This window comes from Monodon monoceros, unplaced genomic scaffold (genome assembly GCF_005190385.1).
Source record: "Monodon monoceros isolate NGI ecotype Baffin Bay Population unplaced genomic scaffold, NGI_Narwhal_1 Super_Scaffold_21, whole genome shotgun sequence".
Lineage (NCBI taxonomy): Eukaryota > Metazoa > Chordata > Mammalia > Artiodactyla > Monodontidae > Monodon > Monodon monoceros.
Window position 1 is genome coordinate 166,877,512 of NW_021703778.1, and position 72,089 is coordinate 166,949,600.

Sequence of the window (72,089 nt, forward strand, 5' to 3'; positions counted from 1 at the left end):
GGTGGATCAGGGTTAGGGTGAGTTCACAACTTTGGGCCTCTCAGGACTCATTGTTCCATTACTTCATCTATTCACTCAGGCCACCTCTGTTTGGTATCGCACTTGAAGGTCAGTATGAGGTGGGGTGTCCCCAGGTGTGGAGTCAGAGTATGCTTATTCCAGGCCTGGGGCTGTGATTCGTTGGCTGGTGATCCTGGGGCTGGCACTCAGTTTCCTCATTTGTCAAATGGGCAGCATCGGTTCTGCCAGTGTTTCACTCCGGGTTACTCTGTAGACCAGTGCGTTAAGTCTGGGAAGGCCCTGGCTCATAAGAGGCACTCACTCAGTGCCATGGCGATGGTTTAATGTTTTGTCAAAATGCAAACAGTGGAGACAATTCACGTAAAAATGGGGGAGAGGTTCAGAAAACAGGACCTAAGAGGAATGTGGTCACCCACACCTGGCCCAGGTACCACTCTAGCTGGAACCAATGGAGTCCAAACAACCTTTCAACTGATTTTGGATCTTCTTTCCAATGACCTTGCTAAGCAGCTGCCCATTCAGTGCTTGAATACTCTTACTGATGAGGAACTCACTTCTTGATTGTGTTGCCTTCCCAGTTAAAGCTCTGAAAAGATGAAAAACTTGATTTGTATCCCTGAAAGATAAGGGAAGGGGGATAAATTTGGTTGGAAGGCTTTGAGCTCTGTGTACCTCAGACAGGGCACCTGAGAGTTCTCAGGCAAGCAGCAAATAGAAATGTCAATTTGAGTCACTAATGACTCTCTCCTGCGCTGGGAAAAGCAGAGCTGTCTTTGAACCACCAAGGAGCAACATGTATTAGCTATGCTTGAACCTCAATCCATTTGACTGAGCTCCCTGAACTTAGCCCTGAGCTGTAACCTCCATACAGGGGAGCTGAGAATCACCATTCCAGGGGAATTCCTACAAACCAGAATGCATCTTTTTTCTTGATTTTTCTTTCTTTCTTTTTTTAACCCCAATGGGAAGTTTTATTTTCCCTCCCCATTTAAGTTTTCTGTAAGTTCTTTTGCCTTTTCTTTTGGACAGAATAAGAAACTACAGGGAACAAAATTGAAATGGACTTTTTTTTTTTGTCTTCAAAAAAACAATAACAGAGAGAGAGAAAGAAATGGAAAAAAAATAATAAAGTCCATCTGGATTTGGTTCCAGTTTCGGTAAAGTTTCAGGCCTGTGCTTATTTTAACCAAGCCATTTGTCCCATCCCTATTTATACAACAGGATGCAAAATGAGGTGTTCCTTCCTTTTGTCCTGCTACCTGTCAAAAAGAAATCTGTCTTGGAGGAAAAGCCAGCAGCTCAAACGTCTTTCGTTTGGATATGTTTTACTCGCCCCAAAACCCTACTCAACATGGAACTATGGCACCTGGTTGGGGTGCAGGGCAGAGCCCATCTGGTCAGCATGGGGAGAGATAAGTTTGGAGGCAGAAGACCTGGAAGCCAAACTCTGTCTCTCTTTGGCTCTGCAATCTTAGTTCAGTTACTTTCCTCAGCCTTCTCCTCTGATAAATGGGAACAGCAGCAGTCATAACACCCACCTCTCAAGACTGCAAGTTCAGCAGAATTATATCATAATAGTAATAATAACAAAAACAACCATGACAATAATAGGAGTTACCACTTTTTATGTGGCAGGCACTGTGCTAAAAGTGATCTATGTGTAGTAGCTCATGCAAACCTCGTTATAACCTGAGAAGAAGTATTATGATTGTCTCCAGTTTACAAATGAAAAGTTGAGCCACTCAACTTGGCTCTTTCTACAATGTCTAAAAGACACCTTGTAGGTCCCAGAGTTATATTGTGGAGACTTCACCATCACGCATCAAGGATAGCCTCACATGACAAGAAAAAAAAAGATGCTCGGAAAGTCCAGCCATGTCCCTCAGGGACCAGCGCCAACATCCAAACATGAGTCTCTTCAGTTGACTTGTATTATTTAGGGTATCGCTAACTGCCTTAACAGACCCCAACCTTTCAATGGCTAGGACAACAGAAGTTTATTAGAAAAAGGAAACCTCAACAAACACCTTATTTAGTGCTCACAGAACAGACTGGTGTGGGTGTTTGTGCTTGGCAGTGGCCCTCCTCCACTAGGTGGTTCAGGGACCCAGGGTCCTTCCACCTGGTGACTTTGCTTTCCTCCACCCAGCTGGTGGATCAGAAGAGGTAATATAGAAATGCACTGGCTTCCAAATGGCCACTTACATTTCATTGGTTGAAACTGGTCACATGGACCCACCTAGATGCAAAGGAGCCTGGGAAATGTAGTTCTGAGCCAGCCTGTGACAATTCTCAAGTCTGGAAGTAAGTTGATAGACAGCTTATTATCTCCGTCACAACATCTGGACTTCTTCCTGAAGGTAAAACACTGTGGGTCACACATCAAGTTATCTGAAGACTTGGAACCAGACCCACATGGACTTCACTGCAGGAATCATGGAAAATTCCAGAACACTCCCTTAGAAGCAAGCTGAACTCCTCCCTCACAAATGATATTCAGCCTGTGTCCTGAAAGCTCCGCCTTGTGTCTCTCTTCTGTGTCACATTTTATGTAACCCGGTTTTCCTTTTTAGAATTTTACACAAGAATAAAAATGCAGTGCATTCTTCTCACGTCTGCTCCACCTCTGCATTGCTTGGGCCCAAAGATTTTCAGGTGGGATCATTATTTTTGATAGGAGAGCTGTAACTTGGAATGAAGATGACAAATACAGAACATTTTTATTTGCAAAGAGAGGGAAAAAGGGAGAAAAAAAAATATCAATCTTAGAAGCAAGATACATAAAAGGGCATCCAATTGGGATATGCTCGGGTGAAAGCATCATTTTGTTTAAAAACAGGGACTTTTTCCCCACAGTCAATATGTAGGGCTCATAGCTACTCGTTGAATAAAAGCATAAACTAGATCAAAAAAATTTTTAACTCTCTATCAGAGAGAAAGAGGGAGAACATTTAAGTTACTTACTGATATATTCATGTTTTCAAATTTTAGAGCCAGTCGCAAATTTCATAATCAACTCAACCATTCCTCTCGTTTTATAGATGAGGAGACTTGGAGTCAGAGCTGTGTCAGAACTGTTTCTAAAATGCTTTCCCCAAGCTATTTTCCACGTGGCTGCCAGATCTATCTTTCTAAAGTAAATATCCAACAAATTGCATCATTGCTTGAAACGTTTCAAATTGCCATCATCTACCAGATGACAGCTGACTGCCCTCCATCAGCTCAACCCTGTCCCCTCTGGCTTCTTCTCATGCCACTCCCCGCCTCCCGGGCTCTTGCGGGGCTGAACTCATCCACCATGCCAGTCAGCTCAGAAGTCAACTCCAGTGAACAGAAGAAATTCCCTTTCCTGGTTCACTGCAATGCTACTTAACCAACCCAAGCCCAGAAGTTACTGCGTGGTACTGAAACAGGAGGGAAGGGGACAGGGCACAACCTCTAAAAGAATGGCATAGCCATAGGACATGACAAAAACTGGTTAGAACCAACTAGGTCCAAGATGGCAGAAGATTCAACTTCCAGTGGACCTTGAGCCTCATTATACACTCATTGTAATACATTAGCTAAACGACACACCCACCAGCGCCATGACAGTTCCAAGGATGATCATAAAAGTGCAAAAAGTGGGCGGTGCCTCATTTCCTGGAAATCTTCACTTTTTCTCCAAAATAGTTGGAATAATGCTCCCACTCATTAGCCTGTGAAATTACCCAGCCCGTGAAAACTAACCACCCCAGATTTCGGGGCCTCTCGCCTTCTGAGATGGCCCACACTCTGTCTGTGGAGTGTGTATCTCTCTAAATAAATCCACTCTTACCTATCACTTTGTCTCTCACTGAATTCTTTCTGCAATGACACGTCAAGAACCAGAGCTTCAAGTCCTGAGACCAGGTGTGTGATCTCAATTAAAAGACAGTGGGTTCGGGCTTCCCTGATGGCGCAGTGGTTGAGTGTCCGCCTGCCGATGCAGGGGACATGGGTTTGTGCCCCGGTCCGGAAGGATCCCACGTGCCGTGGAGCGGCTGGGCCCATGAGCCATGGCCGCTGAGCCTGTGCATCCGGAGCCTGTGCTCCACAACGGGAGAGGCCACAACAGTGAGAGGCCCGCGTACTGCAAAAAAAAAAAAAAGACAGTGGGCTCAAGTCCCAGTCTAAGTTGTACAGTTTCACTACCCAAAATGAGCTCTTTGTATATTGATGGTTTTTCTACTCATCCTTCTAAGACTTTAAGCCTGCCAGATGCTCTCTTTACATCATGATCCCCTCACTAAACTGTGGGCTCCCGGAAGAAGCAGAAGCTGTGTCTTATTGTTTTATTGATTATTCTCTTTCCAGGTCTGGTGTAATACTATACTCTTACATAGATGTGCCGAAAACACTTGTGTGACTGTTGCCTCTGACTGGGCTACGGTGTCCTATTGGCTAAATCCAGAGACCCTGTCGAGTTCTCTTTGCTTGCAATTTGCATGGCTGGGCTTCCTCATCACCTTGGGGTTTGAAACATCATCCATCAGAATGGCTTTTCCTGACCTCCTGGTCTAAAAAATGTCCATCAGTCTCTGTATCAGTCAGGGTTCTCTGGAGAAACAGAACCGATAGGAAATATAAAATAAGGAATTAGCTCATAGGATTATGGAGGCAGAGAAATCCTACAACCTGCTATCTGTAAACTGGAGCCCAAGGAAAGCCAGTGGTATAGATTTGGTCCAAGCCCAAGGCCTGAAAATCAGGACAGCTGATAACAGTCTAAGTCTCAGGCTGAGTGCAGGAGAAAACCAGCGTCCCACATACATACACTACTAGGTATAAAATAGGTAACTAATGAGAATGTACTGTATAGCACAGGGAACTCTACTCGATGATCTGTGGTGACCTAATGGGAAGGAACTCTAAAAAAGAGTGGATATATGTATACGTATAACTGATTCAGTTTGCCATACAGCAGAAACTAACGCAACATTGTAAAGCAACTATACTTCAAAAAAACAAAAAAAAAACAAACCAAACAAAAAAAACACCAACGTCCCAGCTTGAAGACAGGCAGAGAGAACAAATTCTCCTTCCACTTTTTTTTCTATTCAAACCCTCAATGGATTGGATGAGGGCCACCCACATTGGGTAAGGCCCTGTGCTTTACTCAGGGTACTGATTCAAATGCTAATCTCCTCCAGAAAAGCCTCTCAGACACACCTGAAATAGTGTTTAACCAAATATTTGGGCTCCCTGGGACCCCATCAAGTTGACACTTAAAATTAACCAACACGTTCTCTGTCTCTTTAACCTGCTTTGTTTTCTTTGTAGCATTTATCACCATCTAATAGAGTAAATCTGGATTTCTTTACTTGTTTATCATCTGTCTCTCCAGCACTGGAATGTGTCATGAGAGCAGACCCTCAGTCTGTTACGTTTGCTGTTCAATTCCTGTGCCTAGAACCAGGCCTGGCACCTAGTAGGTGATCAAGAATTATCTGCAAAGTGAATGGATGAATCATGTAACTCACAAGTATACTAATCCAGGATGGTCTCCCAGAGCAGACCTCTGTTTTTTTCTTTGAAAAAAAGAGAGAGAGAAAAAAACCCCAAAATCAAAAAAAAAAAACAAACACGTTATACTGCATCTTTCCCAAATGTTTAATGTCTGGGAAATACAAAAACAAACAAAAACAAAATATAAACAGTTGAACCAAAACCTCCCCCAAGCCCCCAGGGATTCCTCACAATACAGCCAACACGAGTCCTTTGAAATCTTACTCAGGAGATATGTGCTGTGGGACGAAATGAGGAAGAAATAGCAGATTTCTCAGTTTTATTTTTACTACCAACTTCCTAGTTAACAGTGGGAGCAATCAATAAACTTTAATAGAAGGCTATTACTTTAGGGTTGTAGTAAACTGAAGAATAAAGAATAATAGCTTTTCAACCTTTTATCAGTCTGGGGAGCCCATTTAATATGCACGGGAAAATACATTATAATAATTTTTATAACTGTGCAGTCCAGACCTCTCTAAAGATTTTCCAGGAAGTAAGTCATGTGCAAAGAATACAACCCAAATAGATGGTACAGAAACTGTGTGGCTACCGTGGGTGAGGGCAGCCCAGCTAATTCTATCAAGAATTGGATGTTTATATTAAAAACGCCACTGGGTTCTACACTGGCCGGAGCAGCTTACTGCTGACGTGTTAAACCAGTCTTCCTTAACAAAGTGGACGGATCAGTCCCATTTGGAATCATTCAGACTTGTAGACAAATACGCTCAAGCTTTAAGTATATAATTTTTAACCTCTTAGAAAGGTTGCATGATGTGTTATGAAACTATTACTGTGCGGAGCTCAAATGCAAGGCTCCACAAAGGAGCCCCATTAATCCTAATTTAATGTGTATCTGGTCACCATTTGGAAGAGGAAATAGGCCAAGACTGAAGAAACAACCTGTGTTCGTGCACAAAAAAAGGCTCTGAGTCCATGTCAAGGACCTTCGAGGCTCCTCCAGCCTCTCAGCTCTCTGAGCCCACAGGACTATTCCAGGTACAACCACGCACTTTGACCCACCTGTCTCTTGTCTCCTTCTTACTGACCATCCTGGCCTATTCTCCACTCTGCTGAGAAAGCGATTGCTGGGGTCTAGAACGAGCTCCCCAAATGAGTCACTTTTGTGTAAGGGTTATAAGGAGAGAAAGGCAATGGAGACCCTGCAGGTTTAAAAGAAACGATTGCCCCTCCCAAAACTAGCTAGAAAAATTTAAATTGGGGAATTGTCCCAGCAGAGAGTTATAACAGGAGATATATTTACCTGAATGGGCCCATCTCCGTGGCAGGGCAAACATCTAATTACCAAATATCTGTTCTTCCTCTTATTGTCCTGTGAATGACCCTCCTGTCCTTGGAAGCCCCAGGCCCCATCCCATTCCTTAACTCAGGTTGGCATATAAACCTCATTTTACCTTTCTGTCTCTGACTCTCTCATGTATGGGGGGGTTCCTGTACATACAAAATTAAATTTGATTTTCTTTTATTAATCTGTGTTACGTCAATTTAATTCTTAGGTCAGCCGGGAGAACCTAAAAGGATAGAGGAAAGTTTCTTCCTCTCAATATGATCATTCTACACTGACAATCTTGTCTGTGTCTCCCCTGGGACTGCCAAAGGTCCACAGAAGAAAGTTGAAGTTCAAGGCCCCAGGGAACAGGGCTGGGACTAGCGTGAGGCAAGGGAGGTATTCTCCTCAGTGGCAAAATTTAAGGGGTGCAGAAAAACCCAGCCATCCAGACAAATAACATTTAATGCACTATGTTTGAAGTTAAACTTAATGCAGAAAAAATCCATGATGAACAAAAAGATCAACATTTTAAACAAATATGGGATCAGGCCTGCTGGGCTCTATTGGAACCTGAGGCCAAAGGTAAAAAACGAGTACGACTGATCTCGTACATAAGGTCAAGTATGCTTTTGATCTTTTGTTTATCATGGACTTTGCATTCATTTTGAATCTTTAGACAATATTGCATTAAAATATTATTTATCTTAAGGACAGGGTTTCTCAAAGTCCCCTTAACAATTCTGCAGCCAGTGTGGGTGTCTGACTCATCCCTCCCCCACAATCTTAGCCCTGCCAGAATTAGACCCTTTCGCCTCTGCAGTCCCACTGTCCTTTGTTTGTTTTGTCCCGTGACACCAGGGAGGTGGATTGTGGTGTGTGTCTCCTCTCTTACACTGGGAGGACGGGGCTATGATTTCAACTTGTGTTTGCATCTCCCAGGCCTCACCCAGTGCTCTAGGCACCGAGATATTGAACTAGAAGATGCAGGCTGCAGAGGGTGGCATTCGAAAACTTTCATGCTGCCCCACGCCTGTCAAATAGCCTCACAGCTATGCCTTCTCCACCCCCCTTCACCCTTCACACTGGGCTGCTCAGTGTTTCTTGACGTCACCCTGAAGCTCGAGGCCTTTGCCAATCCTGTTTTCTGTCCCTGGATTTCCCTACGTTTTCTCCCCTGCCACTGTGCCAGGAAGAGGCTGCGTGCTGGTGACCCACAGCCTGGATGCACATCTGGATTCTTACCTCTTAGCAGGTGTATAGCCTTGGCAAGTTGTTCAGCCTCCTTGCCCCTGAGTTTCCTCATCTGTAAAATGAGACAAGCGAAGTGCCTACTGGAGAGGGCTTTTGAGGGTTCTATAAATTAATGGCTATAAAGCCTTTAGAACCAAGCAGTGTGAAATAAACTAGAGAAACCAGCCAGGTATACTGCAAGAGCTGGGCCGAGAAATAGTGGGTGCTCCCATGTCTGGGGCAAGGAAAGACAATGCTTGGATACCCAGACCCAGGCAGCATGCTTGTAAGGAAGACACTAGCTTCATAGACAAACTGTGGCATCCTGGGGGATAAATAAGTACCCTGTCCTCCTCTCTTTCTCTTGCTATGGTTCCTCTAACTGGATGCAGGACTGAAACCAAGAAGGACACTGTGGGGTTCCTGGGCATGGAAGCCTTTCTGTCCCCCATTTCTTGTTTGTAGGGAATAGACTATAGCCTCCATGACATTTCCTGAGTTCCAAAGGACAGATTGGAACAGTCGCTAATCAGGGAAGGGAGGGAATGCAGGGAAAAGGGAGGAGCCGCCAAGAAACAATGGTACAGACTTGGAGCAGGGTCCTGGTTCTGCCTCAAGGGGATACACAGTGATATCAATTAAAACCCCAAACAAATGGAAGATGTTAGCATTCTTCATTCCAGATGAAAGGAACCAGAGAGGCTCTGCAAGAAGACTCCCTGAGGCCTGATTAAAGGAACCACAGAAACTCATCAGATTAGCTGAGACCAGATTAAAGGAGTGCAGGTCCTGCATACACCCTAATTTTATCAGCAACCCCACCCTTGAACCATTGCTGTAAAACTCCTCACCAAATCCTCCCGAGTTGGGGACACACAGTTTTGGTGTGCAGGAACCTGCTGTGTCCCCCTTTGCCTGGCAAAGAAATAAAGCTATACTTTTCTGCTTCACTCAAATCTCTGTCTCTGGGATTCAATTAGGCACTGGTGCACAGAAGCCGAGCTTTTGGCATCAGGACCACAGGGCCAGGGGGCCCACTGAGGCCACCCACGGAGCTCAGCCTGTGGGGCTCAGCGCAGAGAAAAGAGGGCTGGTCAGCGGACTCGGGGGCAATATTCCAGTTAGGGTGACATCTTCCTCTCCTGGGTGTGGGCACCGAATGAACCCAACTTCTTGCTGAACATGATGTACTCTATACCGCTGTGCACGTGACAGGAACTTCATCATGCAAAGAGGCTGTGCCACCCTGCTTGCTCTGGGGGTCTCCACAGCCTTCTCAGGTTTCTCTGTTTTTCTTGAGAAAAAAAAAGAAAAAAAAACCTTGCTCACTGGGGCAGGTTTCCCCAAGCTCTCATGGTTCTGATGATAATAGGTTTGTGTATGCTGGTGAATTAGTCTGCACCCGTCCAACCATCTTTAGCTCACATTAATCACACCCTTTTACTCAAAACACTACAACTCTGATCTAAACCAATTAAGCCTATGCTGTTTAGACAAAGAGATTAATACAGCTCTGAAAAGCATAACCTTTGGCCATAGAGGTGTCTTAAGATAATGAGCTTGATTCAGTGGGTTGGCTTTGTGGAGAGGTATGTTTTGGAAGAAGATATCTATTTGCAGATTCTAAATCAGCAGGAAAAGAAGTGCACGCCGGCAAACCATTTCTGGTTGTACACAGGCAAGTATAAAGGAGGTGATGGGAGCCCGATTTAGAGCCGATGGCTTAGAAATGCAGATCCTCTTTCCTTTGGAAAATCCAGCTGACTCTGACAAAGGAACAAAATATAAAAATCCAGCAAAAGTAATTGCAGCTGTCATATGAGTCTCAAATATATAGCAGGTATGAAGCGTTGCTCGGTGTGTAATCCTTTCTGCTCTCATGGGAATGGATGGAGGACTTCACAGTGTATGTGTGTATGTGTGTGTGTGTATGTGTGTGTATGTGTGTATGTATGTGTGTGTATGTGTGTGTGTGTGTATGTATGTGTATGTGTGTATGTATGTGTGTGTATGTGTGTGTATGTGTGTGTATATGTGTGTGTATGTGTGTGTGTGTGTGTGTGTGTGTGTGTGTGTGTGTGTGTAGGAAGGAGCACTGGAGTAGGAATCCCATGTGTGGAGGTGGGTTTGGGGTTGAATCCTTGAGAGTTGGTACAGGCTACCGGTCTTGGTAGAGGCTGAGGATTGACGGAGAAGTAGAGCCTGGTCCCTGCCTTCAAAGTGCATGCCATCCAGTGGGGGACAGGGACCCACGAACAAAAACATCAAGAGTGAGGCTGTGGAGAGGTGAACATGAGGTGCCTAGGAGCCCAAGTTCGGAAAACTGAGTCCACAGGTGGCCAAAGCCTCTGAGATCAAGTAACTCTGCATTGAATCTTCAAAGACACAGAAGTCTCCTGGCTGGAAAGTGTCAGAAGGATTCTAGGCAGGTAGAGAGAGCTGTGGAAGCAAAGGTCTGAAACAGCAAGAAAGGCGTTTGCCGTACCTCTGAGCCCCTGGAGCGTGAAGTGTGAGGTTGGGGGAGGATGAAGGTAACACTGGTGAGGCCAGAGCATCTGGGACCATGGTTCCTAAATTAGGATGCTTGGAGATTATTTTCTAAACAATGGAAATAAAAGGAATTTAAGCGTAAGACTCAGTCTGCTTTATTTCTGGAAGGTCACCTTGGTCACCCACCCCATTGGCAGTGAAGCTCTAATCAAGTTATTTCACTTATCTGACCTCAGATTTCCCATTAGTGAAATAGGTATTTGACACTACGGTTTCTGAGGTCCTTATAAGCATGTATTAACCGTGCCTTTTTCGTCTTCTTTTTTATTTTTTTTTTTGCGGTACGCGGGCCTCTCACCGTTGTGGCCTCTCCCGTTGCGGAGCACAGGCTCCGGACGCGCAGGCTCAGTGGCCATGGCTCACGGGCCCAGCCGCTCCGCGGCATGTGGGATCTTCCCGGACCGGGGCACGAACCCGCGTCCCCCGCATCGGCAGGCGGACTCTCAACCACTGCGCCACCAGGGAAACCCTCTTCTTTATTTTTGATGCTTTGATATGTCGGGGGGGGGGCCTGAGGATGCTGCAGGAACTGCCCCTCCCAGGGCTGGCTAATTCCTAGAGATGGCCTTTCATATGCAAACCAACCAATCCAGAATACCACCCCAAGCACCTCCTCTATTGGTCCTCACACTCCAAGCCACTATTCCTCTGCCCCAGTCACCCCAGGGCCAGGGACCAGCCAACTAGGGGCAGCCCCTAGGCCCCAGAGCCTACTGAAATTATTCAAACTAGCCCATCCAAAACCTGCTCACCCTGTCACCGTTCCTTCTGTGAAACCACAACGAAAGCTCACTTTCTTCACTCCACTCCCAGCCTCCTGACTTTGGTACTTCCCAGGGGGGTCCCACCATGGAGTGGGGTGCGCCCTCCTCCCGGAATCTGTGAGTATAACAAGCTCTCTTTCAATGACAATTGTTTCCTGGTCTGTTGGCCTAAAATAAATCATAAATAAATAAATAACAATAAAACCTAGATTTTAAAATGATAAATAATAAAAAAATAATAATAATAAAATAATTAAACCTAGATTCTAAAATACAGCAGGATTCTTTTTTTTGTTCTTTTAATTCATTCATTTATTCATTCGTTCAACAAAAGCTTACTGAGTAATAACCAAGTGGCAAAAAAACCATGCCAGGTTATAGACGATCTAGAGGAGAGTTAGACACCAGGTTTTTCCCCTAAGAATTCATTAACTAATAATAATAAACATTATGGAGTACTTCCATGAACTTTCCTATATAAAATACAACAGGATTCTTTTTTTTTTTTTTTTTTTTCGGTACACGGGCCTCTCACTGCTGTGGCCTCTCCCATTGCGGAGCACAGGCTCTGGACGTGCAGGGTTAGCGGCCATGGCTCACGGGCCCAGCCGCTCCGCGGCATGTGGGATCTTCCCGGACCGGGGCACAAACCCGCGTCCCCTGCATCGGCAGGCGGACTCTCAACCACTGCGCCACCAGGGAAGCCCTACAGCAGGATTCTTGAATGGTGAGGACAAGCTGGGGTCCTGGCCAAGCCGGGTCCCAGTAGAGGGGTGTGTGCATTTCCGGTTTCCGATTTCCACAGAGGCCCCCTGTGTACTAGCAGTAGCCTTGTGTCAAGTCATTTCAGTTCTTTGAACCTCAGCGTTCTCATTCACAAAGGCCGCATATTGGGCTAAATGTTGGCTGAGTTTTCCAGATTTGAGATTCTGTGACAGTAGAGTTACTCTCTGGGGAATCTGAGCCGAATCTGTGCCTCAAGTTTGCCAGGTGTCAGCCAGGCCTAAATTCCCCCACTCTGTCCCTCCTGGTCCTAACGACACAGAGTGGGAGAAACTACCTGAAGTGCTTCATAAACTGTCAAGTGCAGTTCTGCCGGTGGTCTGCTATTAGCCTTATTGTGGAGGATGAACTGGTACCCCGGCTGTAGGTGTGTGAGACATTTAGGGCAGTGGTATATGATTTAGCAAATTATCTCTTCAGTGTGCTAAAGTGTCCGCCAGGAGTTTGCTCGCTGCAGGATCAGGGAACAATAAGGCCTCGCTATATTCAATAACAGTGGCTTAATTATCATGATTATCTCGCGTTTGTATAAAGTCTTTAGTTTCAGGATCTCAAAGTACTTTATAAACATTAAGCCTCCTGGTCCCCCAGGGGAGACATTAAATTGATGCAGAGTTTGCAGGTCTCTCCTCTTCCTGGCTCGGAAGTGGTTTCCTCCCATCCAGGTGAGGAGAAGAGGGAATCTTTGCATCCGTTGTTGTGTACGTTTGACCTGAGAGGCTTAGGTTTTGTGGGTTATGGGCCAAGGTGAAAAGATTGAGCCTGGAAATAACCATGGATGGAAAGTGGACCAGACCCTGGACCTGCATTAGATTCTGTCATAGCAGTACGTACCCCCCACTTCACAGATGGAAACTGTGGCTCAGAGAGGTTGAGTTGCATACCCAAGGTCACACAGCCTGTGAGAGGTAGACACACCTAGGTGGGACCCAGATCTGTAGGTCTTGCGAAGACCAAAATTGCCATTCTTTGCACTGAACTTGCTGTTCCCCTCTCTCGCCGCCATGTGAGGACACAGCAAGAAGGCCGCTGTCTATAAGCCAGGAAGAGAGTTCTCACCAGAGCCCAGCCGCACCTGCCCTCTGATCCTTCCAGCTTCCGGAACTGTGAGAAAATAAATACCTTTCATTTAAGCCACCCAGTCTATGATATTTTGTTATGGCAGCTGGAGCTGACTAAGACAGAAGCTGTGTAGAGCCTTTTCACATGCACAGTTTCTTTTGCTTCTCAAAAGAGCCCTGTGGCGCAGGCAGATTTACCTGAGTTAACTGAGGCTCAGACAAGGGGTGTGGCTTGGCAAAGTCACACAACCAGTGGGTGGAGAACCCTCAAGAATATCTTTCTTTTTTGAATAACCATGTCCAGCTCAGGCCAACAGATAAACCTTGGGCATGTGAAGAGCCCTTGGTCATTCAGAAAGCGTAGCTCACCAGGATGGAGGACCCCACTGAATTATCCCAGCCCTGCAGCCTGGAGGAGGGGAGTCCTTTCATAAGTCAGTCACACTCTCTGAGCCTCAGTGTTTTCATTTGTAAAATATAGGCAATAACAGTGACTCACAGGGCAGTACAGAAGCCTGGGGAGGCCAGCATCCATTCACTAGAAGGAAATTAAAAACCTGTTGAATGAATGGGTGAATAGATGGATGGGTTAGGATGGTCTTTCTCTTCATGGGCAGCCAAGTTGTTAATAATTTGGACTCCTTTCTATACAAATAGCTATTTTTGTCATTTTCATCTTTTTTTTTCAGAGAAAATGAACCTTATTGGTGATTTATATTTTGATAGCCTTATAGGGATTTTCTGAATTGCTGGAGGGCTGGAGGGGTCCATGAACTTCAGGTGTCTTTTAGCATTAACACTATATTTTTTTAAAAATTTTGATCCTATGGTCTACTTCTGAGACTAATGATTTGCTTTTTAGCTTAACTGTATTTATCGATTTGCTCTAAAGGCATGATCGTTGTAAGCAGCTTCCATCTGGAGGAGCTGTGAATTCGGAACTCAAGTCTTTGGAAAATACATCCATGTGGCCTCTGTGCTGGGAGGTGTCACATGTGCGTTTGTAAATATCACATCTTCATTAACATCCATTTGGTGCCATCCTGGTTTAAGTTAGAGGAGGATTCCATCAGCAAAGTGATTAGCTCCAGGGGGCAGAATACCTTCCAGTGAATACTGTTTTTCCCATTTGATACATCTCCAAATTGATGTTTCCATCTCATTGTTTTTGTATTTGTTTTTTAACTTTATCTAAAGATTTCTTTAAAATGAGAATTATTTAACAAAAGGAAAACTCTTACCACTCTCTTATGTAAAGCTAATATGACAATGCAAGTGTCAACAAGGGGGCAAGATCTGTCTCAGGGAAATCTTGAAACCTCTAAGTGGAATTTGCATAAAATAGTTCTGGTATTATTATTCACTATTCTTTCCATGACAGATATGTCAGGGCCTTGAAACCTAAAAGAACAATTATGCTATTGTATCTCTCGGAGGATTCAAGGGGTGTGTCTTTGGTGGAAAAAGTGCTATTAGAGCTTTGAAAGCAGTTAAAAGACAGCCCAAGGGACTCTTTAGCTAGTCATTTTATAAAGAATGCCTCAGCTTTAAGTGTCTTAAAATACGTTTATTCAACTCTTACTTTCGGCTTTAAAAAAAAAACCTACTAATAATTAATGGCTCTACTTTTTTTTAACATTTGCATTAGCTATAAATAAAAACTCTCGATGAAGTCATTGTTGATTAAGTTAAACTCTGATTCTTATGTGATGGGACCCATATCTTTGTCAAGCTTGCGACGGATTACCTGTAAATTTTTTTTTTTTTTAAATTTACCTAACATTGCAGAAGTCATTGTCTTTGCCAATTATGGACCAAACCGGAAACTAATCAGGAAATCTTTCCCTTGCACAAGCTGGCTTAATGTAACATGTCTGCACATTAAACACCGAAGCATTGATAAGGCAGGTCTTATTGCAGCTGGATGTGGGTGCGGTAGGCGGTGATCCGACTTTAATTTCCTCTGAAACTTGCTGATTACGTTATTCTCCAGTTCGGCTGGGCTTCACTGAGAAAAGGCATGCCAACTTTTGATGGGAATAGTTTTGAAATTCAAGAAAGACACAGAGAAGCACAAAAATACCTCTGTCACATTGGATGATAAGTTGGTATGGAAAATGAAGGAGCTGGGAAAATTTCAGTCAAAATGCTGCAAAGACAGTGGGGTCAGGGGAGTTTTTATTCAAATGTACAAGAACTAATATGCACAGGCGTGGATGGGCGATCTGTGTTTTTAACAAGCTGTAACGTGGTGCTCATTTCATACACTTCCTAAAATCAAAAGATAATATACGTTTATTTTTGTTCACACATTCTTTTACTTTGTATTTATTTGGAGCTGGGAGCATCCCTTGAAACCATAATTTGACTTGTTATTTTATGGATGAGCAAAGGAAGTTTCAGAGTGGGGAAAACTCAGTCCAATCATTCCGTCACAAAGGGAGGAAGAGAACTGTATCTTCCAGAGTTGCAGAATTCTGGCTGGCGCAAGGGCACCTTAAATAAAGATCACATTTCCCGTCATCTCATGCAGCCATGGGTGCCCTTGGGATAAGGCTCCTGACTCCATGGAGTACCATGCCCAGGTTGGACTCCCTGACACTGCTCCATATGTGAGAGAGAAATAAAGCTCTGTCTGTTTAGACCACTGTAGTTTTGGGTCTTATCACTTGCATCCATATTCAATCTTAAACGAATAGAGTTAGTACTACAAATGCTCACTAGGCTCCAAGCAGTGTGTGCTAAATGGATTATTTAGGCCATTATTAATAGGCCATCCCATTCCAAGCAGGATGGCATCCAATCTGGTTGTCTTGAATACCCTGCTAGGCTCGGCACCCCGTGATGGATGACTGTGTCATTCACTTAAAAATCTCAAGCACCCAGCACAGAGTCTGACACACTCAGGGGGTGCTCCATAAAGTTTTATAAGCAATCAGCGGACAAATGACACCATGAAGAGATGAAAAGGAGAAGCTGGTCAGTGCCTCTACCACGGTGTGCCTGGGTGTACTCAGTGGAGAAGTACAAGTCTAAGCCTGCTGTTTTGGCCTGACCCTACATTACCATGTATTGTTTGATGACGAAATGATTTCTTAAAATCTCATGGATTTGTCTTTCTCTCTCTGTCTTTTTCCTTTCTGCTACTGTATCTCAACATGATATAAACAGCATAAATCTTGGCTCTTGCCAACTGCTGTTTGGTTGAAATTGCCTGTATTGTCTTGGCATGTGTTGGCGTCCTTAAATTAGCAGAGGAAAGAATTGATTTTAAAAATGACATTTGCATTAAGGGTTATGAATGGGCAATTTGGGAAGCATGATGATATACATGGGAAGTTATGCACAAATATTATAATGAACATAGCAGTGGGGTTTTTACTCCATGAAATACACATTCTTGTACACCCACCGTGGACATATTTTATGCTACAGAAAGTGTCTGTGTGGCACAATTCACATATCCAAGTCCAGGTAAGGTCACTCTCAATCTGGACAAGCTATGGAATTTTGGATTCTGGGTGCATTTTAGGCATTTTTTTGTTTTGTTTTTTTGTTTTTCTTTCAGACTTTTTGAGTTGCTTAATACCTTTTTTAAAAAAAATTCGATCAAATGGATTTAATAAACATATATAAAACATTCCATCCAACAGCAGCACAAACATTCTTCTCAAGTGCACACAAAATATCTCCTAAGATTGATTATATATTAGGCCACAAAACAAGTCTTAACAAATTCCAGCAGATAGCAAGTATAAAAGTAACTTTTTTTTTTTTTTTTAACTTTGTCATCATTTTGGACATCATTTATTTTTATGTGATTCATGTCTGGCCCCTTTAAGGATCTCAACTAAAGCAAATCACACTACACCCCCAGAGAGGAAAGCACGGCTAGGTTCCCAGATTATTAAATCAAAACTGGGACTACCTTTCTCTGATTACTTGACACCTTCATTCTCTCAACTCCCTTGGCTGTTGACCTCTTGCCTCAGCCTCTAACTGTGTGTTTGTTTAAACACTCTGGTGGCTTGATGCCTCGTCTTCTGGCTCAGGAGTTCCCTGGATTCTTAGCAACAAATTTCTTCCCTCAATTATCCATCTGACTATTGTCCACCCATCTGTTTTATAGGTACTGTGCCAGGTGGGGGACAGAGAGATGAATAAGATGCAATCCTTCCCCTTAGAAGAGCTCACAGTTTGGTGAAGGGCACAGACAGGGAAAGAGGTTAATTCCAATATGGTGGAGTCAGGTTGGTCAAGGGAAGCAAAGAAAACCTTGATGACCTAGTAGTAGTTAGCCAGGGAACGCGCAGGCTCCTGCAGTGAAGGCAAGAGAAAGGGTAGGGATTTCAAGTAGGACACTTTAGAAAAAGTTTCAGGAAAACGAATACTGATTTATACATGCAGATCTCCAGGTACTTAGCAAGATGTGTGTTTTTCATTATCATTGTCATCATCAACATCATTGGTATGTATCCAGTAAGAGAAACTCACATCTTTGAAGAAGAGCTCAAATGGCTGTTCTGGGTGCACAGAATGTTTATTCCTGGTGATGAGCTTAACATCTATGTGTAGATATGGGGCCTGGATGGGGTATGGCAAAAGTCAATGATTTATGCTCACAGGTAAGCTGGTTTATTCTCTCCTGTTTTGATCATGCAACTCTAGAAACAAGTTTCTATTTCAAAGAAATTATTAAATTTGAATATGAATCACATGCCGATGTAGAGGCTTAATTCCCTTGATTCTTGCTTCCCGCCTCCCAAATATAAATGTTTCCATTGCATGTTTACCATGATAAGTACAAGCATTGGGAATAATAATAATGACAACACATATAGTTTTTACCTTTTGATAAGTACCACTCCAGGGCTTTTATTGCTCAGTTAGTATTCTCTCCAGCTCTTGGAGATTGGTATCATTGTTATTCCCATTTTACAGATGAGAAAACTGAGGTAGAAGGAGCAAGATCCCCTGCCCAAGTCCACACAGTAAGTGAGGGGCCAAGATTTGAATGCGGGCTTCTGAGTTTGGGGCCGAGCCTCTGACCCGCTGTGTACTGTGGCAGACAAATGCTCTGATTTTGCACCTCATCTCCATGTTACAGATGAAGGAACTAAAATCAGCAACTTTGGCCAATAACCGGCCTCTGGTTGTGCATTTGGAGCCAATGTGTGGCTCCAGGTGAAGCCAGAATGATCCTCATTCTCTTTCCCAACTGCGAGCTCCTTGCAATGCCAACAGCACATTATTACATTCACGTTAATACTGCAAATCACCTGGGCAGCTTTTATGTGGGGAGATGGGGAGATGGACTCCCAAATTAGGCTGATATTTTCCACCTGAAAAGTCTGAGGATTTGTCACTGTTTGGGCGTCGTCTGTCCTCTGTCCTCCCCTCCCGTGCTCTGACTCATCTCTGTCACTCTTTCTATTCCCAGCTTCTTTACCCTCCCAGCCCCTTTCAACCACACGACTGGGGACCCATCAGCCATCAGACTCAAGTCCTTTCTCATTTCACAATGTCCCTTTGACCCTGGGACGTTCCCCCCAACTCAACTTCTGTTCATCTTTGCTTTTGAAAGCCACATCCCTTCCCCTGGCAGCAGGAGCCTACAGAATCCCACCCAAGCTGTCCAAGTTCAACTCTGAGCCACGCCAGTCAGATGATAAAGTGCCTGCTATGATGGGAGATTGAAGCTATTGAGTGAAAGGAAAAGAACTCTTAAGTGGGCTGACTGTGAAATTGTTGGAGGAATAAAAAGTGGCAAAGGAGATGGGAAATGGGCAATCTGCTGAGTCTAAGCACCCCCAAACAAAGGGGAAACTGTTTAATAGGGTTTTAGGAAAGACATCAACAAATGAGGGATATGGAATGAAAAAGCAAGAATTTTGAGAATATTAGCAACTGTGCCACACTTGGGTTGAGCAAACCCATTGAGTCTGGAGACCTTGCTTCTAGGACAATTTCTGCCTTTACTTGTGTTACGTGGCATCTACATCTTGGCCATGTGGATGAGGCCAAACACATCTCTTCCCCTCCATGAGCCTCTCTTTTCTTTTCTTTTTTCTTTTTGATATGAACCATTTTTAAGGTCTTTATTGAATTTGTTACAATATTGCTTCTGTTTTACGTTTTTGGTTTTTGGGCTGTGAGGCATGTGGGATCTTTAGCTCCCCGACCAGAGATCGAAACTGCACCCCCTGCACTGGAAGGTGAAGTCTTAACCACTGACCCGCCAGGGACGTCCTGAGCCTCTCTTTTCTTATTTGTAAAAGTATAGGATTAGACCAGGTCACCTTCGCAGATGTTACTAAATTCTGTTATTTGGAATAACAATAGAGCTTGGATGGCTTTAAGAAAGCCCTCCTTATAAGAATCATTTTATGAAAATATTCATTTATTTTTCATTTCTAAAATTTATAGATACTCAAATTTGAAAGTTTAAAATACATTGGAAAGTGGAAAGACGAAGGAAAAAAACTCTGCAAAGACCCACCATGCATTGGTGTATTTTATTCCAGTCTTCTATATGTGGTGATCTGTTGTTTAGTAAGCTGTTTCAAGCACAGGACATCTTGCGGTGTGTACTTTGCATTCTGTGTACTTCATGCTAATGTGATATCAAGTTCAAGTTATTGTGAACTCTTCCTGTGCACCGTTTGAAGACCGCAGAGCAGGTCGTCTAGAAGCCGTGACATAATCACCAGCTCATTCCCGCAGAGATGAACATTTTATGCTATTTCTTTTCTGCCCTCTCCCGTGCCCCTACTTTTACCTGTCATGCTGCTTCGGCACTGCGTCCTCCAGCAGGATTGCGAGGGATGCTCTGGAACCTGGGGCAGGTCTGGCAGGCAACTGAGAGCGGTCAGTGGAGGGACTGTTTACCACGACGTGGGCAGAATTCAGAAATCGGCATGAGATGATGACATGCCCAGGGACCAGTAACTGAGGAGAGCTGGTACCCTGCCAGGACCGAAGGGGTAGAGGAGGCTAAAGCTACTGGAGAGGAGAGGGCACCCCTGGCAGGAGGGAGCCCCCAAATTGCAGTGTGTCCATGAATCTTCCATGAAGATAACTCCTAAGGCTTTTGTCCTGCCTCTTCTTTCCACTGTGGTTCGAAACCAGCCCCGGGATTTAAGACTTATTCTAAAAAAAAAACAAGAGAAAACAAAAGGAGCTCAAGAATGAGGGCAGGGAACAGATGTGATTCTGTCCCCCCCTGCATTTCTCTCATGCTCCTTCCTTTCTCCCTTGTATTACAAGCTTCTGCCTCTCTCCACCCTCATTTATACGATGGGGCAAGGAATGGGGTTATCGTGGCAAGGATGAAATGTGAGAATAGCTACTGCGGACAAGGTGCCCCAAGAAGGAACCTGGCGTTTCTTAAAGGATAAATTCTGAATGAAAAGTTGGAGCGGGGACAGCAGTTCTCAACACTCAGCCCTGGACCACCCACCTGATCTGTGGAATTCTACTCAGGAAATGGCATCTTACCAAGCGCTCCCATTTCTCAAGCTTGCCCAGCACAGCCAGTCTGAAAGCCACTGAGATAGAAGCCCAAAGGGGAGAGAGAGATCCTCCAAGGTATATCTGGTGACCTCAAATGACAATAGCTGGTGATCAACCATCCTGGTTCACTCAGGACTGGGTCCCGAGAGTCAGGACTTTCAGTGCTAAAACCAGGAAAGTTCCAGGTAAATGAGCTTGAATTGTTCACCCTGACCCCGACCCCAGGTCTGCCCAAAGTAACCAAGCCGCTATGCCATCATGTCAAGCTACTTTCTGTTTACCATATCTTTAGGGCACCTAGAGCCTCCCCAGGTCTTACCTCCTGTGACCTTCTCAAGATACACAGGGATTGAGCTCCACCCCCTGTATTTTCCAGGTGAGAAACTGACACATCAGGAGATGTAGGGATCCATCTGAGGTAGGGTCAGAATGGGGCTAGTCCTCACTCAGGCGAGCTCCATCCTGACCCCAGCAGCACTGGCCAGCCCTCATGAGATGGTATCCTACTGATCAAGGTCATCTATGTCAAGAGGGGGTTCTCTTTTAACACACACACCAGAATGTGCAGACTCCTTGAATACAGGAGGTGCTCAATGAATAATTGTTGACTCAACAAATGGACGAATAACTCAACAAAGTCTTGTGGAATATGCACAAGGGTAGTTATTTTTCTCTATCTGTCTCTCCAGTAGACTGCATGCTACATGTGGGTTTGGGTCATACCTGCCTGTGTCTGACTTACTTCACTTAGTATGATAATGTCTAGGTCCATCCATGTTGCTGCAAATGGCATTATTTCATTCTTTTTTATGGCTGAGTAATATTCCATTGTGACACACACACACACACACACACACACACACACACACCACATCTTCTTTATCCATTCCTCTGTCAACAGACATTTAGGTTGCTTCCATGTCTTGGCTATTGTAAGTAGTGCTGCAATGAACATTGGGGTGCATGCGTCTTCTTGAATTATGGTCTCCTCCAGATATGTGCCCAGGAGTGGGATTGCTGGATCGCCATGGCATTATAATAGTTCACCCTGATGGGAATTTCTTGGAACCCATGAAACAAAACTCTATTCCCAGACTGACTTTTCACATGCGGTACTGCGTAGCTCTGAAGAAAATCAGACAGAGATTCCCACAAGGAAAAGGGGTGATCACCCCCTTCAACTGACAAATTTTTGTCCATCTCCTGGGCACAGCTGGGACATTGACTCTTGGGTGCTCATGGCAGTTGACAGCTTGTTGGAGATCCCTGAGAGAGAATCTGCTTTCAGATGCAAGGGAAATGCCCACCTCTGATGCTCACCAAAGTTTTCCAAACAGATCTGGTCTGTTCATCCCCAAGAAGGGGTGCTGGGGCTATACCATCACCTCTATATCTTTAATCTCCATCTCTGGGATAGCTGCTGAGACCCAGATGTCTCAGCAGAGTTGTGAACTTGAACTAATGTGACTTCTGGTTCAAAGATGAGTTGAGAGAGGCAAGCCCAGTTTATGACAAGAGGTGTAGAAGGAGAGGAGCACGATCAAAGTGTTTTCAAGGAGAAAGCCAAGGAGACGTCTTCAGCCAGGTAACATGTTCTCTGAAAAGGAAGCAACTGCTGGTGTGTTCAGAGTTAGAAGATTCCCACGGATGGGACACTTATCAGCGTGGATGGTTCTGAGCCCTCCTGATATCATGCTGCAAACACAGATGGAAGAGTGAAGATGATTTCCTTCTTCCAAGGAAGGCTGGACAATTTGTGTCTTATCGTTAAACTAAAATTGTTGTTTCCGTTTTTTAATGTTTTGTTTTGTTTTTGTTTTGTTTTTACATCTGGAGATACACAATGAAATTCCAGGGTAGAGCTTTTAGATTTACTTGTTCATATATTTATTTATACACTCATCAAACAGTTATGGTGCCCTCACGAGGCTATGACCAGGCACAGTCTCAGAGACATCTTTGCCAAAGACATCTTTCTTTGCTGTGAAGAAACCAAGGGCCTGTGAATAATCACAAAAGAGTGAGGCTTGTTCTCCATAGAAGGGTGGCTTTCTTCCTGATACCGGCAGGTCCATTGTATGGTTGATTCCCTTGAGTTCTATAAAGGAAGATGAGGTACAGTTCCTTCTGTGAGCTTGCCAGCCATACCTTTTTCACCACTTAAAATTTCTCCTATACTTGAAATTGTACGAAGCCACCCTCTCCTCGGTGTCTATATTTTTGAATTCTCTGCTCCTCTCCTGAAATGCTTTTCCTTCTGAAAAATTGCTATTCATCCTTCAACACCCAGGTCACTTCCTCCATGAAGACTTCTCTGCCTTGCCTTGGTTTGGTACCTAGCTGGATGAGGGCTCACTCTGCATTATTGTTTGGCCTTTTCTCCTTGTCTCAAATGTGCTGGTATTGTGCCCCAGGTCCTTTGCACCTGTCATTCCCTCTGCTCTTGGTCATGTGCTCCGTCTGAATCCTTCTGGCCTGTGTTGATGTCTCAGCTAATAGGTCACATCTGTAGGGGGCTCTCCCTGTAGCCCTCTGAGAACTGGCCTGTTCTGGCTGCTACCTGAGTCTGGATTTTCCCAGGGGGGTGAGGGGAAGCTTCTCACGTCGTTGAACTTGCTCCTGCTAAGATGAAGCTGTCTTTAGGCCTCCAGATATGGTATCGTTACGTCACAGGCAATAACTAAATGTGTTTTCACCTTTGCTGAGTCAACAGCCCCTTTGAAATGTAAACACAAGATCTACCTGAAGATCAGAATTCCTGTTCCCTACACACAGGTCTCTGCTGAAAGCTCCCTTCTCTGGGCATCATTCAAGTAGTACTTCATTCTAGGATTGCACCATCTTATATATGTCTGAACACTATACATCATGTAAAAAAGCATAACATCCAGACACATAATCGGTGTCTTGAGCACCAATTATGTCAGTCATTCTTCTAAAGAATTCCATGCATACCATCTCTGTTATGCATCATCATAGCCCTGGGAGGGATCTATGAATTTACTGGTTACATAGATCAAGGATGGCCAAACTACAGCTCCTGAGCTGAATCTGGCCCGCCACCTGCTTTAGCAAATCACATTTTCCTGGAGCACAGGCCACTCCCACTTTTGACATAATGTTTATGGATGCTTTCAAAGTACAGCCCAGAGTTGAGTAGCTGGGAAGGAGACTAAAATATTTACTCTCTGGCTTTTTAAAGAAGTGGCTTGCTAACCTCTGATATAGATGGCAAAGTTGGGCTCAGAGAGGTTATTTACAAACCGTGCTCTGACCAAGTCCACGGCTGGGGGTTATGGCGTTGTATCCTGGATGCTATGCTTGGCTTCAATCTGCAATGGATGCAGAGTTTCCCATCTGTTCTTGGGACCTCAGTTTCCCCAGCTGGGAGATGAAGCGGTTGGACTTGATCCAGTGGCCCAGGCACCATGGAGTAGATTCTGTGGCTGGAGGTCTCGGGGTCTGTGTGTTCGAAGGGCTGGGGATGGTTTAGGGGAATAAGAGGACCAAGCTGGGATTTAAGCCCAGGATGCCAAGTGAAGAACTTCACCCCAAAGGCAGCACCGCCCAGTACTGTTTGCATGTCTGTTCTTGCTGTCTGAAGGAGGGAAGTCTCTGGAATCAGAGCAACAACCATTTATAGGGCCAAGGGCTGGAGGGATGCAGGCCACTCGTGGCACTTTCTCACCGTTTGCCTCCCTGCAACACTCAGGGCAATGATTCTCATCTATAAAATGGGGCAGCGGGATCTGAGCTCTTGGTGAGTGAGACTCCTGCTGGTCTAGCGAGCAGCTCTCACCGCTGGGCAGGGCCGTGAAGCCGCCCCCATGGATGCTGCCGTCAGCCTTCTCTGGCTCTAGCCTGGATTTAGATCCACTGTGTTCAGGATGACACAGGTCACGCCCCCACCTTTTATCTCCTTTCTCCCCCAGAGGTGGAAGTCCTTTTACTCGGCATCTGCTCCTTTAAGGAGCATTTCTTCAAAAAAAAAATAAGTCCGACGCACACACATGCACACAGACACACACAAATGAGAAAAACTGGGGAAATAGGAATATGATGGGTAGATTGTATCAATTTCCTGTCTCTGGTTTGATCCATCCTCTAGTGACACAAGATATAGTCACTGGGGGAAAAACCAGGTAGAGGGAACACTGGATTTCTCTGCATTTCTTCTTACAACTGCATGTGAATTTACAATGATCTCAAAATAAAAAGTTTAATTAAAAAAATAAGTTGGTACTTACTGTATATTCCCAGGAGTTGTCATTTTTATTAAGTCAGGATATCAGTGGATAAGTCTGTTTGTCAAAGGAGTCAGTGGGACTTTGGTAGCAGGATCAACATTACATATTTATTGAAGGTTTGATTTCTGTTAATTTGGGGAGAATCATAAATCTCTTTGAGAATCTGTTAAATTCCATGAGCCCTTTCCCCATCAATTATATACATGTGTGCGTGTGTGTGTGTGTGTGTGTGCGTGCAGCTGTGTGCACACGTGGGCACCTGCATGCATGTTCACACGCTCAGATGTAGGTTACCCATGGAGTTCACTCAAGGACCCCACAGAACAGGGAAACACGGAGCAAGGGATACTTCTGGAGCCCTGAAAAATCTGCCCGCATTCACTTCCAAGCACGAAAGCCCTGCTTTGATCTGTTTCATATTTTGGATATTTGTTTCCGATTTCATTTGGAAAAGGAGTTTCACTGCCTCAAAAACAATTTAGCATTGACTGATATCTTGGGGAGAAAGAGCAGAGGATGAGACACGGGGAACAGAAGACCTGCCTCTGAGACCCAGATCTGTGTAACTGTCATCATTGGGCTTTGGTTTCCTCATCTCCAGATTGGTTTGGGGGGGCAGGTTTTGGGGTACTTCAAAGGGGCACCGTGGGGATTCGGTGCCCGTCTTGCCTCCCTCACTGGGTCTGGCCTGTTGATCCTCTGGTGCTGGACAGGGCTTTGCTATTTGCCAGAGGGTGTCCAGAAGACAGGTCAGTGGGCATCTCAGAGCTGGGCCACCGGCTGCCTTTCATCTGCTCTGGAAGAAAAGCAATGATCTAGCCCAGCTCCTCTCTCTCTCTCTCTCTCTCTCTCTCTCTCTCTCTCTCTCTCTGCCACCAAGAAGGAAATGCTGACAAGTGGGGAGGGAAAAAGAATAACACTTGTAAAACTTTCCCTAATCTAGGGGAATTTACTTTGAAATTTGTGCCGGATAGAGTAATTAGTAAACTTGCTCTTAATAGTGTTTCGAAGACGTAATTTTTTCACACCTTCCCTGGCTTTGACACTGCGCTTTTGAAACTTCATTTTGCACTGTGCTTCATTGTTCTTTAATCTGCTACACTCTGCATTGAGTATCACGGAAATTTTGCACTTACTATGTCAATAACATCTGGCAAGATTGCCACCTATTAAGAGTAAGTGTTCTTTTTTCTCCGGTGAGAAATGTGATGGTGTATTATATTGGTTTCCCTTGAGAGGCTAAGGAGACAATTTTAAAGCAGACAAATGCATTAAAGAAATAACCTGAACTCTAAGAAAAGGTTACAGAAAGTCAGAAACTTTTTTTTTTTCTTTTTCTTCTTGGGTTTATTTATTTATTTGGGGGGTGAGGGTGAAAGCAGCTGTTACATGGGTGAGGGTGGGTTTTACTGCAGGGAGACACCTCTCTGATCTCTCCTTTGGGACAGTGTTTCTCCACCCAGCTCCTACTCTAAATCGGAGACCTTTTGCACCAAGCCTTTGCAGGACAGGCCGGTTAAGGGTGCCAGGACCCTGGACCCCCGGGCTACAGTGAAAGAGCTGTGCCGAGCACCCTGACTGGGCTCCACCACCCAGTAGCTGTGTGTTGTTGGGCAACTCACTGAACTTTAGGACCCTTGGTCTCTTCTTATGGGCAATGGAGATCATCAAGGCTGCCTTTTGGTGTTACCCTGAAGAGGAGTGGAATTTGTCAGGGTGTCCTGGATAGAGGGGCCGGCAGATAAGTGGTACCTGTTACTGTCATGACTACTTAGCAAGGTTAAAACTCCGTAGGTGTTTATTTCTTTAAAGTCTCAACCATTGGGAGCCACAGATACCTGTGAGTCATAAATCTGTATCGCCAAATAACGCGTCAAAATGTCCCATTGTGACTGGAGCAGGCAGGGGATTGTGTGTCCTCTCTCTGCAGGCCTCCAGCTTGTCATCCCAGCAAGAGGGCCATCAAAGGCAGAGCAGCCTCATTTTCTATAAGCTGTTCACTGGGAACACAGAGTGAAGGAGACCCTGACAGAGACCCTGGTGCCCCTGACAAGGTAACATTCTTGGGAACTGGAGTGCTATCACTCGCCTGGCTACTTTCTGTATCCAGGACTGGCTGGTGCGGCCTGGGCACGCTCTAGGGCAGAGGTAGGTCAGTGCTGACAAAATAGTGACATAATCGTGACAATGGCCATGCAGTACTAGACGCTTGACATACAGCAGGCCCTGTTCTCACTTATCTACTCATGGGGTGGTCACGACAGCCCTGTGAAGTAGGTACTCCAGCTGTCCCCAGTCCACAGCTGGGGAAAGAAAAGTCACAGAACAACTGGGAAACTGGCCTGAATTCTTGTGCGTCAATTTCAGAATAAAGTTCACTCTTTCTGGTCTGGCGTTCAAGGCTCATGGCCTGATCCCTATGTCTTTCTGATCTCAAATTCCACCATTTCCCCATTTGCATCTATAATCTAGCAGTTTCCTGAATACCCATGCTCCCATCTACCTGGCTTTCAGGAATGCAATTTCGTCTGCCTGGAACCCCTTCCTCGGCTCTGCTGTCTGACTCTTCATTGATTCATTTTTTCATCGAGAAGGATGTGGAAACACAGGGACATGTTTATCAACCTCTGGGCACTTCAAAGTCCCCATCTCTACAATTAACTTTTGTAGAAAATCAAGGATGATAATGCAGACACAGCTGGTCAAGTTCCTAGGACTTAATAAATCAGAAGTTACAAACTGGCAGCCCCTGAGCCACAAATGGACACAGATCCATACTGCCGAGCCTTCATAGGGTGTTAAAAAATGGAATCAGTTGCTGACATATACAAGTTGGGAGATTTCATAAGACGAATGTAGACTTTTAACTTCTATTCAATAAATTGAGAGCTTTGGCCACCCTGAGCCCACATTGGCGCGTGGAAGCCACAGGCGCTGTTCTTAGGGGGTGTGTGCTCTGCAGGTTGCCACAGTCTCCACCCCTCCCTGGCACCTCATATCTGATCTCTTTACTCATTAAAGATACCATTTTGGCCTCTGGAGCCATTTGAGTTACAGCCCTTTTGCAAATAGTAACTTGAATCCTCAAGTGTTCATCTCTTCATACGTACTATATTTTGAGCACACCCGTCTGGTGCCAGGCCTGTGCTAGATGCCAGGCATAAAGAAGCAGATGAGCTCAATCGTCAAGACTCCTTTCCGATGTGATCTCTTCCAGGAAGACTTCCTTGATACATCTGACTGGATTGGAAGCCCAGGCCAGGTCCTCCTGGAGCCTTGGGTTTACCTGTCTTTATAGTCATCACTCAAATGGAAATGGTCAGTTTGTCTGTTTCTCACAGTAGATGTGCAGTCCTCAATCATAGGATCTGTGTCTTATTTGTCTTTGAATTCCCAGCCCTTCCTCAGGGCCTGGTGAAGAGGCGGGCCTCTGGGCTTGTTTATCTCATGCATGGATGGATGAACAAATAAACAAAAACAAAAACTGAACCTACCGGACCCTCTACCGCTCATCTTTGAACCAAGAAGACTGAGCAAGGTGTGTCTTAAGCTGCTTCCTGCTGGAAAACTCCAAGTCTCAGTTGAAAAACATCAATATTTAGACGGATATATTTTCTTTCCAAATGCCCACAATATTTTACATCCTGATAATATTTACGGGTTGTCCTCAGAGATAACTAATTGGATTTGCCATCCAGCTCACAGGGAAAACGTATGGAGGATGGTCCCTCATTACTCACACAGGAGGGTGATAGCTCACTCCCCAAACTTATATCGCCGTGATTCTGAGAACACAAACGGGACGGGAAGGAATAATGCCCCTGCTGTCACCCCGGTCTTTCTCATGCATTTACCACTTGGACAGAGTTATTTGCATCTGAATTGAAACTGCATTAAAATTTCGAGTTTATGTACTGCCGGTTATAAACAAAGAAGTTCCAGAAAGGAGGTTGGGCTGCAGAAGCTGATCCTCATTTTCCAAGGGCTGCCTTTCTCGCTGACCCCACGGTTCTGAAGTCACCCATCTTCGGTGCCCTTGAGGCCAAGGGCACATTCCCTGCGAGGGGCAGGGCCCGCACTTGGTGAGATGCAAAGGTAGAATTACAGAGCTTCCATCATCCCATTTCTCTCTGCATTCACTCCCTCTCCCCAGTTTTCATCCTTGTTCCTTGACCTTCCTTGTTTCTTTCTAAGCTCCTAAGTTCTTTTTTCTTTTGGGGGGAGTGGGGATAAAATCTAAAGTGCTGTGTGGAAGTAGTCCTTTGATTCTGTTTCCCCCACTGGACTTCATCTCTCTAAGGGAAGGGACTGTGCCTAATTCACTTTCATTTTCCCGGTGTGTCTAGCCGAGTATGACAATGTGATCAACAAAAGAAAGAAAGAAGGAAGGAAGGAATGATGGAAATCTGATTGATCAGGTGTCTGTCTGAGCCAAGCACCACACTAGTCTTGCTGCATCTATGATTTCTTTTAATCCTCATAACACTCTGTAGCTGATCTTGTCGTTATTACTGTTACTGTTACCATTGCTATTTTATAAATAGGGAAACTGAAGTGCAGAGAGGTTAAGTGACTTTCCCAAGGTCAATAAGAGGCGTCAGGACTCAAACCCAGAAAAAGTCATCAGTGCTCATTATAGAAATGTTAGAATCCCATTGTGTGTGTGAACGTGTGTGTGTGTGTGTGTGTGTGTGTGTGTGTGTGTGTGTGTGTGTGTCTAGAGCAACTGGTCATAACTTGAATGATATAAAGCCAGGATCTCTCTGACTCCAAAGCCAGTTATATCACGGAACTGCTCACTTTCTATGTGGCCATCAGAGTAGACGCACCATCGGGGCTGGTACTGGCACATCCAGAGCACTGTGGTGCAGGGACTTTGCGTGATGTGGTCCCACTGCTCCAAGAACCACATTTACTGAGACCTGTTTCTCGGGTGTCCCATGTTATCTCTACCTGTTGACCTTTTCCCCTAAACTCCTGCTAAGATCTATCATGCTCTGGGGTTTGCTGCTTGGGGAGCAGAATGACCTTTCCTTCAGGCTAGAAATGCTCCATGTCCAATTTCTGTCAAACTCTGATGGGAAAAGACAAAGGGAAAAAATCTTTTAAAAATGTAAAAAAAATGATTTACATTTGGAGGTGCAAGTACCCTTTGGCCTCAAACATAAAACTTTCACAAAGCAACTCTTGGCTAAGTGAAACGGGGTTCTACATCACTCTACATAGTGAGAATTGTGGTGGGCAGCGCTCTAAGATGTCCTCCCTCCCCCCAATTCCTGCCCCTGGTGTACACACATTTCATAATCTCATCCTCTTGAATATGATGGATGTCACGCCCATGGTCAGGTCACATGTAATATATTTTTTGCAGATGCAGTTAAGGTTCCCAATCAGTTGACTATGAGTTAGTCCAAAGGGAGATTATCCTGCATGGGCTTGACCTGGTCAGGTGAGCTTTTAAAGCAGAGAGATTCTCCTGCTGATCTATTTCCATATTCTGATAGAAACTATGGATGAGGGCATGTGACGAAGATCTGACAGAAGCCCCACAAACAAGGAACTGCATTCTGCCAACAACCAGTGAGCCTGGAATAGGACGTCAAGCCTGAGATGAGATTGTAGCTCCAGCCAATACCTTGATTTCCACTCGGTGAGACTGTGAAAAGGTCTAGCTAGTTGGTACCCAGATTCCTGACCCAGGGAAAGTGTGAGTAATTAATTTATATGGTTTTAAGCCTCTAGGTTTATGATAATTTGTTACATACCAGTAAAAAAGTAATTCAGGGATGCTTCAGTTGCTACCACAGTAACGCTGAGAAACAAGCAACCACAAGCCCTTATGATTTACAACAATAAGTATTTACTGCTTATGCATCTGTTGGCTGGGACAGCCCTGCTCCTTTCCTCCAGGACACATATGGTCCTCTCTTTGTAGTGGCAGAAGAGTAAAAGGACAAGTGGGAACACACAAGGTCCCTGGGGCCCAGACTCAGAATGGACACTGTCACTTCTGCTCATACAATATTGGCCAAAACAAATCTGATGGCCAAGACCAAAGTCAAAGGCAGAGAAATCCATCCTACCCTTGATGAGGCCATAGATGGAGGGAGGGCAAAGAATCACAGCCAACAATGCAATCTAGCACAACAAAGAAATGGCAATGGTGAGAGACATATTTATTGGTGACGATAAACAAGGCCAACGGCCCCAGGACTTGTGCACTCAAACACTAAAGATGATGGGAAACTGCATTTTGCTAGGACAGGATTTAGTTAACACCAGTGCCATTCACCCAGATGACACTTTCCTCCACCTCCTCGATAATCTAATTCTAATTTATAATCGAATGTGGGAGTTTGACTTTTAAGGAGCATGATTGTCATGCCATTTCCTTGATTTACATAGAGTGTTCATCACACTGGCGATCCAGGGAGGATGCCTCATCCAGGGACAGGGCTTTGGCTGCTCTCCAACTTCCAGGAGGCTGCAGATCAAAGAACACATCTCAGCCTCTATTCTGATATTTTAGGATGAGGACAACAGGTTCAGGGTGGCTCATCCAGATGGCATCTTTGTTGAAGCACGATTGCATTCATTCATTCATGGAAATATTTACTGAGCACATAGTATATGTCAAGCAGTGAACTGTCCCCGGGGATGGAGATGCAAACAAGACATCATCGGGGTCCTTGAGGGATCACCCTCTGGACCAGAGGGCTATGTGCCAGGTCCTGGGACCACTCAGAGAAGGAAGGGGGGTGGTTGTCAGGAACGGTTTTGTGGACAGAAATGCTTGGTCTTGGAAAATGAGGAGCATCTCTAGGGGAGGAGATGAGACTGTCTTGACCAGCAAAGGAAGCAATGTCTACAGATGCTCTTAATGTTTTGGAGATCACAGACATTGGAGCATCTGTTGAAAACTATAGCTCCTCTCCCAGGACCGGGGATGCTTATAAGTCTGAGAACATAAATGCTTGTCTACAATTTCAGAGCATTTCTCAAACTGTCAGCAAGAGTGTTCTCTTTGGAGATGCTCTTAGAATTTCCATTCATTCTGTATTCTTGTCAGTAGAGCCTCGTCCACCCTGGAAGCCCTGGGCAGAGCCTGGGCATACCCCAGCACCCAGAGGAGGATGCAGCTTGCTCCTGGACAGGTGGCCCACACCTGTCGGGATGCTGGCTTAAGTGCCAGGTATTCCCAAGGGGCCTCAAGGGTGAGGCAGGGTTCCCTCCAAAGTTTCTCAGCCCAGGCATGTCAGCCTCTGAGATGCAGGGGAGGCAGACTCCGTGTCACCTCCTGAGGGACATGAGGTTGACTCTCCAAGTACCAGCTCAGGGGCGTACACCATGCTGTCAGTCACAGGTGCCTTCATATATATCCTGCGATTACTTTTCTCTTAATTTGTCTGAATCTCTCTCTCCCTGTCTGTCTGCTGATTGCTCAGTTTCTGCCAAGCCGGAGAGACGAGCCCGGAATGAACTCAGAACTTCTGCGATGGAAAGCAGGAACTTCATTTAACTGGTCTCAGAAGAATCCTGACAGCAGGCCCATTATTTAGAGGCTCCGTCAAGGGTATGGGAGCAGGTTCCTGGGTTACAATGCTGACCTGAGTCTGCCCCAGAGTCGTCCTTGTCTCCCTTCCACCAAATGGCCCAAATTTCGCCACAGGACTTTTTTTATTCTCCGTAGCACAGAAGAGATCAGGCTCATCACCAACAGCAACAAGCACAGCAAAAATTGATAAAGGCTGGGGAAGGTGACTGTGAAAAAAAGAAGAGTAATTCTACAACCTGACATCACAAACCTTGCCTTAAAACCTGTGTACTTGCCTTAAAACCTGTGTACTTGCTGCCCCCAGCCCAGAACTCTAACCCCTGATCTCCACTTTCCAGGATCCTCCTTGGCGCCTGGGTCTCCCCTCCAAAGCCACTGTTGCCCATTCCTGGGTCTAAATTCATCCCAGCTGCCCCATGGCCGACCCCAAATCACCCTGCATCACTCCCCTCCTAGCGCTTCCTGCAAACTGAAACAGTCGTGTGCTTTTATCTGTTTGAATCTTTATTTTCTCTCTTCTTCCAAAAAGAACGTAAGTCTGTCTTGTAGCATGTGTGCGAGACCATCAAGAATAATTTACTGGGAAAAAATGGTGTGTGTTCTGGGCTGCTCTCTGGGGCTCAGAGGCCCCAGACTGGCCTTAGGATTTTCTTATTTAATTTCTCAGTACTTACCCCCCTACTTTTTAACTTGACCTCTCTTTTCTACACACAGACCCCCACATACAAATGTGCATATATGTGTATCCACACATACATGCACACATAAACACACACTCTCACTCATCCAGAGGGGGGCACCTTCACCATTTTTATCAGGAATTATGTCAGAGAGCGACTGCCCCGCAAGGACCTGAACTGGGGAAAGTGGTGGATGGTGGGGTGGGGAAACTCTCTTTCTCGCAGAGCCAACGGGTCAGGGACAATTAAAGACAAAACCCAAGTCAACTTCTTGAGTTTCCCTGGCAATAATGATAACCTAAGACCTCAGTATTTTGGCCTGGAAATGATGGTAGAAATAAAACCCATGTCATGTGCCAACCTTCTTACTTTTCTATGAATGGAAGAGGCTGGACTGAAGCATGATGAACAAGAGTGTTTCAGATGAACTTCGAAGGTTTAGAGGCGCCATAACGATCTGTTTATCCATCTTTACCATTCTCCTAATAGGCAACTAGAGGGCCAAGGCTTGAGCCTTTGACATCCCATTATGTGTCCTGGTCATTATTGCTTAATTACACCTTCTTTGTCTTCGAGTGACTTTATGAGGCCATAAGAGGAGCCTTTAGGAACTCCTCGGTCATGGAGGGTCCTGCCTTTGTGAAGCCTGGCACCAGTCCTTTCTTGACAGTAGCTGCAGTGAGCAAGAGTTGGGGGACGTGGGGCAGCCAGGAGGAGCCAGTGGGGTTTAATCTTTTTCACAATTGGGCAGAAATTCTCTCATCCGTGTGGCTCTGCTGGTTTTCAGAATGGCTTTTTCGAGTGACTCTTTTCAGGATTTCCATCTCATATTACCTCTTTCCAAGTGTTTCCTGTGTGCGTTGTTTTCCTGTGTGGTGGGATGATGTCTGAAAGGAGGGCTGAATGGGCACGCACATCACTGCACCTGTCTGTGCCTCAGTTTCCCCAGATATGAAAGCAGGACAGTGAACCCTACCCTGCCTTCATCGTGAGCCCTGCAGATGGCTGAATGATATCACTGGTGTGAAAATGTTTGTGGGTTACATTTTGATGAAAGTCAAAAAAAATAGCATTCACTCTTTGTAGTCGATATACACCGTTGTGTTTGTACTTGTGTCCCCAGGAGGGCACAAATACTTGCCCTTTCCTACTCTCCTGACCCTTTCACACACAGACTCTCACCGCCTGCACACCTAGCTCTCTCTGATTGATGACAGTAGACTGACTACTTGATCGCATGCTTGGCTACTGATCCCCCACGGGACCCTGTGCTCCTGGGGGCAAGGACTGAGTCACACTCACCTCTGTATCCTCAGGGTCCAGCAGAGGGTCTGAAACTTACCATGTGCACTGTGATGTGTGGAATTGTGTGCCGCCTACATCCATATGTTGATGTCCTAACCCCCAGGATCTCAGAATGAGACTGCATTGAGAGATAGGGTCTTTACAGAGGTGATTAAGGTAACGTGAGGTCATTAGGGTGAGCCCTAATCCAATAGGACTGGTGTCCTTATAAGAGGAGCTTTGGACACAGACATGTATAGAAGGAAGACCTTCCAAGGAGAAGATAAAGGGAGAAGACGGCCACCCGCAAGTCCAGGAGAGAGACCTCAGAAGGAAAGAATGAACCAACACCCCACTTGCCCTCCCTGAACCAACAACTTGTCTTGGACATGTGGCTTCCAGAATTGTGAGAAAATAAACTTTTGTTCTTTAAGCCACCCAGTTTGTGGTACGTTATGGCAGGCCTCGCAGACTAATACATGCACCATTTGGCTACAAAAGAACCACCTAAAAAAAAAAGGGAATTCCCTGGTTGTCCAGTGGTTAGGACTCCATTCTTCCACTTCAGGGGGCACTGGTTCAATCCCTGGTCCGGGAACTAAGATCCCACACATGGCCAAAAAAAAAAAAAAAGAACCACCTGCATGCATGGGTGCATTGGATTGTGGGGGAAGGAGGAGGGGAAGAGATAGCACCGTGTTTGGAGCACCTACTATGTGCCACTGGGCCCTATACTACAGTTTTACATCATCGCCTTCTGAGTTATTTCTTTCATTTCACAGAGGAGAAAACTGAGTGAGGAAGATTGAGTAACTTCTCCAGGTACCTATGAGTACCTACCTAGCTCTCTTCCAAACACCACCCTCCTCTAGACAGCTGCTTCTTCATGTGAATTCCTGTGGATTTCTCAAGGGAACTTTAAGATTATCATGTCCAAAAGTGAACTGTTTGTCTCTGCTGCCCCTCACCTCCAGCTTCTCCTGCTACCTTAAAATGGGATCTCCATCCACCTGGCATTCTTTCATGGCAGATTCCTCACCTTCGGTGCCCAGTACCGAAGTCCACCTACTCCTCTCCACCTGAACTGCCTCACACTCACCCAGGCCGGCAGCACCACTTCGCTGGGCTCAGATATCCTGCTTCCTCCCTGGCCACCCGCCCATCCCTCACTCATACCACAGTGATGTTTTCAGAGCATAAATCAGGTTAAGTACTTTCCTTGATCACATAAAACCATTCTTCCCACAGATCATTCTTCTTGATCTTTTCCCATCTGGCATGTCCCACATCACTCTTCACCCTGCTAATGCCACCAGCCACTCCGGTCCTTTCTCCTCCCTGCCTCATTTCTTCCTGAGCTGTTTTGCTAACTGACGGTATTCCTCACTCTTCAGTGTCATTTCCCTCTATCAGTAATTTCAGAATCAGGAAAGACTTTTTACGTAGGACACAAGATCCAGAAGCCATTAAGGTAAAGATGGATACATTTTACTTTTTATAAGTTTAAAACTCCAGTTTACATCATGTGTGATATAGCTTAGACTAATTTCCTTAATATATAAAGAGCTCCTGCAAATCATTAATATAGAAGAGCTATCCAGTGAAAAAATAGAGAAAGAAAATTAGACAATTTTTAAGAAAAGGAAACACATGGGACTATTAAATATAGTTTCTCAACTTATTCATAATAAACAAAATGCAAAATGCAAATGAGAATGGGGAAAAGCACTGTGCATACATGATCCACATGAGTGGTAAATCAGTACATCCTCTTTGTACGACAAGTTGGCTGTATGTATCAAACTTAACATGATTCATACTCTTTCAGTTGAAAGTTCCACTTTAGCCATTTGTCTTTCAGGTGCATTGACACATATTCACAAAAATATGCTCTTTGTGGCTTTGTTTGGGGTAGTGATTAGAAACAACCCAACTTAGATTTGTACATTAAATGAAATATAAAATACCTTTACAATTCAATACCACACAACCATTAAAAAGAAAGAAGCAAGTCTATATATCTGTTGATATGGAATGACCAGTATGTACTGTTCATCAATAAGAAGCATTATTTCTTTTTTGGAGGAAAAATGGTAGAGATGGGGGAAGACTTTGTTTTGGTATTGCTGATTTTTTAAAAATATATGTGATTTACTTATATAAAAAAAAGTAAAATTGGTACTAATTTTACAGTAATATATTCAGTGATGTAAATCTGCATTGGATTTATATGTAAGCATATTTCTTTTTTTTTTTTTTTGCGGTACGCGGGCCTCTCACTGCTGTGGCCTCTCCCGTTGCGGAGCACAGGCTCCGGACGCGCAGACTCAGCGGCCATGGTTCACGGGCCCAGCTGCTCCGTGGCATGTGGGATCTTCCCGGACCGGGGCACGCCTGCATCGGCAGGCGGACTCTCAACCACTGCGCCACCAGGGAAGCCCTGTAAGCATATTTCTATGACCATATAAAATAATTTGTAATTCTATTATATATTATATCTATAATGTGACATAACTATGGCTATGTTATGCTATAACCATTCATCCAGCCCCAACTAGGTACCAAGCTCCTCAAAAATCCAAAATGGTTCTTTAAGAGCACAGAATAGATATCACGCCAGTTTCTTCTTCTTTTTTTTTAATCTGTCACCTTGTTCCTGGGACAGTACATGTGGAGAGTCAGCCCTGGATAAAATGGAATAAAGACAAAGCAAGTTGCTAGCTTATGCACGGTTAGTAAGTTCAATGGGCCTCAAATTCTTGTAGGCTAATGAATTAGGAAACATCGGTTTCTTGGTGCAAATATGCTCCCAGCTTAGTGAAGAGGTTCTTCAGTTTGAATTTGTTTGGATGAAAACAAGATGGTTCCAAATTTCTGTGTAAATCTGAAACCAGAGAAGTTTCACACAGTTGCACATTTCAAAAAAAAAAAAAAGTTCTGCTCCCGTTTGGTAAGTATTCTGTGTATCTGAAAGGAGAAAAAAAAAAAAATCCCCTCGTATTTTCCAATTGCAAAATGATTCTTGATATCCTCTCCAAAGCCCTTTTTAGTGCAGTGAGTTTGGGAGTGTAGACTGGCTTCCTGGTATGTGTGCACAATTCTGGGACGCCGAGAGTCACTTTTGTGACATGTCAGCTCCAAGAAACACCATGGAACCTGTGGGAACATTCATTCCATGTCAAGACAAAATGCTCTTTCTAACCCGTGTGACCAGAAACCTTGATATGAGGCTTAAAGCACCAGACCTATCTGAACCTGGGTGTTCTGAGCTGTTTCTCCACACACACACATACACACTTCTTTATCTTTCTGTCATTCTCTGCATTAACTTTTTTTTTTTGCTGTACGCGGGCCTCTCACTGTTGTGGCCTCTCCCGTTGCGGAGCACAGGCTCCGGACGCTCAGGCTCAGCGGCCATGGCTCACGGGCCCAGCCGCTCCGCGGCATGTGGGATCTTCCCGGACCAGGGCACGAACCCGTGTCCACTGCATCGGCAGGTGGACTCTCAACCACTGCGCCACCAGGGAAGCCCAACCACATTCTTAAAACCTGGAGGAATGCCAATTATTTTTTCTGCAAAAAGAAAAAAATGCAAAAGTTTTTCGATCATTGAAATTCATGACAAATTACAGACAGTCGTTGTCTTCCTCTTTTTTAGAACCACTTGTTCCTAGAAAAGTAAAATGGAGAAGTGTGAGAGCCAAGTGTGTCTGTGATCCTGGGGTACTGTGATGTCGTGACTTGTGGCCGCCCTAGGCTGAAAAGAGCCAGGATCTGGCCTCTATGTTCCAGGAAGATGAGGGCCGGATGCTAGGTGCCTTGGCTATAATAGGAAGCAGGTGGCCCTTTTGTCATGCACCTGTGTTGTTTTGCTGTCAGCAAGGTGGGCCCAGGTAGAGCCAGCGGTGTGAGTCTGGTCGAAGGGTCCTTGGTTTCAGTTGATTACTTATTCCAGCAAGAAGATGTGCTCTGTTCACAGCCCAATGTGGTGGCCTCTGCCAATTTATCCCCCAGGCAAATTTCAAGGACACCCTGCAGTCTCATATAATCTATGGTTTAATATCCAAGACAAGGTTTTGTGTATTTATTTCGCTAGAATGTTCGCTTTTGGACTGATATTACCATTGCTTTTAATAAGCTCCTTTGATACATTTTCTCCTCGCAAGAGATGTCTTTTTCTTTTCAAGGCCACGCCGAGAATATAACTTTGGCTTATTAATGGAAACCTGGTGTTTTCTGACTCCTGGTTAATTCGTTACTGCAATGCACAATTTTAAAGGCGTGACTTTTGGGTATTAATATCTTTGCATGTATGTTTGTGTCCACGTGAGAGCATTTCTCCACCTCAGTGAAACACAGGAGAGTCCTTGTAGAATATTAGACTTTCACCTTCTTCTCATGCCCGTTAAATTCGTAAGTAAATATGCATAAATAGGGGGATAATTATACTATTTCTAGTTTTCTAATTTCTTTCCTCCAGACTGCCTTAGGAATATGGCAGAGATATTGTAAAGCCACCTGGCAGGGCTGTAGCTAGAATAAGGCAAGTGAGGCAAGCACCTCGGGGGGCGGGGGGGATTTAAAGGAGTGCCCAAAATTCAGCAATCAGGAGAAATAATCATTTAATTCAATGTTTAAAAAAAGAATCAAAAATGAATGCACACAAATGCAAGATGAACAAAATCCCTAAATTTTTAATAAAGCACCTGGTCCCGCTCACTGATATTAGAAGAATGAAATTTATGTGCGGGTTTCTGATAACTCATCCACAATTTGGGGAAGCACCTTGCAGGGAAACTATATCACAGATTTTTATTTTAGTATCAAATGTGACAAGACCAGGGGTAAGTTCTGAAAATCAAATTCCTTCCTCCTTCCTCTTGAGGTTACCAGATCAGAAGCTCGAGCATTCGTAGCTGAATCTGTTTTCCAGTCCTGGACAAATACTTTTTATTTCTTAAAGAATCTCGCAGGGGGAGCTAGGGAGTAGCACGCTGCTGAAAGGAGCTCTTTATAAAGGGACTTTTTTATTGTTGTAGCTGAATTTTGATAGCAACTTTTGAGCAGGGCCCAGATGGGTGGATGGTTAGTAAAGGTCATTGTCAAGGACGTGGGTTCAATTAGTATGCAGATCAGAGCCAGGGAGTTCAAAGGTATTGTTCCAATTCAATCCCATTAGCCAGGGCAGAAATGAACAAACAGCTTGACCTTAATCACCAAGCCTTACCCATTCATCCTGTGTGTGTGTGTGTGTGTGTGTGTGTGTGTGTGTGTGTGTGTGAGAGAGAGAGAGAGAGAGAGAGAGAGAGAGAGAGAGAGAGAGAGACGTGTAAGGTCTGGTTGACTGTGTGAGGATATGAGAAAGCCCTACCCCTTATTATTTGTGAAATATAATATGTATATTTCCTTCTGTGTATATTTCAGGGATATTTAATTGAAGGTGAACAAACTGGATCTGTTTTTCAATGCATACCTTCACACATACCCAGACACATTAAAACGCCTTGGGGAAAAAAAAAAGTCTCACTCACAAAATGCCAAGGTAAGTTTTTTTCCCCCTTACTTGCAGACAATCCTATTCAAAATGTACACAATTCTTTCAAGTCCCGCAAGTGAGAGGACTTGAAATTCCACATTCTCAAATACAATCTCTGCAGCCTAAATATACCTTTCAACTGTGTGGTAAGAGCGATCATGGAGATAAATGAGGAAATTTTGAATTTTTAAAACATCACAGGAAGAAGAATTTTTCCCCCCACTCTTCTCAAAGGAAAACCCAATTATTTTCCTGATTTGCTGGTGTTCCACGTTGGGATGTGGGCAAACCAATAGACGCCACGCACTTCCCATGTCCTTAAAAACATACAGCGGGGGAGGACAGGAACGCAGATGCATAATGTGAATAAGGCGAGCGTCCCATCTATAATTATATCTATAGCACACTCGAGATACTTTTATGGTTTGGGTGGAAAGGAGGACCGACCTGGGGATTAGCCTCTGACAAAGTGTGACATTTAAACAGGTTCACCTGGTTCTGAGACACTTTGGCCTCCGAATTGCTGTTTATCTGCGTTCACGTGTAAGTTTGCTGCATAAATTTGGTTAAACATTTGCTAAAGTCAAGCATGACTTCGGTGGGAGAAGTTCACCCCTGGAAGCTAAAGGCTGCAGTGGCGGAGACTGCCGTCTCCGTATCTCCATTTCCATCTCAAATCAAACATGATTCCTAACTAAGGTTTTCCGAATCCAGTCTCTGCCCCGCACCTCCGGCCCTGGGAAGACAGTTAATCATAGCTCAGGAAGATGAAAGACGCGCAGAGAAACGCAACTCTTGCAGGCAAAGCTGCACCCCAGGGGGTCATGAATACTGGGGGAGGGACCATGATTCCTCCCTGCAATAACACATTGAGACACTTTCGGTTTTACACTCACTCTCAAGTAAATACAGGACATCTCACCCATGAAGGGTGATTATCGCTCCTGAATTGAGGAAACGATCTATTAAAATCTTGTTCGGGGAGGAAAAGAAAGATAAGAATCATTATTGCTAGAAACAAACAATCCGGGATTTTCCCTATGGAAATATATTTCCTCTTAAAGCTGCTTTGGTAGTTGGGTTATTATTATTACTGTTATTAATTTTGGTCTGAAATGGACTGTGTTTCCAAAGCAGTGAAAGAAAGTGGAGGTTTCAAAGGATGCTATTCCCATGGCATCTCTCATCATGTATTTTTGGTAGTACTTTTATCTGCTACACAATTAAAGACTTTTAAAAATGTAAATCTTCCAGTCCCATAAAAAATATTCATTCACTGTTTGGTATTTTCTTTGAAAATATAAGCCACTGAAATACACCAAAAACCAAAATTAAAACACGATTCTTAAAGCCCAGCGTTTACACAATTATTCACAGAGGCACCGTTTCTCCTTTGATCCTACTATTGTGAATTTTGATCTAAGATAGGTATTTTCCTCTTTTTTTCCTTTCTTCTAAACAAGGTCATAGATTTCTCCCCCGTAAATGAGAACCAGAAGCCCCCCGTACAAGATTAAGTAAGTCCTTATAGTGTTATAAAAGTGAGTGCTTCCTTCCTATAATAAAAGGTGTTTAAAAGGTTCGCTACGGCTTTAAACAGAATTACAATTTACTTCTTTCAAGTGTCCAGGCCATAAATTCTTCTCAATTCCCTCTCTCTCTCCTTGTCGGAATTAATGAGATCAGATCTGATCAGGGCGCTGATGTGTTCAGCGCCAAATCACACAACAGCGCGCGCACCGTAATGGAATTTGCATCTAATGCATACATAAATCAAACATCTTTCTGGACATTTTCATATGCATAATGTCATTTCATCCAGTTCTCTCTGTGCAGAGGGGGAGATTTTTCTCTCTCAGAGAATGACTTTCTTTAATGCTTTCATTTTATTTTCGCTGACTGCAGTCCCGGAGAATGCGCTTGGTCGGAGAATCTTTCGGGGCGCGGTTGACAGTTCCTTTTCCAAGAGGGGTCCTTCACATTTATCATGCCTCTTCCTCAGGGGCTTTGTTATGCAAATGTGGCTGAAATTGATAATTCCAAAGTGCTTCATTTCGGCTCCTCGGCGGTTGGAGATGGTAGATAAAAAGAAACTGACAAGACACACTGATTGCCCTCAATGCATGTAACTCTCTTGCTAACAAGGCTGGATATTGTTAAAAATTCCTATTGTTATGAGGGTGGCGCTCCCATTATGCAGGCCTCGCAAATTTCTGATTTGAATATTAACCCTTAATCACCCAACCCCCATAGCCCCTCCAAAAAGATATCAATTGCTATCAAATGGCTTAAGGATCCCAAACATCAAATTATTCATCTATTATGGTGAACAGCTGGGATACATTGAAAACACTTCATTAATCATTTGTTCCCAAGGTAAACTTTACGTTTATTTTCAAATGCAAAGAGAGGGGGTTATCTTAAGCAAAGGGGGACTCCCCCCCCCCCCCCAGTGCTAGTAAAGATGTTGAGACTGTATCTCCTTGAGGGTGGACAAAGGATGGGAAATTAATAATTGAGAACAACAGTTTGTAAAAGGAATCTGGCCTTTTCTCCCACTTCTGATCTTCTGCAGACAGCATGATCAGTATTTTAACTTGCCCACATTCCTGCTTTTCTGTTCAGACCAAAGAAAGCCTTAGGGAGGGGATCTTTGGTCACTGAGCTAAGTATATTTTACCTGCCTGACCAGACAGAGGAAAAAAAAAAATCTCGCATACTCATCCTACCTCGGGACTGGGAAATCGGAATAACATTTCCAGGAAGGAATTGCAAATTGAGGCAGCTCTGGGCATTAGCATCCCAATAAGGTGCTAGGGGCACACGGGGTGTGTGAGGGAGCACTGTGAGCTTTGGGCCGAGGGCTGGGACTGCCACAGGGGCCAAAACGCAGCGCTGGGACATTTCTGCTCAAAACCAAGGCGGAGCCCTTCCTGTACCAAGACCAGAAACCAATCTCCTCAAAGGCCTCCTGTTTCCACACAAACACACACACACGCACACGCACGCACATGCACACAGACGCACACGCACACAGTTACAATTTCCCCAGAAAGTGATCAGACCCAGTCACAGCTTCTCTGATTGAAAAATAGAAATCGAACAGGAATTTGTCAGCTAATTAAAATTTGGCCATTAGAATTTTTTCAACAGCTTTCCCATGGTGGCTGTGTCCCCAGAAATGTCCACCAGGTCATGGGCCTGGCTGTTAAACCTTGGAGCCATTTAGAATTCCGTTCTCTTTTGGAAATGTTGCTAGTTTAGGGAAAGATAACTTGCTGATTGGTGAGTTACACTTAAATATTTTCCCCCTCTCAAAAGAAGCACCCCCCCCCCCCCAGCTTGGAAGAGAAAGTGTCTTGGGGCTTAGAGGCTAGAATTACCCTGATGGTGCCCTGTACCCGACGCTCATTAGAGGCTGCATCAGAGTGATGCATCTTTTCAGTTCTGCAGCCTCGCAGAGCGCTACCTGCCAAATTATGGCAAATAAAAGGGATGCCGGACACAACAGGCCCTTCTTACTCCCTGGCCTAAGGAGGGAACACGCAGGGCAGGAAGGAGGTTTGCAGCACGACCCACCTCCTGCACACCCAGGTGCAGACACATGGATGCCCTTGCAGAGGTGCAGAGACATGACACCGAGGACATTCCCTGGGACCACGCAGCCGTGCACGATCCAAAACACATACAGCCCGGGCCCGCTCTCAGGAGCCCTGGTCCCTCTCCCTGGCAGCCCTCGCCTGCATGTCAGTCCAGGTAGGAAGACAAATTAAACCACTGTCACAGCGCCCCTGCACAAGGTCTCTTTCCTGCCAGTACATTTTTCCTTATCACCTGCAAACACTAAGCTACATTTTAATGCCTCGTCATTGTGAGTACCAGCACCCTGGCCACACCTTAAACATTAAAAGAAAAAACAACAAGAAGCAGGTTTTGGTAAAGTGGTGAAATCCAGAATCATCCTCCCATTTAGAGTGTCCAGTTGGGCCCACTGACTTGAGTGTCTCTTCCTGCTTCAATTACGTGTTTCTGTCAAGTCCGGATATTTACCGCTAGCTGTTAATATTAGGAGCGCGGCCCCGTTTGCTTAATTAAGACTGCAGCCTGCACTCCCTAAACTTAGCGTGAGTCATTAAATCAGCAGCTTATAGTCAAAGTCGCAGTCGAAACAATGCTTGTTCATTAACATCTGCTCCGCAAATCTGCACCTGATAATCGGGGAGGGGGCTGAAACTGCACTGTCCAATTCCTGCCCCCGGAGGAGCAACTGGATTTTAAAAGCTTACACTTTCCTAGGAAAAGAGAAGCCTTATCTCTAGTTTCAGAAGAAGATTTTAGGATGCAAGATTTAAATGCGCCTGTATGCATTTTATGTCTATTTTATTTTCAATTACACTTCGAAGGGGATCTGAATACCTCACGTTATCTATAGATTGCGTGATATCGCTGGGCACTTGAAAGCGAGTTTTCCTGAGTCTATTTGATTTGAGAGTATTCTTTTCATCTATGGGCAGAGTGGTTCTCCCTACCCCCCACCCCAGTTTCTTTTTAATAAGAAAACTTGGTAGTTGATTTCCATCCTTGCAATGACTACTGCCCAGAAGGCACTGGGGTGTAATGACCTAGATGGGAGGGGCGTGGACACCGGGCCTGGGTTCCTCCCCGAGCATCCCAGGTCCTCATCCCCTCTGCCTGGGTGCGGGGCCAGGATGCTGCTTTGTGCGTGCAGAGGAAAGGTGTAGGAATGTCCTTGCTCGCTGGCATTGAATTTACCAGTTGCCTCTGAGCTGGGGCTTTGGCAGATTCTGCTGGAATCTGAAAGACAGCCTGTCATACCGAGGGCCTGCTGCCGATGACTGAAATTGAGAAACTTGGCAGATATGCAAACAGTAACTGGGTTTGAGTTGTTTTGATTACAAGTTAAACAGAGAGTCATTGGCAGGGCCAACGTGTATCTGCTGAGGTTCTCACTCTCTCCTCTTTCTTTCTCTTCTTTCTTTTTCATTCTCCCTCTTGGCAAAATGAATGGACCAGCTGGTAATTTCCGCAGGGTCCGGTAACACCTTGGCTCTGACCAGCTGGGATTTTCGTGGGATGAGAAGAAAGGGTCAGTTTCTCCCTTTGGACTCGTGTTCTGCTGTGTTCACAATAGGGTTAATAACATCCCATGTCTTGGATTCGGAGCCTCCAGCACATTCAGAATTTCCTCTCTAGGTGGTCTTCGATGACAGAGCACAGTAGTTCGAACTCTTGCAGTACTTAGGGCTGCATGGAGGGTTTTCAGATCTAAGAACTACATGAGAGGGCTTTCTACAACAAGCTTTGTTTCAAATGTTCACCAGGAGAGAAACAGAGAGAAGGGGAGGCGTCTGCTGTAGCCGTGTTTCACTTTCATTTATCAAGTTTGGACTTTCAGCCCCTTCCTTCCATACAGCGTGTTTGGGCCAATGAACGTTTTTACTCATGGGATGGGATGTCTTGCCTCCCTGGTGCCTGTGAGTGAGGGGAAAAAAGAAAGAATGAAAAGTAAGAAATCTCCACTGGCATGGTGAAGGTGAGGGAAAGGCATCAGCCCTTCCTCTGCATCTCCTGTTACCAGAGGCCTCTGTCCATTTCAGCCGGGGATTGCTTCACACCCCGTCTTGGCATGAGCTGCCCTAGCAATTTTAAGGCAAAACCGTGTTGATTCCAGAGTGAGGGCAAGATTACATCAAATTGTCCCTACCATTGTCTTGGGCTGGCTAGCTAGAGGCAGATTTCTGGGAGAGGCTGTTTTCACGTGGCAAAAAACCCAGTTGATTTCCAGGAATGAGAGACCCTTTCTTTCCCCTTACAAGTGGAAAGCTGAAACCCGAACACTGTGACAGAGTTCTTGGAAAGAGCCCAAATATATCAAATCCGAGGTTTGTTTTTTTTTAATCCACCAATTTGACCATAAAAAAACTTTATTGAAACACATAAAAAAAAAATGCCAACCAACACTGGGCTCAGTAATGTGTCTAAAGAGACAGAGTTCTGAAAGGGCCTCATTTGGACAAAGTTAATTACTGCACAATAACTGCATTTTAAATTCAGTTTCTTTTAGATGCAGTAAATTGTAAAGCTCCCTGATTTGGGAAAAAAGTAAGTTCCTGCGCGTACAACTTGTTAATTGCCTTTGTCAGAAACTGACATCGCACTATTTCCTCTCCCCTTGAAGAAATCAAACTTCCTGAGTTTTTAGGAATGCAGGCCCTGGAGGCAAGGAGCTGCTTGAAGATTCTGGACCAGAAACACTCAGCACTGCACTTGCCAGTGAGGCCAGGTTCGTGGTCAGCATCACAGTGCAGCCCTGAGCATGTGCCATGTAGATTGGATGTAATAGGGGAAGAACATTCAGGCTTAGTTGAGTGTCACCTCTTTGTCACTCTCTTTTACATGAACTCTGTCGTTTAATCCTTCCTGAACCCGGTGTGTTAGCTATCATTAAAGCTTCTGTTATTTGTTTGTTTTTATTTTTTTATTGCATTATAACATACGTATAATATACGTATAACATACAATTTACCATCCTAACCAATTTTAAATGTACAATTTAGTGTCATTAATGACAGTGACTTTCTCTTCCAAGCTTAGGGGGGCTTTAATCTTGTGAAACCATCATCATTATCTGTTTCCAAAAATTTTTGTTACCTCCCAAAAATTCTGTACCCTGTTGAGCCATAAGTCGCCATTCCCCTCTGCCCCTGGTAACCTCTAGGGTACTTTCTGTCCCTATGAATTTGCTTTTTCTGGATATTTCATGAAAGCGGAACCATACACCATTTATCCTTTTGTGTCTGGCTTATTTCACTTAGCCTAATGTTTTCAAGGTTCATCCCTGTTGTGGCCTGTATCAGAACTTCATTCATTTTCATGGCTGAATAATATTCCATTGTTTGGAGACATCACATTTTGTTTATCTGTTCATCTGTTGCTGGATGCTTGGGTTGTTTCTGCCTTTCAGTATTGTGAGTAGTGCTGCTGTGAACATGGGTGTACAAGTATCTGTTTGCCTCTCTGTTCTCAGTTCTTTTGGGTCCATACCTAGGAGTGGAATTGCTGGGTCATATGGTAATTCTAGGTTTAACTTTTTGAAGAGCCTTGCGGTCTTATTTACATGAGGCGTAGAGAAATTAAGTGACTGGTCTATTACATGTAAGTGGCCAGTTGCAGAGCTAGGGTTTCAACTGGAATTTGTCTGAGGTTGAAGCTCAGATTCTTTCTCTCTGTCATACTTCCTCCTCAAAGGTCAAAGTTCCCTTTTGACTCTCAAGATGACTCCCATCAGTTGCAAGGCGAGAAGTTTACCTGCTGTCCTTTGACAGCCAGATCACTGGACCGGGACTTATGGTCCCTGGGCATTTCTAGTCCCGTCGGACAAGTCATCTGAACAATCTGAGCCTTTATTCAAGGAGATACAGATGCCCTTTATTGGTGGTATTATATACAGCATATGCCAAGCCTTAAGTACCTGGTACAAAAAGACCACACTGATATTTATTTTTGGTAGGGGGAGTGCAAGGGGACATATGAATAGTAGTGAACTAAAATGATTTGGGGATTTCCAACATTTTTTTCATCTTTTCCAGTCTCTGATGTTACTCTTCTTTCCGGTGAGCACAAATCCCAGGCGTTCCTGCAGAGCATCTATCGTTCTATTCTTGTCTGTGTTTTCTGTGTGTTGGGCTGGGGAGATCTAAGTGCACAGCATCATGTGTCTGTGTATATGGACAGCTAGAGACCATGCATTTTATAACTAATGTCCTAAGTGCTTAAAAGTTATTTCTTTGCTGATTTAACATGGAAAGGGTCCAGGTAGATTAATTTTATGGCCTCTTTTTATGGGGGTAACATTTCAAAAGCCTGCTTCTGGATCAGTTTCATCAGATTTCATGGGCAACTTTGTTTTCATCATTCACTGGTTTAAGGCAGAAATTAGGTCTGATTTTTAAAAATTTTACTGTAATCTCTTGTGAAATTGATCTGACTTTTTTTTTTTCAGTTCAGGCTTTTATACGATTGCTATTTTCAGCCTTTTTAAAGTCCATATTAGCCAAGGCAATTTTTTTTTGTTTTGACTCTCACCCAGAACACTCAGAATTGTTATTAAAATAGATTGGGTCAACCAAATCTATTCTTTTCAGGAAGTAAAATTAAAAACACAGCTCATTTTATACGAGGTGATATTAAACATTGTGAATCCCTGGGAAACATCGCACTTGGATGCTGAAGACTATTCCTTTTTTTTTTTTTGAGAGTAAAAACCTCTGCTAAAGGTACATTTTCTTCCATTGGGGTAACCCTCTTTGTTAAACAAAATATTTTCTTCAGGTTTGTAATCTTTTTCGGGGTTATTATTTTTTCCAGTCCACTTCCTCTGTGGCCTTTGCCCCAACCCAAAATGAATTCCTGATTTTCTTCCTTCTAGGGTTACTAACTTGACCCAGTTGGCCTGGGACTTTCCCAACTTTGGTACTGAAAGTCTCATGACTTTAGTTCCAGGCAAACTGGGATGGTTGGCCTTTCTACCCCATCATCCTTTCTCCCCACACTTAAATACTTGAATTTTACTCCCAGACTCATTAGTAAGCAGGTCTTACTAATATGTTAGTGGATTGGTTAAGCTGTGTATGTTTGAAGACAACACATTATTTCTAGCCTGTAGTCACAGCCCATGCCATTATGGCTCTGATATATTAATAACAGTGTGGACTTTCTGTGATTGATATGACAGAAGGAATGTGTTTACCTGTGCATTACTCTTCGGGCATATTCGTCACGTACATAATAGATCCTACACACGGTCATGTGCTTGTACAGTAGTGTGCATTACGGAAACATTATCCAATGTTCATGAGCCAGACACAGCATGGAAGTGAACCCCTGTACAGTTGTTGATACTAATGTGTAAGTCTCTATACCTTGACTGTTTTACCCTTGATCTTTTTTCTTTATATATGCCAAAGAGGCTAGTCTGTACTATGGACTAATGGCCTGCAAAATTGTTTTTTGCAAAATGAAGGCACTTTAGGTCTCCATGAATTCATAGAAATAGGCATTCGAAATATATTGATGCTTACATGTCTATCAACTGACTTGTTACAGGCTTTGTAAAGAATAGTTACCAAGGGTGTTAAATTTGTCCCCCTTTAAAACTGTGAAAACATTTTTATTTGAAAAAGTGGGTTCCCAATCATGGAGTTGAAAAAAAAAACCAAACCCTTTAACTATCCAGGCTCCTACAATAAAGAAGGGCACTGGGAGGAAAGGATTCAAAGTGTGAGAGAATGATGATTTCCTTAGTGGCAATAAAACTGCATGAATTAGGGGTACGTACATTCTGAGTGATTTATAACACTTGAAATTTATTCTAAAAATGGTTTCGTGTAAGGAAATAACAAAAGCTGGTTGTTATTCATAGAATGGATAAAAGAACATGAATCTAAATATGGATCAGAACAGCTGTCTCTTAAAAGGATCTTATTATACCATTTATTTAAATTATTTCCTTAAATTTGTCTTTTAGACAGTGCACTGAATCCTGCAAAGTGGCATTATGTATTTGTTTATATTTGAACTTCATCAGTGTTCTCCCTCTTCACACTTTCGCTGTTGGTATAACTCTTGGTCTCAACTTAGCAATAAAGTATTTAATAACTGCACTTATTTTCACTTGCCTTATATTATTAACTCTTTGTAACAAGTACAAAGACCATTGATTTAAAAGGGATTTATTATTCTGAGGCTAAAAATACCTGGTTAAATCGCATAAACTTAACAATTATATATTTTTCCTCAAATGAAAAAACGTCAGAATTTATTAGAAAGCCTGCCTAAATGGATGTCACCTTTGGTTTTAAAAGCATTAAAATTGGCTTTAAGGCCTCACTAACTCATTTAACATTTATTAACACATGGAGGATGAATAGCTAGAAAGCAATAGAACACCTTGTTATAAAATACACTTTCGTCGTCATGATTAGAAAGAAAAGCAAGGCATCGTACTTGGAGTCTTAACTGATGTGGAACAGAGAGTGGTATATTTTTCATGAATTAAAAACTGAATCAAGTAAATTGAGTTTATTTCCAGCTACTGTCTAGATTTGAAAGCCCCATGTTGTTGAGAGCTATCGAAAGAACTCCTCTTGTAGGGCTGCCTGTGGTTAAAAAATGAGAGTTGATGGCGTCCTCTGATGTCTTTGACCCCATGTGTTGACAAACTTGAAGTTTATCTGATTTTACTTCCCTGGCATGGAGCAGTGCCCCAGGATTGGCTGTGGGTTCATATACTCAGCTATCTTTAATTTTCCCCTAGGGAGAAGAGTCAACTCCTGAAGCCTGTCTTCATCTGTAAAATGGGATTGATATCGCAGTTGGTTCAAGACATGTATGCCAATTTGAATAATGCAGATTTAGATAGTGTCATGGAAAATACGACTAAGGCTCCCTATGTCTCAATATGAGATCTTGTGAATCAGAAAAAAAAAAGTTGAAATGTAAAGTAAGGGATTTTGAATTTGTCCCAAGAGAATTGTACACTGTAGCGTGCCGTAGCGACATCACACCCCCTTCTTAATCTGCAAGAATGACCTGTCTGCCCTCCTTTGTCAGAATTAGGCACCTGGTGTGAGTTTTGAATTAGGTAAATTCATCAGGAATGGGGACCTTCAGAAATCCTTTGGGGAAAGTGGGAACCTCCCATATTGGCAAGAATGGCTGTGAAATGGTTTGCGCATGCCTGGCACTCTGCAGAGCCACATGCGGCCAGTATTTCCTGGGGCCACTGAGCAGTAGTACCCTTAGCAACCAGTGCCTTGGTTTCCCTGTGGAGAATGTGGGGATTCTCTTCTCATCAGGCAGTCACGTAAGTTCTGTTTCCTTTCAAAGGTCAAGAATCCTGCTGTTTTGCGAGCAGAGTGTAAAGAACATTATGCTCTCTGCAGTAAACCAGAACGAATGAATGAATGATTCGCCTCCGTGTTCATCATAGTTATTTCTATAGTTACCTGGTCTTAGAGACTAATTAGAAACATTTAGAAATTAAAACATGAATGTTTTCCAAAGTCTAACTTCTAACTGCTTTTGAAAAATTAATGAATGGTTCGTCGTGCCTTTCACAGAAATTGCACAAATAAAATCAAGTTTCTTCGGATTGGAAAGGGTCATAATTTCAGTTATATTAAAGATAGTTAATGGGCACTCTAAGATGAAATCTAATCGGTTGGAATTTGGGGGGCAATATGACATACCTAAGATATATTTCCAGAATCAAATTTCATAATGCGATTTTCACCCTCCTATACCAGTATACCTGAAAAGGAGATTTCTGGTCTGAAATTCAGGGTGGATCTAGACATGCTGATTCTATCTAGTTTCCTAGGCAGAAACATACGGAAGCTGAGAATTTCAGGGTTAATGAAGTCAGAAGCCTGAGGCTGGTTTGGAGGAGGTGAGGGCTTTTATAAGAATAGGTGAAACAAAATTGTAGACACACATTTGAGGGGTATGTTTTTTGTGTATATGATGTATGTTTTGAGAGAGAGAGAGAGAGAGGGAACACTTCAGACCTTGAGAATCAAATTGTTTTCAAATTTGCGCCCTGCAAATGTTCTTTATTGTAAAAAATGTTTCCAGGCTGTGCCTGATGTCGTTGTGAGCTTCTTGTTATTATAACCCTTGTCTTCATCTATGATGTGTTAGATTATTTTGGAATGTTAATACTTGGTCTATCACAGGAAAAATACTCGGAAAGTATTTATAAAGTAAATAAGCTTTAATTAAATATCATTGTCAAGCATTAATCATTAGATCGCTGCTCCCTATGGAAATAAAGGTGGATATTCAGTTTGTTTTGATTATGTATGAATTTTAACAGAAGCCCTGTTTGTCTGTTGCTGTGATACTCACTGCAGAGCCGTTGTGCCTCTCCTTCTAGGAACCAGGAAGGAGGGCGCTTTCTGCTTCGATTCAGAATGAGAATCAGGACGTTTTTATTGTGTACAGTGTCGTGATAAATATTTGGGAAAACAGAAAGAATCTCTATACACAAGCACTGCCGTCAGAGATGGAGGGAGGTCTGTCTCAGTCCACACTTCCACACGTACAGGTGCTAATATTTTTATTCCAAAGCAGTGAGATTGGGAAAATTTCATCAGAATATGAAAGAGGCACAAACACGCTGCCAGTTGTCAATGACAGAATCTTTTTCGAGAACTCCTACTACCTGAACTTACCAGGTAATTTTTAGTGGAAAATGGCAATCAGCTCTAGATGAGTTCAGGTTTCCCCAGTGACGACCATGTCATGTCCTCCTTTATCAATCCACTGTTTTTGCTGCTTCCCTCTCACCCAAGAATGTTTTTTGATAAACATTCCGTGCTGAAAACCCCTTAAAATGGGCTGATAATTGAAACGAGATTGAGTGTGATGTGTGCAGTGGGGAAAAGGGAATTAGCATTTCAAAAGCTCCTACTATGTGCCAGGCACTTCCTTTGCATGCTCCCCTCTGACACAGCAAAATGGAAAGTAATTTGCATGCTTTTTGTTTTCCAGATCATGAACAGAAGATGGGAGGATTAGGGGACAGAGTCAAGGTGGCATGTTTCCTGGAGCAGGACCCAAAGTGTCTTGGCTCCAAACCAATGCTCTTTCCACTAAAGACTCTCCTTTCTTCTTCCTTCCTTCCTTCTTCCTTCCTTCCTTCCTCCCTCCCTCCCTCCCTTTTTCCCTTCCTTTTTCTCTCTCTCTCTTTCTTTCTTTTTCTTTCTTTCTTTCTTTCCTCTCTCTTTCTTTCTTTCTCCCCTTCCTTCCTTTCTTCTTTCTTATTTTTTTAATTTAATTTTTATTTTATATTGGAGTATAGTTGATTTACAATGTTGTGTTAGTTTCAGGTGTACAGACTGTGATTCAGTTATACATACACATACATCTATTCTTTTTCAGATTCTTTTCCCTTATAGGTTATTGCAGAATATTGAAGACTCTGCTCTCTTAATGAAGGTTCATTGCTAAAGCAATTGTGACAATTCAGTATTTAGCTAAGTGAAGGAGGTGATGAAGAGCCGTTGAAAACGGATTGAACAAGAGTAACCTATCGACATAAAGGGAATAAGATGCATAGTGAGTGTATTTTCACCCCTGCCAGGGCTCTAGCTTCCTTTGAACTAACTCCATCCCACTGGGGTCCACTGAACCCCCAAAGCTCAGGAAAGTACCTGCCAGGTGATGAGCCTTCTGACAGGTTCTAAAAAAGGGCCAGGGAATAGAGAGGAATAAGGGAAGGAAAGTCAGCAATCTCCCAAAAGAGGAGACAGCACTTTCATTTATGTATTCAGTCATCCAGCGTTTCCTGAATACCTCACACTGTGGCTCCATGGTGAGAACACAGTGGTGACTGGCCATGTTCATATTTAAAGATCAGTAAAGAAAGCAGGTCAGTCAGTAGAATATGACTTATAGGTATAACCCGGGCCTTGAGAGTGGGAAAGAATGAGAGCTCTGGGAGTCTAAGGAGGGGGTCACCTGGCAGACCTGAGAGAATAGGGTGGTATAAGGAAGACTTTCTGGAAGAGGTGTCTAGGAATTGGAGAAGAGGTGCCTTGATATGGAGAACCATAGTGCTGGGTAGAAGAGAGATGGCTTGGCATGGATTGGGAAGGCTGAGTGTAGGTGTCTGGAGGTGATAGTGGTAGGAGGAGGTGTGTAGCACTTCATTCTATGCCCTGATGGGACATTTTAACCTTCTTTTGTGTCTCTGGGGCCCAAGAGAAGCTATTTGGTCTGGGAGAGTCATAGTCAGTGGGACATATTAGACCTATCCTTCCACAGAGGGTTGGAATGGAATGAATTAGAGGGGGATTGTTATGGGATGAATTATGTCCCCCCCAAATTCATATGTTAAAGTCCTAACCCTCAGTATCCCAGAATGTGATTGTATTTGGGGATAGAATTTTTAAAGAGGTAAATAAGTTAAAATGAGGTCATAGAGGTTCATCCTAATCCAATATGACTGGTGTCTTTATAAAAAGAGGAGATCAGGACACAGACACAGACTGAGAAACAGCTATGTGAGGACACAGGGAGAAGGTGGCTGTCTACAGGGCCAGGAGGAGGCCTCAGAGGAAACTAACCCTGCCAGCACCTTGGTCACTGACTTGTATCCTCTAGAACTCAGAGAATAAACTTCTGTTGTTTAAGCCCCCCGGTCTGTGGTACTTTGTGATGGCAGCCCTAGCAAACTACCACAGACATCAACCCAGGTTTCCCTGGACACCAGGGAGGCATCTCTTGCTGCCGTTCAGGTGAGGGATGATGGTGGCCCAGAATGTGCCCCAGGAAGCACAAAGAAAGGAGAGGTTCAGGCCACAGGATGGGTGGAACAAGATGTACCAGGTGAGTGGAGGATAACGAGAGAGGCAGGTGAGTCAGAATGATATGTGTTGGGGAGAGGGTGACTGGGGAGATGGGAGGAGTGATGGATGACCAATAGAAGGCTAGAAGTAAGAGAATGACATCCTATCAGAGAAGGATGTGGAATTAAGACTGATTCTTTCTGATGGTTGACTCAGGCCTATTCATTAATTTCCAGGTCTTGGCTTATGGTATGTGGCCAAGTATTGAAATGAGTAAATGCCCTACTGTCCACGAGACCTTCTGCCCGTGTCCCCTCTTCCTGCCTGTTCTGTGCATCAGCACTTGGATCTTTACATCCATGTGAACCAGTGGGAAGGGTTGTCCGGGGCCCCTTCCCTGGAGCCCAGCAGAATACGCTCTCTTCCCCATGCGTTTGTGCCTCAACCACCTGGGTTGGCAGTGGAAACCCACCTTGTATTGCTCCCTTGGGAATTTTTTTTCTCTGCAATTATTTATTACTTCCACAATAAAGACAAAATCAGGGCAAGATCTGTGGATAGATTTCTTTTTAATTTGCAGCAGGCCCAACCCCTCATTAACTAATTGCAGGACCGAGTTGATTACCAGCCTTTACTGGGCATTTTCATAAAGGCAGGTTGACTTTAATGACCTATTTTTTAAGGTGTAACTTAGAATGCCTTTAAACTTGGTTTTTCTGTTCTTTTAAAGGAGAACTTGATTGTTCCCTCCTCTGGGTTCCTGGAGCACTTGGAAAACCCTCTGTAGCATCCCTTGCCTTGTTTTCTAAAAAATTGGCTATACTTCATCTTTCTCTGCTTGAGGAGAGGGACTCTATTTATCCTGAGCTCTTGATAGAGCAAGAAACCTTTGAAAAGTATAGAGTTGAATCCAACCAAAGGGAAGCCATTTTTTTCATGCTTGCCCAGTAGAATTCCAGGTAGCATCTTTCTTTAATCGTGAGTCATTTATTGACACATGACGGCTAAGCATGTGCTGGGCCCAGTGCTGGGCAAAGGGAAAACACAACTGGATACAACAGCCCCTCCCTGCCTTCAACCAGTTTCCAATCTAGAAGCCAGTGAAAATGCTCACATTGTTTTGTTTCTTTTTGTTTTCATTTTCTTTTGTTGGCAATGGTGGTGGTGTTCTTTTTCTCTTCTTTAATACTCATCTCTTATGGAGATGGTATTCTAGACGTATCCTAGTCCCGGGTACACCACAAAAGGGGGATTTAGAAAGTAGAAGCTGCCACAGAGCTGATCAAGTATTTGTTCTGTGCCCTGGGCTGCCTCACCAAACACCACAGACTGGGGGAGCTTAAGCAATAGGCATTCAGTTTCTCACAGACCTGGAGACTGGAAGTCCATGCTCAAGGTTCATGAAAATTCCTGGCTCGTAGATGGCACCTTCTCACTGCAAATGTACCTTTATGTGGCATTTCCTTTGTGTGCGTGGGGAGAGGGAGAGAGAGAAAAAAGAGAGAGTAGAGAGAGAAAAGAGAAAGAGAGAGAGAGACAGAGAGGTCTCTGGTATCTCTTCCTCTTTTTTTTTTTTTTTTTGTGGTACGCAGGCCTCTCACTGCTGTGGCCTCTCCCGTTGCAGAGCACAGGCTCCGGACGCGCAGGCTCAGCGGCCATGGCTCATGGGCCCAGCTGCTCCGCGGCATGTGGGATCTTCCCGGACCGGGGCACGAACCTGTGTCCCCCGCATCGGCAGGTGGACTCTCAACCACTGCGCCACCAGGGAAGCTCCCTCTTCCTCTTTTTGTAAGGACGCTAGCTTTATTGGATTAAGGCCCCACCCTTATGACCACATTTAACCGTTATCACCTCCTTATTAGCCTCCTCTCCAAATTCAAATACAGTCATACTGGGGGTTAGGGCTTCAACACAGGCATTTGGGGGGATACAATTCAGCTCATAAAAATGTGTTTCTCTCGTTTCCTCTTTATGACGACTCTTGCAAATGGGTTCTGTTATGCTTTTCCTGAGATCAAGGAGCTTAGGCTCAGGGTTCCAGAGCTTTAGGGGGCAGAGCTAAGCTCCCAACCTCCCTTTGTCTGACTCCAAGGCCCACACTCATAATTCCTCCTCCATGCCGAGAGCTGCCGGCCTCCTAGTCAATGGGCCATGCCCAAGTTTGCAACATCTTTTGTCTATTACTATGTATTTTGTTTAATCAAATGTAATGAGGTTTGTGCAAGCAGTAAACTGAAGTTATTTTCATGTAGGAACTGTATTTAGCACCGTTAATTGAATCAGTCTAGTTAGTTAGAATAGAATAGTAGCTGTTTGCCCTGTAATAAGGAAATTGAGTTTCTCAAAACAGCTAATTCACGTCTTGCTACACTGTGGAGCACACCACAGGCTCGGCGTCCCAAGCACCCTTACAGCCCATCTCGGCTGTGCTCCAACTGCAGTGTGGTCCAGACAAGTCATCTCATTCTTCATGTGCCCCGACTGGCATGAGAGGACAGTAAGGGAACCTCAGCTGTTGAGTGGGGCTGGATGTATAGTATCGTGTTGACTCTTCTCTGTGCTGTTGGGGGTGGGTGACAAGTGGGGAAACCAAGTCTCAGAAAGGCTCAGTAACAAGGTAGAATGGCACTGGGGATGGAGAAGCATGTGGAAAAATCTCTATAGAGTATTTTTTTCTGTCCAGTATCCATTCCCTCTTCTAATAACTATACCCCAATCTGATAACTTTGGGGGACCTGATAGAACAAAAATGGCTGCAAAGGCCTGGCTATATCTCCCATTGAAGATGAAATCTAATTCTCCGATCCTGGAATCTGGCTGAGCTTAGGGACTTCCTCTACTTTCACATTCAGTGGAAGTGATGTTCTGGGCCTTGTGAATCTAGATCAGAAGGAATCTTGCTGCTTCTGCCCTGGTCTCTTGCTCTTGGCTCCCAGGCACCACGGCATCAAGTCTAAGACAATCCATGAGAGGCTCAGGTGTAGAGGAACAGAGGGCCCTGGCTGACAGCCCCAGCTCAGCTACCTACTTGCTAACGACGTTGGTGGGTCTTCCAGGCCCAGTTCAGTCATCCCAGCTGAAGCCTCATGAAACAGAGGCAAGTGGTCCCTGTGCAGCCGGGCCCAACCTTTCAGGTTTGTGAGTGAAATGAATGAGGGTTGATGTTTTTCAGCCACAAAGTTTGAGGTGTTTTCTCATGTAACAGTTGATGACCAAAACAGGGACTCTTGCCTCCCTCCCTAACTTTCCACCTGCAGGGTTGGGTAGAAGTGACTCCTGGTTTTCATGAAGAGTCACATGACCCAGGTATGGCCAGCTGCCTGAGCTCTGAACTCTGAAGTTGCAAACTTCCCTGGACACAGTGATTCATTCAGGAGGTCATGTTACGAATCAAGACAATGGAGCTCAATTTGGGGACTTTTGTCCAAACTGGGAGAATGGAATTCTAGACCTTCTAGGAGTTACTACAAGAAAAGGGCCTGCCTGATCGTAAAGCCAAAATGTGGAGAGTGAAACTCAAATTCAGAGAGACTGAGACATGAGGCCAGTTTTTGAACTCCTGGGTTCAGCTATACTCGAAGCCACACTGTTCCTGGACATTTCCCTTACTTTAGCCCACACTTTCTCTGTTTCCAGCTCTATCTCTTTATTTTTACTCATTGGTCACCTGAAATTGAAATATAAATAACTTCCTTGTCCAGGAAGGTGCTGTTTATTTAAACTCTAGACTTAATTTTTTCTTTTCCAAAATTCTCCCCAATTCTCATCTATTCCACCTAAATGTAGATGTGCCTGTCTCTAAGTGCTTATGTACACATCGTTTCCCCCTTCTCTCAGCCCAATAGCATTAAGAGATCACCCATGATGACATGGTGTGTCCTTGATTGCAGATAACCCCACATCAAGTGACTCTTGCCACGGTTGGTAAGACCCCTGGCTGGTCCTACTCGGTTGCCTTTGCCAGCCCATCTTCCCCTGCTTACCCTTGAATGTTGTGTTCTTCGGGGCCTCACCAGAGCTCCTATGGCCCTTTTGCCACCCCACTCTCCCTGTGTGATCTCATCCATTCCTGTGCTTCCTTTACCACCCATGCTGATGATTCTTTCATACCTACAAATCTCTCCTGTCTCTCCTTCCATCATCACATGTCTTCGGCCAACACTTCTGTCCTCCTCTTCCCCTTTTAAGGATTTGTGTGATTACACTGAGCTCACCCCAATAATCCAGGGTCATATCCTTAATCTCATCTGCAAATTCCTTTTGCCATGTTCTGTAGCATGCTCATAGGTTTCAGGGTTTAGAGCATGGACATCTTTTGGTCATTCTTCTGCTTCCCACACTGCCTTAGCACTGTCTGTTCCCTCCGCCTGGATTCCCATTCCTCCCTCATCTACCAGGAGGACTCTTGCCCCCTCATGTGGCTTTCCAGAAATATCAGTTCCTCTCAGCAATCATGTCTGCCAACCCCAATATCCACACCCCCAACTCCTTGCATTGTTCCCAGGCAGAGGTGTCTTGGGACACCATCATCTGGCTCCTATTGGCTTTCACCAGGACATATCCCACTGCTTGGTAATGACTGGATTGCAAGGCAGTCTTCTTGGGTAACACAGAAGGTGCCTAAGCTGTGTATTATTTGCGTGAGTGGCAGGATAGCCTGAGAAGCCAGGGAACCAGGTAAACTCGGTCACGTGCTAGTTCCCTTACTTAAGAGTCTCTCTTGAGGCCTCAGTTTCCTCACAAGTGAAAAGGGTTTAATAATAGTGTTTCCCTAAGGATGCTGTGAGGATTAAGCTAACCATGCAGCGCCTGGCCAAAGGCTGCCATTCAGCTGCTGGTAGCAATAGTCTCTGCAGTGACACATCAGGGCTGTGAGATCAATGGCTAGAGGTGGTCCCCAGAATAAACATTTCTCGTGTCTCACACTATTTCTCATCTTAAATTTCCTTCTGTAAATGTACCTAAAAGTCCTGCAAGGGAATATCCTTTTAGAATACGCCCAAGGACCACTCCTTTTCCCTAGAACTGAGCCTTGGAGAGAGAAGGCTGGGGCTGTTGGTGGGAATTCCAGGCAGCCCCTAATAGAGCTGGGGCACAGGGACTCAGCCAGGTGGCCTCTCTCTGAGGTGGGCAGCCTTCTCAAGAGCCCAGCCTCCTCAGGACCCTAAGAGGAAGGTAGGAGGACCCAAGCTCCATTCATGAGCTTTTGACATGTGCAAACCCCAAACACTTGGGCTGGAAACTGGAGGTTGAGATCAGACTTCTGGCAACCCAAGATGCTGGAATTCATTGGTATTTAAAAACACTTCCTTGCCCTTTTACATTATACAGTCTAACATTTAGAGACTCCAAAATCACTACTTATTGGTACAATACAACTCGGAGAGCTTGGAAGTGGTGTTGGGAAAAAAAAAAAACACTGCATTAAGAAGTAGCAGTCTGAGGAAATGCATATGGTAAATAGGGAATTCTTCATAAACCACACAAACCTCGTGGCCTGGCCTACATGCCAAAGAATTGCAGGTTGCTGGTGAGAAATGCTTTCCTGTGTTGCCTGAACCATACAGTTTGGCACTCGCAAGGTTTACCAGTACATCTGATTACATCTTATGTTGGATCTCTCTCTAACTGATTAGCTGGCACAACTATTGTCTCACTAGCTGTGTTATAGTGGGACAGGTCTGACCTACGACTGCAGCCCCTTAAACTGCCCAGCCTTGGTTAAGGAACATAGTATGTGCCTTACAAGCATAGCATGAATTAAGTTGGAAAACTGGGGCTCTTTGTTTAACTTTCTTTAACCTGTTGGTTGATTCTAAAGGAAATTTCTGGGGAGGGATAAATTAGGAGTTAGGGATTAACAGATACTCACTACTATATATAAAATAGATCAACAAGGACTGACTGTATAGCCCAGGGAACTATATTCAATATCTTGTACCTATAATGGAAAAGAATCTGAAAAAGAATATATATATATATATCTGAATATAATATATATATAACTGAAAAAGAACATATATATGTGATTCAGTATATAAATAATGAGTTAGCTATATGTGTATATGTAACGGAATCACTTTGCTGTACACATGAAGCTAATACAACATTGTAAATCAACTATACCTCAATAAAATTTTTTATTTATTTATTTATTTTTTGTGGTACGCGGGCCTCTCACTGTTGTGGCCTCTCCCGTTGTGGAGCACGGGCTCCGGACGCGCAGGCTCAGCGGCCATGGCTCACGGGCCCAGCTGCTCCACGGCATGTGGGATCTTCCCGGACGGGGGCATGAACCCGCGTCCCCTGCAGCGGCAGGCGGACTCTCAACCACTAAGCCACCAGGGAAGTCCTCAATAAAATTTTTTTTAAAAAAATAAAGAAAACTTCTGGGGAAACCATGGAGCAATAGCGAGAAAAAAAATCTAATAAATTTATTATATTAGTATAACCACATTATTTCACATTTTATAAAACAATGGTTAAGAAAAGAAAGACCTCTCATAATAACCCAACTGTTAAAAGGCTGTTATTGGCCCTTTGGTGTATTTTCTTCTCCTTCTGCCCATGTGCCTGGTGTTATATGTAGCATATATGCTGTTACATGCTCTTGTAGTTCTATGTGCCTTGGCACCTGTGTGTTACACTGAATGGTATGGTATCATGGTTTATGTTTGTGAAGTGATGTCTTTGATCTAGACACTGTGACTTAACAGAAGCATGAGGAGTTTGAGTGCCAGCTTTTGGTGCTGGAACCAGGTGACCCTGAGAGAGTCACTTCTCTTGATTCGAGCATCTGTAAAAACGAACCAGTGAACCATCCTTGCTTTCCTTGAGGCTTTGCACAGATGTGTGGCCTCAGTGGGAGAGACACAAATGGTGACAGGCCGCACAAGAACTACTGTGCTGCTTTAAGAGAACTTTAAAAAGATGAGGGGAAAAGAACAAAATAAACATGAACTTCAAGGAGCAGAAAGAAAACGATTCCAAAGTAAGAAGTGTGTCTGTGGGTGAATAATGCACCCTAAACTTTTCCTTTCACTCTTTCTCTCTCTGTTCCTTGTTTTTGTTTGTTTGCTTCTTCATCTCTCCGTTTTTTAAAAGCTTCTGGTACCAAATTGTTTTTCTTCTTAACGTTCTAACTTGAGAGGAACCAACAGAGAGGTCTGTTTAGCTAGAAGAAAAACACTTGAGGTTTTAATTTTTAAAGCTATGCTCTGTGGCTTTTAAAACTGTGTTCCCATCACTAGATAATAGGAGGGTCATTGGCACTTACATACTGAGATTTGAGAAAAGGTGATTTTAAAAGTTATTTTTACATATATAAAAATCTGTTGACAAAGGGCGATGTCCTCAGGTCCTTCTAGGCATCAATCAATCAATCAAACAAGAAATTTTAGGTTAAATGGTAGAATATGGTGGTGGGCTGGTAGAGAAGACTCTCCAAATTGGACTTCAAATGCAGTGGCCAACGCTAAATCTTAGTATTTTCTTCATTAAAAAAATACACACACACACACACACACACACACACACGCATATATATATATATATGATTTTGCAAACAGAACTTCTATCATTAAAATCAGGTGGAAGAGGTGCAGGTTGAACCATGTATATATGACCCAAAGCGAAGCCGACAGTAGGAAGCCCAGAAGATCCTGCAAGCCATCACCTTATGACTCTGTTTGAAGCTCTCTAAGTATGTTCCCTCATTCTATCCTTACAGCAACCCTGAGATTAGTTATTCTTTATTGTGTAGATAAGGAAACCAAAGTCAATTAAATAATTTTCCAAGTGCCCTTGGCTACAGAGAGTGGAACCCAGGCTGTCTGTTCCAGAGCCCACCCCATAAGCCCCCGTGATTAGCCACACCCCAGGAGTCCAGAATGACTGACACCTACGTCTAATTTTAGCTCCCTAACATGTGCAATTCTCCCATTTTCCATAGGAGAAGACAGGGCTTCGTTCACGGAGCCTGGGTAAATCTCAGATCATACGGTTGGTGGGCAGCAGAGAGACCCCCAACTGGTATACCTGCTAGTCTTCAAAGCCCGTGCAAGCCACCGCCAGTGTAACAACTTGCTGAAATTCTGCATCCTTCAGTGAAATTGTTGATAATGGTGGTAGCTGTCTAATTCTGCAATGTTATGGCTATCAAGCTATCTACCATTTAGGAATGAATCGTGCTCCTGTTCACACTTTGAAATATCTTTTCTTCTCAGAAGAACAAGTTGAATAAAGATGATTAGCCCGTAAGAGTTCGCTTGGTCTTAAGGTATTAAAAAAAAGCAGCAGAGATAGAAAAGGCCACTTGTGGCATGGCTGCATGGTCTCTCCATGAAACGCACACCAAATTCCAAATGTGACTATGGTGTGATTTGTTTGGGAGTCAGGAGGGAAATGTTTGCCCTGCTTCTCCGGCCATCTTACCCCCTGAGACACTCCTGACCCATCCATTCCATGTTAGAAACTTTTCGTGGATGAGCAGCCGGTATAGCCCATGGTAGCAATAAGGCTATGAAAATTCAAGGACGTGGGTTCTGACTCTGAGGCTGACAGTCACCCACTAGCTGGCTGACCCTGGCCAAATGCCTTGATCTCCCTGTGCCTTATTATTAGTTCTTCCTCCAGAACTCGGGATAATAGTGCCTAAGCCCTTGCAGGTTTGTAGCAGGGATTAGAGAAATGATGTGTATAGTGCCATGCATAGTGTAGCCAAATCAAAATCTAACATCCAGTGAAGGAAGGCTTAGCTATTAAGTGTGCCTGGCTGGAAGTTCCTTAAATCCACATATATTTGGTCCAGTTATTCCACCTAGCATTTAAAGTGCTTCGAACAGTACCTGACACAGGATTAGAATTCAGTAAATATTAGCTGCTGTTATTATTATTGTTGTTGTCGTTATTGTTGTCAGTCATGATCTTTATTCAGAGAACATTTTGAGTCTGCCATAAAGCAAAGAAACCAAATGGCAATGTCAGAGGGAGTTGTAGAATTCATTTTCTTTACGAAGTGTCATTAAAAAGATGCCATTGACAGTATTGGCAGCTTCATTAAGAAGTCTGTTGATGATGGTAATAAGGCTGGCACATTTGGGATTCAGATCGACACTTCTCAAGACAGAGGCAGAACTTGGGCTTGGCACGGAGATGCCAGGATGTGGCTTGGAATCTGGGAAGGGCTGGGTGCCTGGGAGAGCGGGGTCTGGATGGAAGAGCCCCAGCCTGGGATGGGAGCCTGGCACCCTGGTGCCTGAATCTAAGAGAAAGACGAGAGACCAGTAGGGAACCTTTGCCATAAGGCTGGCAAGATATGATGGGAATGGGCTAAGACAGGCACTGGGATGCACGGGGCTGGAGATGGACATGACCTTCACTGAAAAGATGAGGGCCCTTCCTCATCAGTGACATCCTGCATGGTTCAGACTTGGAGAAGAAGCAAAGTTTAACAGAAAAGAAGCAGTCAAGGACTATTTGAACCCAGATGTTTAAAAAAATTGATGTGTGATCATCTTGGCTAGGGGAACAGGTCTACCTATAACTGGTGAGTGGCCCAGGACATTGGAGGTAGGTGAGCCAGACCATCTCTGGGGCTGTCTGAAATCCTAAACTTGGTTCTGACCTGCCTCTTCCCTCCTCCTCTCCTCCTTTCCTCCCCATCTCTTTGTCTTCCTGCCACCTTTCCATTTTGTCTTCTGAGAAATATTTATTCCCATCTCTTTTGTGTTAGACCAGATTCTGTGCAGAACCAACAAATGGACATACATTTATTTTGTGGATCTCTGGTTGGGAACCACCGGCCAATATTTAGCATCTCCATTCCAGTGCAATGTCTGCGAGGATAAAGTAGAAAATGGTCTTCCCAGTCAGGAAGTAGAATTCAGTCATAACAGCATTTGGTTTTTAATGGGGAACAATCACTAATAGTGGTTTTAGAGGTAGATCCCAGTTCATCCCGCTGCCACTCTGACACCTGTCAGTCAGTCCAAGGCTGCCTCTTCGTCTTTTATCTGATTCAAATGTGAATGTGTTTAGGGAATAGGCTTGCATTCAAAATGTAAATAGATGTCTTATTCTTCCTCTTAAAGCTATTACTGTGATGCTGGATGTCTCACTGTAGTTAAGGGTCTGTCAGCATCTACATTAAAGAGCCTTATTTTCTGAGGCTTAAAATGCCATTAAAATCTGTTCGACTTGGTTCTTAAATGGTCAAATTATCCAAATTTCTTTAAAAAAAAATCTACTTGGCTCTTTATTCATTGGTGAAAATATGCACATCCTTGTAGTTTCTTGGTTTCAGAAGACTTGCAGTGTTTCCATGATTAATAAGCTGACATTTTCCCCTCCTGGCCTGAGTGCCTTTGGTCATTTTGACTTTTCTTTATAAACATCCCTCATGTTTATCAGAAGGTTGTTGTAAATTTAGGCAGGAATTAAGGTTGTATGAGGGTACTTCCAGCATACTTGGGGCTCTTAGATTTTTGTAAAGAGAGAAAAAGAGTGAAGATGTGTTTAAACGAGGCTGTGCCAGGACACTGTGTGTATTAAAATATTGTCTCATTTAAACTGCACAATAGCCCTTTGAGGTAAGGATTCTCATCCCTCTTTTACAAGTGAGGAAACTGAAGTTCTGAACTGAAACAGTGGAATTGTGGTTGAAAACCAGCATCTAAGCCCATGACCTTTGCACTCTACCATGACCCATCCTCAAAAATCTTTGTGATATTTGTGCATATGCCAAAGTTCAACCAAGACACAAAACCAAGGTCAAACATTTTAAGAGACTTCACTAACTCCAGTGGTTTTGGTGGAATTCCTTTTCTAAACGTTGGTCTTACTTGTTGTGAGCCAGCCTCCCTCTTTTTCTTCCTTTGACAAATACTCATTGAGCATGTACTGTAATAAGCCCTATATAGTCATCACACTTAAATAATTGCACTCATCTCGGCAATAATTCACAATTAATAGTTTCTGCTTCAGAGCTGTCGCACACGTCATTCTGTCTGCTTGTGAGGCCCCATCTAACCTTTGTCAGTTCTTTAAAGCTAAGAGAATTGTCCTGGTTTGCCTGGAACAGTTTACACAGTTCACACTGTTGGCCAAGATTAATTATCAAAGGTTTCATCTTTTGTGCTCAAAAACGTCCTAGTTTGGATGGTAGCAGATATGGTTACCCTCTGCAGGGGCCAAATCTAGCCTTGGCCCCTCAGCAAGACTTTCCCTGAGAATCCACCCCACTAGTATTAGGACAGATTTCTCTAATCTCTTATTACTTTTCTGATCAGTTCCTCCCAATTGGTCAATTAAGTATTCTCTGAATGTTGCACTTGTATTTCTTTTTAAAAACATTTTATTTTCTATTGGATTATAGTTGATTTACAATGTTGTGTTAGTTTCAGGTGTACAGCAAAGTGATTCGGTTATACATATAATTATATCTGTTCCTTTTCAAATTCTTTTCCCATTTAGGTTATTATGCACTTGTATTTCCTGATGTTGACAGTGTCCTTTGCTCTGTATCCTTCATGCCCTCCATGATAAAGATGGAGGATGCTCAATAGATATTGGTTGAATTACTGGGCGAGTGAATTAATGGGAAAGAAAACCCTCCTTCTCCTTCTCCTTCTCCCCACTTTGGCCAATTCTAAGGCTTCTCCTCTGTGAGGACCAGCTGCAAGGCCATTTATACAGGAGACCTTTTGTAGGTCCCCCAAATTATCCAATTTGACTTTGTCTTTATCCGTTTTGGTACTTATCCCACAGCAAGATTTGAAAAAGTTGCAAGTGGTCTCTCTCAGTGCCTGGTACATAATGGTGCTCAAGAATAAATGAATAAGTGGAGGAACGTCCTCTTGAAGCATGCTTCTTCACTATGGTTTTCCTAATAAGCTGGACACCTCTGAGAACTTTCAGACTGAGGCTGCATTCCATTTCCTATAATAGTTATTTTAAATGACAATAATTTCACTAAGGCTTTAAATGTAAACCCTGACAGGTAGTAGACTGTACTAATTATTTCATTCACAGGAGCTGGCTTGAGATGTGCATGCATACTTGGTGAGTTTTCTTATCTTTCAGGTCAGGGACGGGTATTTTGCCGGTAGTAATAACGTGGGAAGCTCTCTGAAACAGGATGTTATGGTGGTTGGGGGCATAGACTTTGGATTTAGAAATATGTATTAGTTATCAATTGTTGTGTAATAAATGATCCCCAAGCTTTGCAGGTCAAAACAACACGCATTTATTATCTGGCAGTGCTTGTGGGTTGGGAATCCAGGCGTGGCTTAACTGGGTACCTGTGATGCAGGGTCTCTGACAAGGCTGAAATCAAGGCTTTGGCCTGGGTTGCAGTCACTTTGAACGAGGTTGGATGGGGAAGAATCTTCTTCCAAGCACACTCACGCCTCGCATGGCTGTTGGCAAGTTCCTCATGGGCTGGTAGACTTAAAACATCTTGTTCTCACTGTCTGTCGGCCAGAGACATAAAAGTTTCTTGCAGTGTGGGCTTCTCCATAGGGCTACTCACAATATGGCAGCTTGCTTCCTTCAGTACGAGGGCTGAGAGAGAGAGTGAGGGAGTCGGCCCACGATGGAGGCCATTGTCCTTTTGTAACCCCATTCCAGAAGTGACACCATTGCTTCTGCTGGATTCTGTTCACGAGCAGCAGGTCAGTAAGTCCAACCCAGACTCAAGGGCATTACACAGAGTGTAAACGCTAAGTGGTGGAGGCCACTGGGGCCATCTTAGAAGCTGTCTGCCACAACATGCCTGGGTCCAAATCCTGGTTCTTTCTTTCAGTCTCTGTATGTCTTCAAAGAATTTACTTAACTATTCCAATGATCAGATTCTTCGTCAATCAAATCATGTCCACTTTAGAAGGTGGTCGATAGGATGAAAATAATTTTTGTGAAACACACATAATAGGTGCTCGATAATGGGTTGTTAGGACCGTTATTACTGTAATTAACCTTGGCGAATGCCGGGGGCTTTTGATTCTCAATCCCGTGTCCCGGGGAACACAATCTCCTCATGGACCCTGTCCCTTCGACTGAGCACACTATCATAGTTTCAAAGTTACCTGATTTTGAGTGGCTTTCTGGGCGTGAGTCAGTTCTTCTGTGCTCTCTTCTCTTCTTTGGAAGGTGATTTATGGCACTGACTCTGTCACGTATGTCAATATTTTTAAGGCAATGGCATCAGCAACACACTGAGAGGATTTGTTTGTTCCTAGTAATGCTTGCTGCATTTTCCCCCTGCCATTCAGTGTATATGCACTGCCCCCGCCCCCCAACCTCCTTTCCCCACTGTTAGAATTCACTGCTTCTTCAGAGAGTCTTCCTCCACTAGGGCTAACAGCTAAGAGACAGTGTCCCCAGCATCTGACAAATACGGTAAGTAGATTCATACGAATGAATGAAGGATTTGAGTGTAAGGGTCACCATCACGTCTGATGCAGGACTTCTGCAGCCGCCTCCTCGTGACCCTCTGCTTCTCATCTTGCACCCTCTGCCTCATGCTCCATGCTCTGCTCGAGTCCTTTTTGAACAACACAAGTCTGACTGCGGACGTGCTCCATGAGGATACTTGTTGAGCTCATTCATCCAATGAATACTTCTGGGCACTGACTATAGAGCTACCATGATGAGCAAAAACAGATGTGGTCTCTGTCCTCAGGGGAAGACAGACTGTAATTGAATAATCACTCACATGCAGCTGCCCATCCCTGAGAATGCAATAAAGGAAAAGTGAATGGTGTTTTGAGAGTATTAGTGTAGCAGAACCCAACCTGGTCTCGAGATTGGGGAAGACTTGACTATGTGGGTGAGTGGGAGAGGGGGCAGAGAAGGAATGACTCTTCTAGGTAGAGGGGACAGAGGACAGCATGCTCAGAGGTCCTGAGATGGGGTGGCGGGAACCCTGTTACAGTTTGGATTGCCGGTCAGTGAATATCTACTCCACACTCCTCCCATGGAGGGCAGTTTATTTTCTATCCCCTTGACTTTGGGCTTGGCCATGTGACTTGCTTCGCCCAGTGGAATGTTAGTGGACACGACATGAGCAAAGGCTTGAAATATGCTTGCTTGGAGGAACTTAGCTTCTTATGCCTCATCCATCAACATGACAGGAACATATCCTGGGTAGCTCGCTGGTCCCAGAAGGATAAGTGACACAGAGAACAGAGTCATTCTGCCCAACCCCACACCAGAAATTTTCAGTGGAGCTCTGCTGCCAGCCCACATATCCATGAACATGTTAATAATTACTTTTGGTGGATGCCACTGAGTTTGGGGAAAGGTGGGATGGTTTTAGGAACATAAAGCGGGTCAGACAGGCTGGGTCAGGGATAGAAATTTGGATAGTGGTGCAAGATTCATCTGGAGAGGAGCAGGCATCACACAATGCTGGACTTTGAAGGTCAGGGTGAGAATTTTGTTTTTTCCTCTGTGCTAGGGAACTAGGGAATATTTCAGCAGGGGAATGGCATGGTCCGATTTATGGAGAACACACTGGAGAGGGGTAAGAGTTCCTCTTTTAGAAATCCACACCTTTGCACGAGCTGTAACCTCCGACTGGGAATTGTTCCCCACCCCCTTCACCCACCTATCCAATTTCTAGAACCATGTTATTTTGAGAGACCACAAATGTTTCTTTTCTATGAAGTCTCATCACAGGTGTGTTTTGCATTCCCTTAGTTGAGCTCCCAGGCCACTGTTTTGTTTTTTTTTTTCCAGGACCTGTCACACATAACATTGTCTCACCTGGTAGTCCAGTGGCTAGGACTCTGCGCTTTCACTGCCAAGGGTGCAGGTTCAATCCCTGGCGGGGAAACTAAGACCCTGCAAGCTGCGAGGTGGGGCAAAAAAAAAAAACAAGAAAAGAATAAAAAGTTGTCTTATCTCTTATCTCCAACCTAGACTGGAACACCCTTGAAGAGGGGGCTTGTGACTTAGTTATCTCTGTATCTTTATATCTGCCTCCCTGTGTCTGTGGTCCTCTGTATCCCTGTGGACAGGATCTATCCAGGAAACAGCAGGTGCTCACTAAATATTTCTTTAAAGAATGAATTAACAACCTTACTCTTTGTGGTTAATTATTATGCAGCAGATGAAAATCCATCCGTCTTTGGTTCTCCCACCTGCAACGTGTGAAGAATAATCGTGTCCCTCTTTGGGTTGTTATGAGGATTCAGCAGGTTAGTCTAGATTGAACAGTTACTGGCAATTCAGGGGCATTCCAAAATGTTAGCTACTAAGGTCCTGTAAAGGTTTTGCAATGAGTAATGAGTGAATAAATGATAGGAGTGCATATCTCCACTGAGGCCTTAATGAAGGGACCCCCGGCCCCCCACAGAAGGAGGGAAGAACGAGCAGTGTACAAAAGGTGTGGGGTGAACAACTCCTAAATGACCTATAGGTTGGACACCAGATCTTCTTGTTGAGATTTGGCACATTTAATTGAAAGCCTCCAGATTATGGACCAGTTCAGTGAGTCTGAAACTAAAGGTTCTCATATCTGACTTCTACAGCTCCAAAAGTTCCAGGGAGCCCCAGAACACAGTTGGGGTTCAAATACAGCAAAATATTGGTGTCACACTTAGGTTTGCTAAGTGTGGCAGAAGGTAACTCCTCCCTAAGCCCAAACGCTCATTCCCCAACACCTGGGGGGGCAAAATATGCTCCATCTGTTATCACTGTAAAACATCCAGCGTGTATATATATAAATTACACATTTGTTGAATATCTGAATGAACAGATGATTTAGATTCCATGGCAGTGGAACCTAACCTAACCTAAAGTCCCCAACCTAAAGAAATTTATGATACTGTCCAGGAGATTAATAATAATTATAAAAGGATAAAATGACTTTGGTGTTAGTCCAGTGGCCGTGAGGGTTAGAAGATGCATCTTAAGGGGCGTGGTGACGGAATCAGAGGACCGCTGAGGCTACGGGGCCCCATAGCAATAGCAGCGGCCAGGAAGCAGGGACAGCTGAGACCCTTGGTTTCTCCCACTGGAGCGTCTCGTGCCTTTTCATTCCCAGCACTCTCTGCCCCCATCACAAATGTATCACCCGCCTCCACTGGGATTTGAAAAAATCTTATTTACACCTAGGCTTGTCACTTCTCGACTTGAAGTCTAACATGCTTCCTAATTTACGTAGAATTCGTTTGACTCACGTAAACTGCATTACAAAAAGAGGAGCGATGCAATAAATTACTAGTGACAGAGGCCAGGCTGGATCGCAATTATTTTTATAAGCCCCTGGTAAGCAATGATGTTCTGTTTTTACAGCACATAATGTCCCAGCATTATTGAAGTGCCGGCAGCATCCATGAAACATATCTGTGTTAACCAGTCAGCAGGTACCAACTCCAGGAGAAAATATGGTGGCTGGAGAGGCCCGATCCACCCCATGGTTTCAAATCACTGGGGTGGCCCCGTCTGCTCCTGACATTTTCTAATGGGAGGGATTTGGAGTGGAAAGTGTGAGTGAAAGCAGTGTAGCCAGGAAGACTTGGATTCCCATCTCCTTCCTGTTTTCTTACTAGTTATGAAAACCGAACTAACCTATCACTCTGACAGCTCTTTGCTTATAAATTGGGAATTGTAATACGGTCAACAGACAGGAGGAGAAGAGCTCATGGGATATCTAAACTAATAGTGATACAAGCTAATACTTCTTGAGCACTTACACGTACCAGGCACAAAGTGGCATTTTTTTTTAACATCTTTATTGGAGTGTAATTGCTTTACAATGGTGTGTGAGTTTCTGCTTTATAACAAAGTGAATCAGCTATACATACACATATATCCCCATATGTCCTCCCTCTTGCGTCTCCCTCCCACCCTCCCTCCACCCTCTAGGTGGTCACAAAGCACTGAGCTTATCTCCCTGTGCTATGTGGCTGCTTCTCACCAGCTATTTTACATTTGGTAGTGTATATATGTCCATGCCACTCTCTCACTTTGTCCCAGCTTACCCTTCCCCCTCCCCGTGTCCTCAAGTCCATTCTCTAGTAGGTCTGTGTCAAAGGGGCATGTTTGATGTGTATTATCTTGTTGAGCCCTGAGACCCAAGCCCCCCACCCCCCGAATCGGGTATTATTATCATTGTTATTTTACAGTCAGGGAGACTAAGAGGTATAAAGGTTATTTTTATATTTGTCCAAGACTCTATAGCTGAACCAGAACTTGAACCCGTGTCGGTCTCAAGTACAAGATGAAATTTTGGCCAATAAGTTGTCCTGCCTCATCACAGGTAGCCAGTCTTTAGAAAACCCTTACTTGTCCCAGGGGAGATCTGCATTTCAGAATTGCCTTGGGAAAGGCCTAGCCAGGGTCTGGGGCATGGCAAGCTCCCAGTCGAGGTGGTCTGGCTTTGAGCATATTGGCTCAAGGTCCATATAGCCACACAGAGTTTATCTTTGCCTTTGCTAATCAGCTCCCCCGGCTCCAGAATATGGACAGGGTGTGGTGGAGGTGTTTGCGAATCTGAATCGTGCAAATCTGAAATCGTGATATATCATGTGTTAATAGTCTTAGATTATGCACAGATTTCGAAAGAATGCCAACCCTGCTTTACATTTCTTCCTCCAGAGAATTAATCTTGAATTGTACTAGTTTTGAATTATGTGAGGCCTTTTGGTATAGGCCTACATCCCTTGCAAGAAAA